Source organism: Pelobates fuscus, chromosome 5, assembly GCF_036172605.1.
Source record: "Pelobates fuscus isolate aPelFus1 chromosome 5, aPelFus1.pri, whole genome shotgun sequence".
NCBI lineage: Eukaryota > Metazoa > Chordata > Amphibia > Anura > Pelobatidae > Pelobates > Pelobates fuscus.
In genome coordinates this window covers 339,545,913-339,618,001 of record NC_086321.1, presented here as the reverse complement: position 1 = coordinate 339,618,001, position 72,089 = coordinate 339,545,913, and positions in this window count along the sequence as shown.

Below are 72,089 nucleotides of genomic sequence, written 5' to 3'. Positions count from 1 at the left end.
TATAATAATTGGAGAAACCAATAAACCTCTGAATAGCCTTGAGTCCCTTAGGTAATGGCCAATCTAAAATAGACTGGAGTTTGTCAGGGTCCATCTTAAAACCTTCCCCAGAAATCACGTAACCAAGAAAATCTATCTGAGACTGATCAAAGCTGCATTTTTCCAATTTACAGTATAGACCATGTTGCAGAAGTTTCTGTAATACCGCTCTGACCTGTCTATGGTGAGTTTCAATCTCCCTAGAGTGTATCAGTATGTCGTCTAGGTAGACAATGACACAATCATGTTGAAACTCCCTAAGTACCTCATTAATCAGATCCTGAAATACTGCAGGAGCATTGCAAAGTCCAAACGGCATAACTGTGTATTCATAGTGACCGTACCGAGTATTGAACGCCGTCATCCACTCGTGTCCCTGCTGGACTCTCACCAAATTATATGCCCCTCTGAGATCTAACTTGGTGAAGATTTTGGAGCCCTTAAGACAATCAAATAACTCGGTAATAAGTGGAATAGGATAGGCATTTCTGACAGTTATTTTATTCAAGCCTCGGTAATCGATACAAGGTCTCAGCGTGCCATCCTTTTTCTTAACGAAAAAGAACCCAGCCCCGGCCGGGGAAGAAGACCTCCTAATGAATCCCTTTTCTAAATTCTCCCGAATATACTCCTCTAGAACCAAGTTTTCCTGAACAGACAAAGGATATACATGGCCCCTCGGAGGCATAGTCCCAGGTAGAAGCTTAATTTTACAATCAAATGGCCTGTGTGGCGGCAAAGAATCGGCATTCTTCTTGTCAAATACTGCCTTTAAGTCTAGGTAAAGGTCTGGTATCTGTCTTTCTGTGGACTGAATAGGAGTCTCAGGTATGTTAACATTAGCTAATGGAGAAACCTTGCATAAACACCTATCCTGGCAACCCTGGCCCCTCGAGAGTATCTCCCCTAACTCCCAATCGATAATAGGGTTATGTTTCTTCAACCATGGGTACCCCAGAACTATGGGAACGGAAGGGGATGAAATGAGCAAAAGAGATAAATTCTCCACGTGTAGGATACCAACATTTAAACTAATGGGTATGGTTTCACGAAAGATAACAGGGTCTAGTAGTGGTCTACCATCTATGGCCTCAACGGCCAAGGGTGTCTCCCTTAGCTGGGATGGGAAATTGTTCTTAATAGCAAAGGCTTGGTCGATAAAATTCTCAGCAGCACCGGAATCTATCAATGCCATAGCCCTTACTACTTCCTTCTCCCAAGTTAAGGAAACTGGTAGCAGAAGCCTGTGATCTTTATAATTAGGAGTAGAGGACAAAATAGAAACACCCAAGGCTTGTCCTCTAGAGAGACTTAGGTGCGAGCGTTTCCCGGACGGTTAGGACAGTTCGAGAGTAAATGACCCTTGGCTCCACAATACATACACAAACCCTCTCTTCTCCTGTACTGTCTTTCCTCCTCAGAGAGGCGGGTATAACCTATCTGCATAGGTTCAGGAAGCAAAGATACCGTGGAGTCAGGACTTGGAAAAGCGGGGGCTAACCTAAAAGAAGGTCTCCGGTTCCTCTCTCGAGTGTTCTGTCTCTCTCTTAAACGTTCATCTATACGAGAGATGAACGAAATTAAATCTTCTAAATTCTCAGGGAGTTCTCTGGTAGCAACCTCATCAAGGATTACTTAAGATAGGCCATTCAAAAATACATCCATATACGCCTGCTCATTCCACTTGACTTCTGACGCCAGAGACCTGAACTCTAGTGCATAATCCACCAGTGTTCGGTTCTCCTGTCTCAGGCGCAACAGTAATCTGGCTGCATTAACCTTTCTACCTGGAGGATCAAATGTTCTTCTAAAAGCAGCTACAAATGCGTTATAGTTATACACTAATGGGTTATCGTTCTCCCATAGTGGGTTGGCCCATCTCAGAGCTTTCTCAATAAGTAGGGTGATAATAAATCCTACCTTTGCCCTATCTGTAGGATAAGAGCGGGGTTGCAATTCAAAGTGGATACTAATTTGGTTTAAAAAACCACGACACTTCTCAGGAGCCCCACCATAGCGTACTGGGGGGGTAATGCGAGAAGAAGCACCCACTGTGGCTACCTCTAGACCTAAACTGACAGGAGAAACAGGGGTATTACGTATCTCCTCTGGTGGGTTATTGGCATGAGATAATAGAGCCTGTAGCGCAAGCGCCATCTGATCCATTCTGTGATCCATGGCTTCAAACCTAGGATCAGGAGAAGCCAGCTGACTGTTTGTACTTGCAGGATCCATTGGCCCTGTCGTAATGTCAGGATCGGGACAGGGATCCAACACGCAGAGTACAAACAGTAGCCAGATACATATACCGGACCTTAGAATGGCCGGACTAACGTAAGTAGTACAGCATAGAATGGTCAAAGACAAGCCGAATCAAGGGTAACAGAGATAAGCAGAGTAAGGTAAACAAGCCGGGTCAAAACCAAAAGGGATAATAGAATACACAAGCACTGAGTGACTAGAACAAGCTAGAACCACGACAGGGCAATGAGCTAATGAAAGAAGCTCTGTTAAATACCCTGTTCAGAGCAGTAACCACACCTCCGAGACGTCCTGATTGGTCCTGCAGCAATTGACTGACAGGTCGATCCGGGGGAGTGTCCTGATGATGACTTCCTGCCTAGATGGTGTAAAAGGCAGTCACTCCCTCGCGGCCGGCCTTGCATGACCGGATAGGCCGCGGGGAAGGGAGTCATCAGACCGTCTGGATGGTGGAACAGCTAAGTCTCTACCTCTTTTGGAGGTAGAGACCACAGGTACCCTGACACCCATTAAGAAGAAAACCGAGAAGGGCCAACTGGATCAGTACCGCATGGTCCAAGATCTACGTGCTGTTAATGATGTCACTGTCCGAGACACCGCAGTCGTCCCCAACCCGCACACCTTGTTGTCACAGGTCCCACCCACTGCCAAGTTTTTCACGTTGGTTGATCTTGCCAATGCCTTTTTCAGTGTACCCCTGGATCCATCTTGTCAGCATCTCTTTGCCTTCACTCATGACCGTCAACAGTACACTTGGACTGTTATGCCACAGGGAGCACAGAACTCTCCTACCCAATTTGCAAAGGCCATGTCTACTGTTCTGGAACACTGGCAAAAAGCACATACTGACGTGGTTTTGCTCCAGTATGTTGATGACCTACTCCTCTGCTCTGATGACCTCTCAACTGCTGAGCGTGATTCCGAAGATCTTCTATGCTTCCTGGCTGAAGAGGGTTGTAAAGCCTCTAAATCAAAATTACAGTGGTGACGGCCCTCTGTGGTCTTCTTGGGACACTGCCTTTCCCATGGCACCCGTCATCTTACCAGGAACAGAATTCTTGCTATTTTGAATTTGCCACCCCCATCAACTCATCAGACCCTGCAAGCCTTTTTGGGGCTAATTACCTATTGAAGACCTTGGATACCTGAAGCCTCCCAACTCATGCAACCACTTTATGATGCTTTGAAGAGCGAACCGTTCTCACTATCACCTCAAGCTGTAGCTTGCTTTTCAGCCCTGCAAAAGGCAATTTCCTCAGCACCCGCTCTGGGCCTACCCAACTACCAGCTGCCTTTCAAACTGTTTGTTTCAGAAAAAATGGGCCATGCTTCAGGGGTCCTCACTCAATCACATGGCTCACGACAGAGACCAATTGGCTATTTTTCCTGCATGCATGACCCCGTAGCCAGGGGTAGTCCCTCCTGCCTGCGGGCAGTGTTTGCTGCTAGTGCATTATTGGACAAGACCAATGATTTCGTCCTTGGACATACACTGACTGTCCTCGCTCCACACGACATTTCCGACATCCTGCACCAAGTACAGCCAAAGCATCTTTCCTCACAACGCCATCTCCGTCTGCAGACTTCTTTATTGCTGCCTGACAATGTGACTCTTCAAAGATGTTATACCCTGAATCCGGCCACTCTTCTGCCACTTCCCAAGGGGGGAGTGCCCCACTACTGGTACAGCTTAGACAATAATCCTGATGTCTGGATGGAGTTTCAATTACCTACTCCAACAGTTCCTCATGACGTACAATCAGAGAACCTGTTGCATTGCACCCTGTGGTTCAAAGACACTCCAGGCCCTGATTCATACTATGAAGAAGAATTATTTCACCTGGTGGAAATACGCATCACATTGACAGGTTTATTAGATGATTCCAAAGGCAACATGGTCTCATTAATCTGATAATCTCATTAAAATGCATGATTTACCTGCCATACTGCTACAAGGTCCCTGAGGAAGTCCCTGAAGTGGGAAGAAACGCGTTGGACACACTGGGGGCAGTTTTTACTTGATTTTATGCTGACTGATCCTTACCTATGTGTAAGTAAAAAATGTTTTTGTACTTTGCACAAGCCTTTCTGATTTTCATTTCTGGATGCTTCTGTTTTCCTCTCTCTATACATATGAGATTGAATAAATTGGGAACCAAAGAAACACCAGAGAGCCACAAGGAATATCGATACGCCCTGTTTTAACAGTTAAAGTGTGAGTGATCCATTTGGCACATAACACTATTACATATTCCAAACAGAGTTACACTATGTTATTTTTTATTTCCCTATAGTTGGATTGACCCATATTTTGGTTTCATGTTTATAAGGAAGATTTGAGGAGATCTTCGGGTTAAAATCCACAATTTAGAGGAAAGTTTCTTCATTTACTTACAACACTTGGTGTTATATTACACTGGTGAAATTGTATTATCACTGTATCTCATAGTGAAAGATTTTTGTATTTTCACATTGGTCTCATTAATCTACCTACCAATGGAAGTTTCACACCTCTATCACCATTGGGAAGAGGCTGTTCCACATGTTTCATTCACCAAGTCTCCTGACCTCTCGTGGGAGGATCTGGGCCCAATGGTCAAATCCTGGAGCACCGCAACCCAAGAACAACTTACGCTGGCAGGAGTTACTAAAAAGGTCATTAACTGCAATACAGTCAGTTATCCTCGGTACCATACTGAGATCTGTGAGGATTTCCCTCCTACGGGGCAAGATCCAGAAGCCCCCCATGATTGTTTTGAACAGATGAAGTTTGAAACCATCCACTTGCCAACCGTGCATGAGACCGCCCTGCCTGATCCAGACTGTACACTGTTTGTGGATGGCTCCAGATTTGCTGATGAACAAGGACAATACCATACTGGGTATGCAGTCACTACAGAAAGTCAAATATTACAGGCTGCTGCACTTTCCCACAAACAAAACACTCTGCCATATACAAAGACATACCTAACAAAAAGGACCCATACATCTGTGTAACAGGGGGCCACTGGGGACACCACTGTAGTTCCTGGAAAGCAGCTGGATGGAACACCGGTAGACCTTGGGGCTATAAGACCCAATGTGCTCTAGATAGAGTTGACAGAAATGGGAAACCCTTGTTGTATAGAATGACCCTATGTAAGCCCACAGGGTCAACCCCGATGAAACTCACCCTAAATATAGAACACCCTATCCCACGGGATGCTGGAGAGTACGTAATGGGTATGTATTGGAAGGGAGGTGGCTCACATAATCAGTTGGGAACCTTCTATTTACAAGACATGCTCACATCACCTGACTGGGTAGGTACTACTCACATGACTGTTAACCCACTAAAACCTCACATTAAGACTCTAAAAGATATGGTTGTTATTGCTAATCCCACCTTTGAAGACACCATGGAAGTAGAAACTGGGTTCTCAGACACTAACCTGTGGTTGGAATGGATGAGATACAACGCTAATTCACACAACAAGACTAACTGTTATGTATGTGGCGGGGCTAGACCCCATTTGGGTGCAGTGCCCCTTAATCTACCTCCTGATGTTGAACTGTGTTTTCTAAGCCTTTTTGTGCAGTCAACCACTAATTCATCATCCTGTAAATCATGGAAAAGGGTGTATCCTATCACCCAGGGAAATGTCAGACCACCAGATGGAGTCACAGTATACCCAGGTAATTACACCTGTTACACAGTGCGTAAAAACACTGGTAAGTTTATGGGCAAATTCCCGTCTGGCTATTGTGCTACATACCACGACCCACCCATGACGTTATTGGTAAATCATGTTAAATAAGTTGGGGACATTTATTGGCTATGTGGTGATATGCAACTAAGATCCCAATTAGCGGGCCTATGGTGGGGAGAATTTACCTTGACTAAAGCCATAATGCCCATCCATATTATCTCAGATGATCACCAAGGTCCACTTGATTCCCCCCACACATATTTCCGAGTCAAAAGGGAGATCCCCATCCGTGGAAGTTTTGACCCGCATGTTTATATTGATGCCATTGGGGTGCCAAGGGGGCTACCTAATGAATTTAAGGACAGAGATGAGGTAGCAGCAGGGTTTGAATCCCTGGTTCCACTAATCACCACTAACAAGAATGTCAACTGGATTAATTATATTTACTCTAATCAGCAGCGCTTTGTTAATTATACTAGAGATGCCCTAAAGGGCTTAGCAGAACAGCTGCAAGCTGCCTCACAAATGACATTCCAGAATAGGATGGCCCTAGATATGATCCTAGCAGAAAAAGGGGGTGTATGCAAAATACTCCCCGATACTATGACATGTTGCACCTTTATCCCAGATAATACTGGACCCAATGGGAAAGTGACCATGGCAATAGAGAAATTGGATAGTCTCTCCGACGAATTACAAAAGAATTCTGGGGTCCCCAATACATGGGATAGATGGTTTGGATGGATGAATGGATGGCAGAAGACCTTATTCCAGGTTGCAATGGCAGTCCTCACTGTGACAGTCCTCTTCCTCTTCCTGACTTGTTGTGTACTACCTTGCATACAGAAATACTTACAGAAGACAGTAGGACAAACCATTGACCATGCGACTCCTACATTTTTACATCAAGACATCAATGACACAGATTGTGACACACCACACACACCCCTTCAGTCTCATCAGTTAAAACAGACAACTGCATTCCTTTTGGGATAGTGTAGGGATAGCATCTGTCTCTACGGGCAAGAGTCTCTCGTGGGAGAAGTAGTGGGTTAGCCACTGCGGGATACCCACGGAGTGAAGCGTTCAAGGCTTGTTAAGACAGATGAGCTGCAGCCAATTAGGGACATCTTAGGGACAGTTGTAGTTGTCTTTTTAGTAAATAGCCATTTTAAGGGGGGACTGTTGTGGACATGAAATATTACCCTAATTTTTAGCTAGTAAAATGTCTATTTACTTTATATAAGTTCTTGATCAGCATTTATCATTTCATATGTGATTTACTTAAAATGGCCGCTAGGGCCAGGGAGTTTCCCTTAGTCATCGAATAACACCCTCACTAACAAGATGCACTGGAATCTGGGGGAGACCCGCAAGATGCCAGTGACATCACACCCGGTAGGACGAGCAATAAATCAACCACTTAACCCCTAACCAATTATTGATGTATAATTTTATGTTATCTCTGACAATGCTTGTGATGTAATTTTGCTTTATAAGGGGCATGCCACCCCCTTCTAATAAACATTCCTCAAGTTTTTCATTAACCTGAAACTGGTGTGAATTACTTCAAGGAGCGTGCACGCACTGTTTCTTAATTTGCCCAGGGGCAGATACACAAAATAATCAATTTATTGATTGAATTCCACTTCATGGATGCTCTGTGTTTCATCCAGGACTGTGGCCTTGACATTCATCAGGCCCCAACCTCCTCCCTTCCAACTGGGGTACAGTCTCTGGGTGCTTGATTTCGGGTGGTATCCTCCATTCATAGTGAGTAGGTCTTGACTTCTATGGTGACTAACTCTTCTCTTGGTCAGATTATTATTCCAGCTGAGTACCTGATAACTGGTACTTGTGTGATCTTCTGGAGGTACTTGGATGTTGCTATCCTCCTTGCTTCTTCCTCATGGTTGCCATGTATATATTATTATAATTGTTTTTAATACATTTCATACACAGGTGGTTAGGTTTATCTCCTGCATTTTGCAGCCTCACAAACAGCCTCCAAACTCACACAAAACCGGTTTCCTCATACACAAGCACAACTCTGAAAGTGATGTCACTCCAGGTCAGCCCATGAAGAGAAGCCTGCTGAAGAGCTCTTGTCTAGGGAAAATAGCATGTGTTTGCTTAGTGCAGCACATGCAAATTTAATGATATGCTTCTTTGCCGGTAACTGGTGAATTGTCTCTGGGGTCTACACAACTTTAATACCAGAGGACAAAGAGAGGCAGGGTTGGAAGAGGGTGTATTGTATGCGTGTTCATGGGGAGTCCACCTGTGGTTTTTGCATGTGTTTGGTGCATTTGTAGGGGAAGGCTGCCGAGGAATGTATCAAAGCATTGCAATCCACAGCAACACTCTGATACCGTAGAAGAAGCAGGGAACTTGGTCTACACCCACAGAAGGTGCAGACATAGGCGTGCGCACGGGGTGTGCCGGGTGTGCCTGGGCACACCCTAATCCCGCGGCACGCCTATGTATATTGAGACCAGCAGGGGAGATCTCAGGATCCCCCCTGTCGGCTCATGCACAGCCGGCGCTTTCCGAGCGCCGGCTCTGCTCTCAGCCTTCCTCCCCACTGACCCACATGCAGGGAGGGAGGCAGGAGAGGACCCGGCGGAGCTATTGCCGGCAGCTCCGCCGGGTTCCTCTTGCGAGATATGAGCCCAGAGGGGCTAGAGTTCACTCTCCACTGGACCACCAGGGAAGGAATCAACTGCAACAGGAACAGGACCCCCCCTCCCTACAAAAGGTAAGAAGGGAGGGGGGATAGCAAGTAATGTACCCCACCTCCACCCCCACAATCACCCACACACATACAGCACACACACACATACAAGACCCACAGACATACACAGCACCCACACACATACAGCACCCACAGACATACACAGCACCCACAGACATACACAGCACCCACAGACACACACAGCACCCACAGACATAGCACCCACACACATACACAGCACCCACAGACATACACAGCACCTACACACATACAGCACCCACACACATACAGCACCCACACACATACAGCACCCACACACATACAGCACCCACACACATACAGCACCCACAGACATACACAGCACCTACACACATACAGCACCCACACACATACAGCACCCACACACATACAGCACCCACAGACATACACAGCACCCACAGACACACACAGCACCCACAGACACACACAGCACCCACAGACACACAGCACCCACAGACACACAGCACCCACACACATACACAGCACCCACACACATACACAGCACCCACAGCACCCACACACATACAGCACCCACACACACACAGAACCAACACACATACAGCACCCACAGACATACACAGCTGCAACACACATACAGCACCCACACACAGCACCCTCACACACAGCACACTAACAGCACCCTCGCACACTAACAGTACCCTCACAAACACAAACAGGACCCTAACAAACACACACACAGCACACTACCAGTATCCTCACACACAGTACATTAACAGCACCCTCACAAGCGCACACACACACACAAACAGCACCCTCACACACAGTACATTAACAGCACCCTCACAAGCGCGCACACACAAACACCCTCACCCACATAGCACACTACCAGCACGTCACACACACATCACACTAACAGCACCCTCACACAGCACATACACACAGCACAGCACAGTGTGTGTATGTGTGTGTGTGTATATATATATATATATGTATATATATATATACACATATACATACATACATACATACATACATACATATATATATATATGCGGCGTGTGCTTGTGCTTAAGGGTGCACACCCTAATGCAATAGGCTGCGCACGCCTATGGGTACAGATAAAGTTTTTCCTCCTCTCTCTCCTGACATCATAGTATGGGTTGGTGAGGGAGCTCTTTATCCCACTACTGGCCATGGAGCCCCGTCTCAATGCTGGTGCTCAGGTAGTAGGTAGTTCTGATGACTTGAGTCTAATATAGTGTTTCGTATAGAGAAGCGTTTGAGGCATAGAGCACATGGGAAGCAATCGCCGTACTCAGGCAATAAAATGCTTCCCATAGAACTTTGATTTTAAGAAGGAAGTCTCATTTTAAGAAGGTGATCTGTCTGATGTGCACTAGAGTAGAGGCATGTTACCTGACAAAAGTAAACATTGCCCTCTCTAAGAAATGCCATTGTTTTACTTTGTCAGATACAAAGGGTCAGCACCTATGCACAATAACCACTTCATTAAGATGAAGTGTTTTTGGTGCTTAGAGTGTCCCTGACAGAATGTTCCACTAAAGTGTGAATTGTTGGGAAATCAAAGTGAATTACATTTTTTTTACCTAGGTCGCACGATACTGGAGCTCCTCAAGGAAATCTACTACAATTGCCTAAAACTGGGCTTTATCGACCTGATTTGGGCTAAATCTTGCTCTTACCCTTGTGGAATAACCTACTGATCATTTGGCACCCTTAAGCTTGCAGGCGGTAGACGTAGCTTGTGCTGGATGTCCCTGATGCCTGTCATTTCAGTCGAGGACCGGGAAGCGGCCGATCCACGGTCTTGACCTAAGGCAAGCTACTCTAAAGTCCTGCCCTCCCCCCGGGCCGGAGGGAGATATCTCGGCTCCCACTGGTGACTTGAGGTGACCACCTTGTATCGACCTCCGGGTGACCAGCTACTTATAGAGCTAAGGCCTAACCGCCAAAATGGCCGCCCTGCTGAGCCCCATGATAATGGCTGCCCCCTCACAAATCCAAAGTCATGTAGACCAGCTACTCCTGACATTTGAGTTTTGGTGTGCATGGAGTTTTGGGCAAGGCTATACGACCGGAGACTTACCACTACCCCTCTTGAAGTCACAGTCCCGCAAGGGCGTCCTGCCGAGCGACTCATCTCACACAAGCACCTTCAACATGTTCCCAGAAGTTTGTGGGGGAAAAGAAGGCATGAGAAGCCAAAGCGGCAGCCGGTCGTCCCTCATCACTTGAGCCTTGACACTGACCGCTCCTCTCTCCGACCGCAGCGCTATGCACCTCTACACCCCATCTTCAACTACATGTCTCACCCAATCGCAATCAACAGGTTAGCGGGACTAAAGCAAGGCTGAGAAGGGTTCCGGCTAACCTCATGGAGGATGCAAAACAGGACTATTGTCTGGCCTGGGCCCTTGGAACAGACGACAGAGGGGATAGCTGGGAGTCATCACCCATGGGCATCGGCTGAGTGGCGCATGGACTGTGTTTGCAGATGGGCTACTTCAATCTCTTCCAAGTTCTTTTGCCCATAATAACCATCTGAAATATATGAGTTGCCCTTATCTTTTATGTTAGACTCCCAATGGCATTATAATGAATCAATCAATCAGTTAGCACAATCAAAATAGAGAAGCCTTTTACTTAGCTTGCTTTAACCTATGCTAAATATTAAAAAAATACTCAAGTTCATCTGCATGCCATACTTATGTTTAGTTAACTTTATCTCTATGCATAGCTAGCGATGGTTTTATCTTTCAATGGGCCACAGGGAAGATATGAGCTGACATAGACATGCTGACTTACGCTAAGGGTTAAGTGTGACCGTCTCCTAATGTTGTTCAGAATGCCATGCAAACGTTTACTGCTATAACTCCTAACATGCTTAGACCATAACCTAACACGTAAAATGTACCTGCAAGATGTAAATACTCCTGCCTTGTTTAACTTACCACTCCTATCATCGGGTCTATGACCAAGCGACGTTTAGCAACTTCCTTTCACTAGTTACTCCAGACTTACGGTATATTGTTTAGCCTGTTTAGCCACAACCCTGTATGTCTTGTTATCTTTCTGTTTGCTGAAGCTGTTGTGGTGCACCAAGCAATGTTATCTCGATGCACGCAATAAATAAAGAATAAAAAAAACAAAAAAAACAAACATTTTTACCTACAATAAGTGAATGGAGATCGCCCACAGGGAATGTACACTTGCTATGTTCTATTGAGTGAAAAATAAAGAATATTAAAAAAAAAAAAAATAAGTGAATGGAGAACTTGGCTTAGTTAGAGAATGTTTGCATTGCCACTATTTTGTGGTAACTTACTTGTGTTAACCTTTATTACAAGGGATAGTTATCTTTAGGGCCGGCACTTCCATTAGGCGCCTTGGGCCAGTACTCATGGGGCACCCACTCTCACATGGCAGAGTAAGCACCAGCTTACCCACACGGCAGGTGCCTACACTCCCCTTATTCGGTATCCTTTAATATGGCAATCCCACATAAGATTAGAAAATTAGGGAGATATCTACTAAACAACTGAACGTTTAACATTAAAAAGTGATTTTCTCAATTTTGATCTTTTTGCCGTTTAGTAGGTAGCCCCCTAAATTGGTACCCTATATGGGATTGTCATATAAGGATACCAAATTAGGGAGTTATCGACTAAACAGTTGCAACCTCAGCTTTAAGAATAGTACTTATTTTTATTCTGATCTCTCAGCTGTTTAGTAGATAGCTCCCTAAGTTGGTTTTATTACATATGGCAATACCATATATACCAAATTACGGAGTTAAATAAAGAAGAAGGAGAATAAAAAAACATTGTTTTTCAGTCTAACTATATTCAGTGGCAGAAAAGGGCAACACTTATAATGATGATTGACAAAATACAAGCTCTGAGTTCCAGGATAGAGGTTGTGACGAACTCCCCTGTCATTGTGAGTTTGCCACAAGCTCCTGGAGGAGCCTGCTTGCCAGCCTCCTGCCCACAGACTATGGGCCCTGTAATATGCACTGTAAAAGTCTCTGTTCATGTATTTAGACTATATGGTTCGGGAACCGAACAGTCACACGAACCGGAGACCACCCGGGAGCTTGTTAAGCCTAATTGCTACTTTGTAGCAATTTCCACCGCAGTGTTCTAAGTGTTCGTCTGGGTTGCCTCATTTCCTATGGACAACCACGAGGTGGCAGCCATCTTGTTCACACGAATGCAGGCAGCGGTGTTTGGTCGTCAAGTTCATGGAACTGAAAACGGACACAGAAACTCCCGAACACCGCTGGACTTCCATCATCGCCGGTGTTCGGTTCTACAACACTTAGGAAGACACTGTTTGTAGGAAACGTTCCCACGAACAAGGGAAACAAGCTCCAGGGTAAGAATATTGTTCTGTAGTTTGTTCGGTTTTAAACTACCGAACTATACCGACCGCTAGTCCTGATTCTATGGAACTGTTTTGGGCAGGAGCCTTGTGTGCGGTCGGTTAAATTAAGACTTCCAGGAAATTCCCAAACCCCTGAACCGATCTGGGTGATTTTTGGATATGTTGGTCACCCAGATTGGGGCTATCAGGGGATGTAACCTTTAGGGTTATTTAAAATGTATTTGAAAGGTACTTTTGGGTTGTCTGTGAAATGTGTGTTTTGTTGTGCCTGGAGATAATTGAGTTTTGTACAGTTCCTGACTCAATTATCGGGGAGGGATTATCCTAATTTGTGTGGGAGTGTCATGGGCGTGCTTGTCTGTGTTCAGAAATGTATAAAAGCAGGTCATCTGGCCAGATTAAACGTATTCCAGCTCCTACTCCCAGAACTATGTGTCGCCTGGTTACTGAGTGTGGAAAGGGCTAATAACTGATCACTGTTCCAGTGTGGAGGATTCAACTGGGGAATGTCCTTGTAAGGACTAGAGCTCCCAGGACTGAGTGTCGTCCAGTGCCTGGGGGTTGCTAGAGCGAGTTCCCCATTCGGCTCCAGGAGGGAGCGGTTCCAGGACCCCAGTCAAGCCACGGCGACTGTGGGCAGAAGTGTTGCAGTTTGTCCTTTGTTCTAGCTAGGAAGGGGTCCTTGGCGGAGGTACCCAGCCAGGGGTACAGGGAGGGGGGGTACATAGGTAAATAGAGCAGTCGGCATTTCTACATTTAATTTTATTTTTCAGACCTGACAAACACTTATTTTCTAAATATAGAGGATAAGTAAGCATAATATTAAAAATCATGGGATCTGACAGAAATATATGTATTATTTCTTTATCACACCTGCCAGACAGACATCTATTTATACACTACACTACAGGATTACCGATGGAATACACTTCCAAAAAGCAAGGCAACAATTATTATGAAGTGGAACACATTCAAATTGTACAGATTATTTTATTTTCCACTAGGCCAGTTTTTAATATTAATCCCATCACCAGAAGTAAAAAGTGACACCTGTTAATCCAATATTAAATCTCTTCTCTTTGTTATAGGTATGTGATATTAATGAAGTCCACTCACCTTTATAATTTCTAGACAGCAAAAATTAGCCACTTTGAGCCGCTTCATCCGAATATAATTCATCTTAATTGATGCAAAAAGAAACCGATTCTCAATCGATCTTACCTATAGACTCCACAGGTGAAACCACATTAAAACGATTCAGAATTGATTCATTCGATGATCAAACACAATTTTATGCAGACTATTTTCCACCTTTTTTAAAACCTTTAAATATTCCCCAAGGAGATATAGTATCTTTTGAGATGATTCCTACAATTCATACTTATCAGCTCTGAGCCACCCTACTTATTCTAAACCCACATTATGATGTCATCACAGTATTATGACTTCACAAGACTTTAGAGTTATCATATTTGTTTACTCGAAGCCTAAGTGCCGGGAGTTTATTATTAAGTCTTTGCAAATGTCTTAATCACTCTTAGTAGAATAAAAATGACACTAAGTAGTCCATCTTTGAACTCATGGAGAAAATGAGCAAGTGTAAATAAATTCATGTGTCGGAGAAATATAAATATAGAAAACAATACTGCTTCTTCTGAAATATTGCAAAATGTAATTTTTTTTGGTCATCTTCCCAGCAATCTTTTACCCACTCATCAATTTATCTGACCTCTGTCATTGTACTCCAGTCTTCAAACATTTCCTATGTAATGTGAATAGAATACCTTGAATTTTTTTTCACCCTTGAAGTGTCATGTCCGTTTGTACTCAATTATGGTGGAGGTGGTTATTTGGATTACAGAGCACGGAATGAGTGGGTTTGTCAACCAAAATTTAGCTTGCTTCAAATATTCCCAAGCCACATACATCTTACAAAAATGTTCTTCTTCCAATCCAACTTCCCTTTCAATTTCCAACCGCATCTCTCTTGTTTAAGTTATTAGACATTCCAATTAGCCATAATTATAATTGCGAATCCCAGAACAACTTACACTTCACATTTGTTAGGGACATTTGCAAAATGTATGGACACGATGGAAGCTGAAATGCTGATAACGGATCAGGATAAGCAAGTAAAAATGGGATGGTGAAGCACAAGGTGTAATAAGTAGTACAGGTTAGACTCTGACCATGGGGTCTCTCCTAACCCCAAATACTAGAAAACAATACAAATAAAATGTTTCTATAGGCAAATCCGAAAGCCACAATCAGGGCCGCCATCAGAGGGTGACAACCAATGATGGTTGTGACGGGCCCGGCGGTCCTGGGGGACCCGGACTGCCCCACTTTCCCTCACTGCACACATAGATAGCGAATATCGCTATCTATGTGTGCAGCCGCAGGCCCCCCGGCTCCCTGTTAACGCAGAGGGGGGCCCAGCACACAGCTTCTTCACACGCAGTTCATTGCCTCCAATAACTCTTACGAGACCAGTGGCCTTCTGAACGTTGCCATGGGTGACCATGGCAACGCTCCGCACGCACGCAGGCCGCGGGTCTCGCGAGAGTTATTGGAGGCAATGAACTGCGTGTGAAGAAGCTGTGTGCCCCATGCCACCGGACCACCAGGGATGGAATCTCCCCCCTCCCTGGACACAGGTAAGCAGGGAGGGGGGAGAAACATTTAATTTAAAATTAATTTGAAAATGCCCCTTCCTCCCCCCTCCCCCCCCCAGATTGCACATTTACACACACATTGCATTCACTACACTGACACACACTCTGCATACACTACACTGACACACACACTGCATTCACTACACTGACACACACACTGCATTCACTGCACTAACACACACACTGCATTCACTACACTAACACACACTCTGCATTCACTACACTGACACACACACTGCATTCACTACACTGACACACACACTGCATTCACTCCACTGACACACACTGCATTCACTCCACTAACACACACACTGCATACACTCCACTAACACACACACTGCATACACTACACTGACACACACACTGCATTCACTCCACTGACACACACACTGCATACACTCCACTAACACACATACTGCATACACTCCACTAACACACACACTGCATACACTACACTGACACACACACTGCATTCACTCCACTGACACACACACACTGCATTCACTCCACTAACACACACCGCATTCACTCCACTAACACACACACTGCATCCACTACACTAACACACACACACTCTGCATTCACTGCACTAACACACACACTTCATTCATTACACTGACACACACTCTGCATTCACTACACACTAACACACACTGCATTCACTACACTAACACACTGCATTCATTACACACTAACATACACTCTGCATTCACTACACTATGCACACACTCTGCATTTACTCTACTGACACACACTCTGCATTTACTCTACTGACACACACTCTGCATTCACTACACTGACACACACTCTGCATTAACTATACACACAGCATCCGCTACACAAACATCCTGTATTCACAGTGCACACACTGCATTCACTATAAAGAGACACTGCGTCTAATACACACCCTACATCCACTACAGACACTGCATCCACTAAACACATTGCATCTAGTACACACAAACACTACATCCACTACACAAACACACAATACATCACTGTACACACACTACATCCACTACACAAACACACTCTGCGTTCACTATACACACTGCATCCGCTACACAAACACACACTCTGCATTCACTGCACAAACAGTATCTAATACACACAAACACTACATCCATTACACAAATTATAATTCACTTCCACTATACACACCACATTCAGTCCTGCATCATTGTCAGCGAACTTGGTAGGGCGTGGGCGGGCCCGGGGGGGGACAGAGCTTGTGCTTTGTCAGGGGCCCCAAAATTTCTGATGGCGGCCCTGGCCACAATCACTTTATGTTTACCAGCTTCACAGGAGAAGTTATCACATGCAGGAAGAGAAAAAAATAAAATAATTGTGCAATACTTTAATGCAATAAATATACATAAAAGCAATTAAACACTCACATTGAACAATAGCACAGTGTTGTTCTATTCAATTTATTGAATTGAAATACAATTGTATGAAGAGTCCCCTGGATTCTATACAAAATGAATCACTTTTCAGGCTCCTTTAGTCATATTAAGCTACATATTGCAAGTACACATGCATGTACTTATGATTTTATATTACTCTATTACCCTATACATGATGCTGCATTGACCTTTAAAAAACCCTCATAGATCGACATGAACAAAAACTGCTAAACATGCTGTACACGACGGCACGACGGGCATTATCACAAAAATGGGCTAGCCCGGACCTACCACACATATCTTTAGTACTCACGAAAATAAGAGACAACTATCTCGTGGACAAATTAACAGCACAGGTCCGTAACACCATTTCCACCTTCAAGAAGGTGTGAGAGCTATGGGAACAATATGATGAGCAAGCAATAGACGCACGAGAGATACCCAAACACACACACACCTCCACCCGCAGTAGGGCCTGACCTCTCTTCTCAAAAAACACAAGAAACCCCTCTGAAATAGCAGAGCCACTGTTTTAAAGTTCTGTTTTGTTACTAATTGTTTTATTGCTTATGTAAACCTTAAAAAACTGACAGACTGTCATCGTACAGCACTCCAACTTATACTGCAATGCATGACTGCTCAAAGCTTCTATCCACGCATGTATAATGTTATATAGGATGCATTCATGAACTTGGGCTTCTGCGCAAGTCCTGGGGTGCACCGCTGTCTTACTCTTTGTCAACGCAAAAATAAAAGATTTAAAAAAAAAAAAACCCTCATAGATACAATGCCGTCCATATTTTATAGGTTGTTTTCTAACTTAAAACCCATCAGGAACTGTGTAAGGTAGCATCCTTTTATCCAATATTAAACAATCATATCTCTTGATAATAGTTTTATAATGTTACTAAAAACACTCACCTATATATGGTCCATGTCTTCCTATTCAATTCAATTAATACTCATAAGCTCTAAGCAACATTACATATATAGTATCCACATTATGATGTCATCAGACTCATATGACTTCACACAATTGTAGAGTTATTTGTCTTCATATTTCTCTCCCAGAAGCCTCCATGCTAGGAATCCATTATTATCTCTAGGTCAATGCGTTAGTCACTCTTAGAAGAATATATAATTACAATAAGTGCAATCGATATTTTAAATCTCATGGAAAAAGTGCTTGTGAATCCATAGGTTGGAGAATACAAAAATAGAAATTTATAAGTATGTGTCTGCTAATATGGAAAATTCCTATTATGTTCAAGTCATAGTTTCAGCACACTGTTCCTAATAAAAAGATGGAAGATCTTTAACTCTTTCTATAACCTGCAATGTACTATAGACACCAGAACAAATACTTTAAACTGTAATTGTTCTAAAGACTATAGTGTCATTTTAAGCAAAAGTTGTTTTTGTGCCTATCGTGTCCCTTTAATTATAGTCTCCTGACACTGAGGCTTTTGGAAGATAAATATGAAGACAGATACTGTCATGGGAAAAAGATAGTACACCCTCTTTGAATTTTATGGTTTTACATATCAGGACATACTAACAATCATCTGTTCCTTAGCAGGTCTAAAAATCAGGCAAACGCAACCCCAGATGAACAACACATGGCTTTTTACACCGCATCATGATTTATTTAGCAAAAATAAAGCAAAAATGGAGAAGTCGTGTGTGAAAACTACTTTATGATTCAATAGCTTGAAAAACCACCTTTAGCAGCAATAACGTGACGTAATAATTTTCTGTATGACTGTATCAGTCTCTCATATCGTTGTGGAGGAATTTTGACCCACTCTTCTTTACAACGTTGCTCCAGACCATTTCAATTGAGTTAAGGTCTTGAGTTTGACTGGGCTATTGCAACACCTTGATTCTTTTCTTTTTCAGCCATTCTGTTGTAAATTTGCTGAAGTATTTGGCATTATTTTCTTGTTGCATGAACCACTTCGGCCAAGCTTTACCTGTTGGACAGATGACTTCACATTTGACTCTAGAATACTTTAGTATACAAAAAGGGTCCATGATTAATTCAATGTCTGCAAGGTTCCCAGGTCCTGTGGCTGCAAAACAAGCCCAAATCATCATTCCATCATCGCTGTGCTAGACAGTTTGTATAAGGTGTTTTTGCTGGTATGCTGTGCATTATGGCCAAACATCTCCTCTTTGGTCTTGTCTGTCCAAAGGTCATCGTTCCAGAAGTCTTGGAGTCTGCTCAGATGCAAGTTTGCAAACCTAAGTCGTGCTGACAAGTTCTTTCAAGAGAGAAGAGGCTTTCTTTAGGCAAAACTTCCAAACAAACTATACTTGTTCAGTCGTTTTCTAATTGTACTGTCATGAAATTTAACATTTAACATGCTAACTGAGGCCTGTAGAGTCTGAGATATAACTCTTGTTTTTTTTTGCAATTTCTCTGAGCATTGCACAGTCTGACCTTAGGGTGAATTTGCTGGGAGTCCACTCCTGGGAAGATTGGCAACTATCTTGAATGTTTTTCCTCTTTTGAATAATCTCGATCACTGTAGAATTATAGATTTTAAATTGTTAACCTTATAACCCTTCCCAGTTTGAGAAGAAACAGTAATTGCTTCTCTAATATCATTGTTGATGTCTTTCCTCCTTGGCATTGTGTTTACACACACCGCTCCAGACCAGCAAACTGCTAAAATGTCGGCTTTTATAGACATGGTCACAATTGCTCATGATCAATTAACCAAAGGCATTTGACTGTGACTTATTCTCTTCATTCCTATGGAAGAAGAAAGGGTGTAATTAGTTTTCACACATGGCTTCTCCATTTTGGCTTTATTTTTGTCACCCAAATCATGACACAGTGTAATATGTAATGTGTTGTTGTTCATCTGAAGTTATATTTACCTAATTTTAAAACTTGATAAGGAACATATGATTGTTATTATGTCCTGACGTGTAAAACCATAAAGGCCCAGAGATGGTGTTTTTTACACTATATATTCAGGAATACATGTTTGTAATACCTCTAATGGCAGTTTCTGAGACAGCCACTAAAGACGTTCCTGTGTCAGTGCTGCACAATTAAATGTATACAAGTTAAGCTTCTTAATCTTAAGTGAAAATAGTCAAAATTGCAGACATCCCAACATGCAAAAACATCACAGATGCACACACTGGCACATACACTCAGATACACACACTGACACAAACACAAACACTCAGATACACACACTGGCACTCAGATACATACACTGGCACATAAACTCAGATACACACACTCAGATACACACACTGGCACATACACTCAGATACACACACTGGCACATACACTCAGATACACACACTGGCACACAGATACACACGCTGACACTCAGATACACACACTGATACATACACTCAGATACACACACTGAAACACATACTCAAATACACACACTGACACACAGGTATACACACTGACACTCAGATACACACACTAACACATACACTAAGATACACACATTGAAACACACACACAGATACACACACTGGCACTAAACATACACTAACACACAGATACTCACACTCAGATATACACACTGGCACATACAGTCAGATACACTTAAATACACACAGATACACACACTGAAACACACACAGATATACATACTGGTACATAGACTCAGATACACACATTGGCACATAGACTCAGATACACACACTGACACTTACTGCATTATAGAGAGGTTCATAGATTGACTAGGGGGGCAATCTTGAGTGTCCACTCTCTACCAGTATAGTTGGCGTCTGTGCTTACTATTTGTTAAATCTTTAATTCTAGCAATCTTGTTAATGTATATAATGATCCTGTATCATTAAATCCAACCGTAGCATAAAATACACAAAATTAACTACATGGTTCACGTTCTCTTAAAATCTTTAACGATCTATTGTTCTTTATTCGCAAAAGTTGATAATCTTAAAAAAGAGCAAAAGAAACGCCATCATTCTGTATAATTTATTATACCCTATGGTGGCTAATGCAAATTATACCCACAGGCAGATTTTGCAGGCTCAAAGGCTAGGCGATTCCAGCAGAGATTTAAAAATGCAAAGTAAAATGATCGTCAAAAACATTTCTGAGTGAAACATATCCTTAGGGAATATATCTATTTACAAAATACACGCAGAATTGAAGAAAAGTATCTTGAAGAAAGATGTTGCAGGAATTGTATTTTATGCCAAAAAAAAAACAACTAAATAAATTAATTAACAAACAGAAAATAGTGCGTAGGCGCTTCACTGAAATTTTGACAGTTCTGTATATAATAAAGATATGCAATAAATGGTGTAACCGGTAACCTAGTGCTTCCCCAATGCACTAAATTTACATAAGACAAAAAGAAACATTTACCAGTATATACACCTCCCCAATGTGATCACAGCAAAAAATTTTTGTAATATTACCAATATAGGACCAATATGGGACTGGACTGTAATGCAAACAGCGTGGAACTGGACTTGGGTATAAACTACAATAGAAAAACAATAAAAAACAACAACATAGTGTAAACTGTATAATAAAAAATGTGTAGTAGGTAAGTATGTGACTCTCACTCACATTCTCCAGAGCCGTACCAGGCTCTGTAAAACAGGCTCAGGGGTGCCAGTACTGGCTAACGATCCAGGTGATCCAGATAGATGCGACTCCAGAATTTGGATGCAAAATATATTTATTGTATAAAATTATTTTGCTTCAATCTTCTGCATATTTATATTTGTTATTTTATGTGTATTTTTGACACTCTGGGCTGCTAAAAGATAGGGGTAAGTGGAACTCCAATTTTGCTATATACACTATTGTCTGTTTTGGGTTCCCCTCCATAGTGCCCATTTGTGCCTATACCTTTTTAAAATAATTTTATACAATAAATATATTTTGCATCCAAATTCTGGAGTCGCATCTATCTGGATCACCTGGATCGTTAGCCAGTACTGGCACCCCTGAGCCTGTTTTACAGAGCCTGGTACGGCTCTGGAGAATGTGAGTGAGAGTCACATACTTACCTACTACACATTTTTTATTATACAGTTTACACTATGTTGTTGTTTTTTATTGTTTTTCTATTGTAGTTTATACCCAAGTCCAGTTCCACGCTGTTTGCATTACAGTCCAGTCCCATATTGGTCCTATATTGGTAATATTACAAAAATTTTTTGCTGTGATCACATTGGGGAGGTGTATATACTGGTAAATGTTTATTTTTGTCTTATGTAAATTTAGTGCATTGGGGAAGCACTAGGTTACCGGTTACACCATTTATTGCATATCTTTATTATATACAGAACTGTCAAAATTTCAGTGAAGCGCCTACGCACTATTTTCTGTTTGTTATTTGTATACTTTTTCCCTGTACTAGTGAGGGCTGCTCATTATATAAAATGGATCTATTTGAAAAAAGACAGAATTGGCAAGATAGAATAGCCAACAGGTTTGAATGTGAACCTGATAATATCAAATTTAGAGATGACAATTTAGATCTCATGTGCCAAAACTTACAAAAACTTCTGACAAAGGAAACCAAAATCAAATGGGAGATTTTTACTATGGAGAAGTACTTAGAGAATAAAATCACCCCTAGAGGTTTACGGTTCTTCAAAACTCCTACATTTGATAGAGATGACGAAGAATTTATAGATATCTGGAATTCAGCACTTGAATCTTTCTCTGTAAGAATGATGAAAATTTGCATCCAGCAGAGAAAAAGAAATTTACTAAAATTAGATACTGAAATAAATGAAATAAAAGAAAAATTACAACCATTAAAAGGTTGTGAGGAAGTAGAGAAATCATTGGAAACAATAAAGGATTGTGTTGAAAAGGTTGAGCAAGAAACTGTGGTTATTAAAAAGAGAAAATTTCTGAGGGATAAGAGCGACTATGCACATAAAAAAGTCCGCTCTTTCTCAAAGAAATTTCAACCACAAAGTAGATCTCGCTCTAGGGATAGGATGGTACACTTTCAGAGGAAGGAATCCCCACAATCATATATTTCAGTTAACAAATATCCTGTAAGAAGACAGAATGTGATAAAACACAAACAATTTCGTGACCAATATACACCAAATAAAAGACCCTACCAAGACAAGAATAGATCATACCAAAGGAGACAGGGTTCCCAATATGGGACAGATTATAACTATACGAAGTTTAGATTCAAAGTATATTCAAAATAGATTCAGAGTATTATCTGAAAATTCCCCAGGAGAGACAAGAAACCCTACATCATCACCTTTTTTAGGGCAGGGCCCATTGAGGAGGGAGATGACGGGTTTTCCCCAAAAAAGGAGAAATCAGGAAATCGGAGAGGGAATAGAGCAGGAAGAATCTTGGAGAGAAAGGAAAAGGGGGAGGATACTAAATCAATAGGTATTTTTAACCTAACGGATATGATTCTTACAAAACCACAAATTGAAGTTTTAAGAAAGGGATTTAAATTTGTTCCATCAGAATTTAATAAACCATTTGATACATTTATTGATTTAAATAAATTTACTCGGAAAATGTGTATCAAATTATTTTTTGATAAAATATCCCCTCCAGAGCCCTTAGAAGGCCTCCAAGAGTTCCATCATACCCAGCTCAAGAAGACATCCACATTTTTCCCCAGGCACCTGATAAATGGGGGGATGAAGGTATTTGAGCGTCTAGTGATGGACGGTGTGAGGAATTTAAATAATAATAGTAAGAGGAATTATAAAAGGGATAATTTGGATTTTCTTCAAAGGAAAGCGCTAAAGGAACTCCAGACAAATAAAGAAATAATCATAAAACCCGCTGATAAAGGGGGTGGGGTGGTTATACAAAGGAGAGACCAATATGTGAAGGAAATCTACAGACAATTGGATGATCTAAACACATATAAAGAACTAAAAGGTGACCCCATAGGACAGATAAAAAAGGAGTACGCATCTCTCTTGGGCAGGGGTAAGGTACTGGGAATCCTAAATAGGCATGAGTTCCAATACTTGGACTCCACCATAGGTAGGACCCCGGTATTTTACACCCTGCCGAAGATACATAAAAGTGAGGACAATCCGCCTGGCAGGCCCATAGTGTCAGGGGTGGGGTCACTTCTGAGAAACTTGTCAGAATATATAGACAAGCAATTACAACCCTTGGTGGTTGTACAACCATCCTATTTACGTGACTCTATGTCACTGTTGGACTCCCTGGAAAAGATCAAATGGGATAGCAATATGCTATTGGTGACTTGTGACGTTTCAAGTCTGTATACGAGTATACCACACTTGTCCGGCTGCGAAGCAGTCGAGTATTTCCTTAAAAATCATAGCGAATTGAAGGAATTGCAGGTGGACTTTATCCTAGATGGAATTAGACTTATCCTCTGCAATAATTATTTTTGGTTTGATCACAAGTTTTTTTTGCAGCTTAAGGGGACGGCGATGGGGACCAGGTTCGCGCCCAGCTACGCCAATTTATTTATGGCGCATTGGGAGAACCCGTTTCTAACGGAGGAAGGTAGCTGGGCGTGTAACCTGGTCCTTTATCGTAGTTTTATAGACGACATCTTTTTTATTTGGCGCGGTGATGCAGAATCACTGCGGCCATTTCTAGAATTCTTGAACCTTCAACATCCAGACATTAAATTGACAAGCGAGTACAGTACATCCAATATCAACTTCCTGGACTTAAATATCTATGTGGACAATGAAGCCATTAAAACCAAGACTTTCTTTAAGAAGGTCGACGTAAATGGGTACATAGAAATGTCCAGCTGTCACTATGAATCCTGGCTACGAAGTATCCCTAAGGGCCAGTTCCTTAGGCTGTTCAGGAATTGTAGTGATACTGAAGTGTTTGAGGAACAGGCAGTCTGCCTGAGAGACAGGTTTGTAGAGAAGAAATATGACGCCAAGGAATTGGATAATTGTATTAATTCTATTAAAAAGATGGACCGAAATAAGACTGAAGAAAAAGATGTCTAGTGAGGGGAGGAAGGGTGCAGACCAAGTACCAATTATTTTAAATTATAGTGAAGATGCCAAGCAAATTAAGCATATTATCAACAAACATTGGCGGATCCTAAAATCAGATCCGAATCTGAAGGAAATTATTGGTGACAAGCCACGTATTATCTATAGAGGGGCAAAAAACCTAAAGCAACATCTAACTACAAGCTTCATTAGGGACAAAGGGGAAGGAAAAAACCTCTTTGGACTGGAAAAGGGTTTTTATCCATGCAAGTCCTGCTCAGCTTGTAAGAAAACAATATTTAGCAAACAAAAACAGACAGAATTTACTTCCCACTCTACTAATCGAATATTTAAAATCCATCAGGTTTTAACATGCAACTCCACTAATGTCATATACCTCCTCTGGTGCCCATGTGGTCTGCAATACATTGGGATGACTACCAGAGCATTTAAAACCAGGGTTGCGGAACATGTGGGCAATATCCAGAGGGGGTATATGAAACATAGTGTATCAGCACACTTCACTGAGAAACATGGCGGTGATTCTTCATTACTGTCATATACTGTCATCTTCAAGAAATTTAAAAATTGGAGGGGTGATAACAATGTCAAAGAGCTAGCAAAGATAGAGGGCAAGTGGATTTTTGATGTTAATACCCTATCCCCAAAGGGGTTAAATTTAGATTTTGAGTTTATACATTTTTTATAAAATTCATACATACATATTTTTTATATATTTTTTAGAACTTATTTAATTTTTTCTATTTGAATTATCAGGTTTAGAAGGCTATACTGGCTTTCTGTTTAATTGCTATCTAAATGTAAAGTCTCTGAGGTCACACATAGCATTGTTCAATGTATGTAATTAAATAGTTCTTCTAAGAATACATTGCTCTACTTTTAAACATAAAGAGATTGATGTCAGCTAATACAATATCTGCAATGTGTAAGCCATTTATAGATCATCGTTTTAATTTTCATTTTTCTCATTTTGTTATGATATCCTGCAAATATGGAGGTTAAGGTTGCTATGGGGACTCAATTATAACAATTAAGAGCAACCAACATCCTGAACGCCGCGTTTCAGCGTGCGTTCCAGCCGGCCGAAAAACCGGAAGTGACGTCACCCGCGAAACCGGAAGTGACGCGACGCCGGTACGAAATTGAATCCAGGTGAATGGGACAGATAGGACTTATAAAAGAAGACCCAACAGAACATGAAGACAAGCACTGGAGGAAGGCTGTTAGCCGAAACGCGTCTGCTTCAATCTTCTGCATATTTATATTTGTTATTTTATGTGTATTTTTGACACTCTGGGCTGCTAAAAGATAGGGGTAAGTGGAACTCCAATTTTGCTATATACACTATTGTCTGTTTTGGGTTCCACCCCCATAGTGCCCATTTGTGCCTATACCTTTTTAAAATAATTTTATACAATAAATATATTTTGCATCCAAATTCTGGAGTCGCATCTATCTGGATCACCTGGATCGTTAGCCAGTACTGGCACCCCTGAGCCTGTTTTACAGAGCCTGGTACGGCTCTGGAGAATGTGAGTGAGAGTCACATACTTACCTACTACACATTTTTTATTATACAGTTTACACTATGTTGTTGTTTTTTATTGTTTTTCTATTGTAGTTTATACCCAAGTCCAGTTCCACGCTGTTTGCATTACAGTCCAGTCCCATATTGGTCCTATATTGGTAATATTACAAAAATTTTTTGCTGTGATCACATTGGGGAGGTGTATATACTGGTAAATGTTTATTTTTGTCTTATGTAAATTTAGTGCATTGGGGAAGCACTAGGTTACCGGTTACACCATTTATTGCATATCTTTATTATATACAGAACTGTCAAAATTTCAGTGAAGCGCCTACGCACTATTTTCTGTTTGTTATTTGTATACTTTTTCCCTGTACTAGTGAGGGCTGCTCATTATATAAAATGGATCTATTTGAAAAAAGACAGAATTGGCAAGATAGAATAGCCAACAGGTTTGAATGTGAACCTGATAATATCAAATTTAGAGATGACAATTTAGATCTCATGTGCCAAAACTTACAAAAACTTCTGACAAAGGAAACCAAAATCAAATGGGAGATTTTTACTATGGAGAAGTACTTAGAGAATAAAATCACCCCTAGAGGTTTACGGTTCTTCAAAACTCCTACATTTGATAGAGATGACGAAGAATTTATAGATATCTGGAATTCAGCACTTGAATCTTTCTCTGTAAGAATGATGAAAATTTGCATCCAGCAGAGAAAAAGAAATTTACTAAAATTAGATACTGAAATAAATGAAATAAAAGAAAAATTACAACCATTAAAAGGTTGTGAGGAAGTAGAGAAATCATTGGAAACAATAAAGGATTGTGTTGAAAAGGTTGAGCAAGAAACTGTGGTTATTAAAAAGAGAAAATTTCTGAGGGATAAGAGCGACTATGCACATAAAAAAGTCCGCTCTTTCTCAAAGAAATTTCAACCACAAAGTAGATCTCGCTCTAGGGATAGGATGGTACACTTTCAGAGGAAGGAATCCCCACAATCATATATTTCAGTTAACAAATATCCTGTAAGAAGACAGAATGTGATAAAACACAAACAATTTCGTGACCAATATACACCAAATAAAAGACCCTACCAAGACAAGAATAGATCATACCAAAGGAGACAGGGTTCCCAATATGGGACAGATTATAACTATACGAAGTTTAGATTCAAAGTATATTCAAAATAGATTCAGAGTATTATCTGAAAATTCCCCAGGAGAGACAAGAAACCCTACATCATCACCTTTTTTAGGGCAGGGCCCATTGAGGAGGGAGATGACGGGTTTTCCCCAAAAAAGGAGAAATCAGGAAATCGGAGAGGGAATAGAGCAGGAAGAATCTTGGAGAGAAAGGAAAAGGGGGAGGATACTAAATCAATAGGTATTTTTAACCTAACGGATATGATTCTTACAAAACCACAAATTGAAGTTTTAAGAAAGGGATTTAAATTTGTTCCATCAGAATTTAATAAACCATTTGATACATTTATTGATTTAAATAAATTTACTCGGAAAATGTGTATCAAATTATTTTTTGATAAAATATCCCCTCCAGAGCCCTTAGAAGGCCTCCAAGAGTTCCATCATACCCAGCTCAAGAAGACATCCACATTTTTCCCCAGGCACCTGATAAATGGGGGGATGAAGGTATTTGAGCGTCTAGTGATGGACGGTGTGAGGAATTTAAATAATAATAGTAAGAGGAATTATAAAAGGGATAATTTGGATTTTCTTCAAAGGAAAGCGCTAAAGGAACTCCAGACAAATAAAGAAATAATCATAAAACCCGCTGATAAAGGGGGTGGGGTGGTTATACAAAGGAGAGACCAATATGTGAAGGAAATCTACAGACAATTGGATGATCTAAACACATATAAAGAACTAAAAGGTGACCCCATAGGACAGATAAAAAAGGAGTACGCATCTCTCTTGGGCAGGGGTAAGGTACTGGGAATCCTAAATAGGCATGAGTTCCAATACTTGGACTCCACCATAGGTAGGACCCCGGTATTTTACACCCTGCCGAAGATACATAAAAGTGAGGACAATCCGCCTGGCAGGCCCATAGTGTCAGGGGTGGGGTCACTTCTGAGAAACTTGTCAGAATATATAGACAAGCAATTACAACCCTTGGTGGTTGTACAACCATCCTATTTACGTGACTCTATGTCACTGTTGGACTCCCTGGAAAAGATCAAATGGGATAGCAATATGCTATTGGTGACTTGTGACGTTTCAAGTCTGTATACGAGTATACCACACTTGTCCGGCTGCGAAGCAGTCGAGTATTTCCTTAAAAATCATAGCGAATTGAAGGAATTGCAGGTGGACTTTATCCTAGATGGAATTAGACTTATCCTCTGCAATAATTATTTTTGGTTTGATCACAAGTTTTTTTTGCAGCTTAAGGGGACGGCGATGGGGACCAGGTTCGCGCCCAGCTACGCCAATTTATTTATGGCGCATTGGGAGAACCCGTTTCTAACGGAGGAAGGTAGCTGGGCGTGTAACCTGGTCCTTTATCGTAGTTTTATAGACGACATCTTTTTTATTTGGCGCGGTGATGCAGAATCACTGCGGCCATTTCTAGAATTCTTGAACCTTCAACATCCAGACATTAAATTGACAAGCGAGTACAGTACATCCAATATCAACTTCCTGGACTTAAATATCTATGTGGACAATGAAGCCATTAAAACCAAGACTTTCTTTAAGAAGGTCGACGTAAATGGGTACATAGAAATGTCCAGCTGTCACTATGAATCCTGGCTACGAAGTATCCCTAAGGGCCAGTTCCTTAGGCTGTTCAGGAATTGTAGTGATACTGAAGTGTTTGAGGAACAGGCAGTCTGCCTGAGAGACAGGTTTGTAGAGAAGAAATATGACGCCAAGGAATTGGATAATTGTATTAATTCTATTAAAAAGATGGACCGAAATAAGACTGAAGAAAAAGATGTCTAGTGAGGGGAGGAAGGGTGCAGACCAAGTACCAATTATTTTAAATTATAGTGAAGATGCCAAGCAAATTAAGCATATTATCAACAAACATTGGCGGATCCTAAAATCAGATCCGAATCTGAAGGAAATTATTGGTGACAAGCCACGTATTATCTATAGAGGGGCAAAAAACCTAAAGCAACATCTAACTACAAGCTTCATTAGGGACAAAGGGGAAGGAAAAAACCTCTTTGGACTGGAAAAGGGTTTTTATCCATGCAAGTCCTGCTCAGCTTGTAAGAAAACAATATTTAGCAAACAAAAACAGACAGAATTTACTTCCCACTCTACTAATCGAATATTTAAAATCCATCAGGTTTTAACATGCAACTCCACTAATGTCATATACCTCCTCTGGTGCCCATGTGGTCTGCAATACATTGGGATGACTACCAGAGCATTTAAAACCAGGGTTGCGGAACATGTGGGCAATATCCAGAGGGGGTATATGAAACATAGTGTATCAGCACACTTCACTGAGAAACATGGCGGTGATTCTTCATTACTGTCATATACTGTCATCTTCAAGAAATTTAAAAATTGGAGGGGTGATAACAATGTCAAAGAGCTAGCAAAGATAGAGGGCAAGTGGATTTTTGATGTTAATACCCTATCCCCAAAGGGGTTAAATTTAGATTTTGAGTTTATACATTTTTTATAAAATTCATACATACATATTTTTTATATATTTTTTAGAACTTATTTAATTTTTTCTATTTGAATTATCAGGTTTAGAAGGCTATACTGGCTTTCTGTTTAATTGCTATCTAAATGTAAAGTCTCTGAGGTCACACATAGCATTGTTCAATGTATGTAATTAAATAGTTCTTCTAAGAATACATTGCTCTACTTTTAAACATAAAGAGATTGATGTCAGCTAATACAATATCTGCAATGTGTAAGCCATTTATAGATCATCGTTTTAATTTTCATTTTTCTCATTTTGTTATGATATCCTGCAAATATGGAGGTTAAGGTTGCTATGGGGACTCAATTATAACAATTAAGAGCAACCAACATCCTGAACGCCGCGTTTCAGCGTGCGTTCCAGCCGGCCGAAAAACCGGAAGTGACGTCACCCGCGAAACCGGAAGTGACGCGACGCCGGTACGAAATTGAATCCAGGTGAATGGGACAGATAGGACTTATAAAAGAAGACCCAACAGAACATGAAGACAAGCACTGGAGGAAGGCTGTTAGCCGAAACGCGTCTGCTTCAATCTTCTGCATATTTATATTTGTTATTTTATGTGTATTTTTGACACTCTGGGCTGCTAAAAGATAGGGGTAAGTGGAACTCCAATTTTGCTATATACACTATTGTCTGTTTTGGGTTCCACCCCCATAGTGCCCATTTGTGCCTATACCTTTTTAAAATAATTTTATACAATAAATATATTTTGCATCCAAATTCTGGAGTCGCATCTATCTGGATCACCTGGATCGTTAGCCAGTACTGGCACCCCTGAGCCTGTTTTACAGAGCCTGGTACGGCTCTGGAGAATGTGAGTGAGAGTCACATACTTACCTACTACACATTTTTTATTATACAGTTTACACTATGTTGTTGTTTTTTATTGTTTTTCTATTGTAGTTTATACCCAAGTCCAGTTCCACGCTGTTTGCATTACAGTCCAGTCCCATATTGGTCCTATATTGGTAATATTACAAAAATTTTTTGCTGTGATCACATTGGGGAGGTGTATATACTGGTAAATGTTTCTTTTTGTCTTATGTAAATTTAGTGCATTGGGGAAGCACTAGGTTACCGGTTACACCATTTATTGCATATCTTTATTATATACAGAACTGTCAAAATTTCAGTGAAGCGCCTACGCACTATTTTCTGTTTGTTATTTGTATACTTTTTCCCTGTACTAGTGAGGGCTGCTCATTATATAAAATGGATCTATTTGAAAAAAGACAGAATTGGCAAGATAGAATAGCCAACAGGTTTGAATGTGAACCTGATAATATCAAATTTAGAGATGACAATTTAGATCTCATGTGCCAAAACTTACAAAAACTTCTGACAAAGGAAACCAAAATCAAATGGGAGATTTTTACTATGGAGAAGTACTTAGAGAATAAAATCACCCCTAGAGGTTTACGGTTCTTCAAAACTCCTACATTTGATAGAGATGACGAAGAATTTATAGATATCTGGAATTCAGCACTTGAATCTTTCTCTGTAAGAATGATGAAAATTTGCATCCAGCAGAGAAAAAGAAATTTACTAAAATTAGATACTGAAATAAATGAAATAAAAGAAAAATTACAACCATTAAAAGGTTGTGAGGAAGTAGAGAAATCATTGGAAACAATAAAGGATTGTGTTGAAAAGGTTGAGCAAGAAACTGTGGTTATTAAAAAGAGAAAATTTCTGAGGGATAAGAGCGACTATGCACATAAAAAAGTCCGCTCTTTCTCAAAGAAATTTCAACCACAAAGTAGATCTCGCTCTAGGGATAGGATGGTACACTTTCAGAGGAAGGAATCCCCACAATCATATATTTCAGTTAACAAATATCCTGTAAGAAGACAGAATGTGATAAAACACAAACAATTTCGTGACCAATATACACCAAATAAAAGACCCTACCAAGACAAGAATAGATCATACCAAAGGAGACAGGGTTCCCAATATGGGACAGATTATAACTATACGAAGTTTAGATTCAAAGTATATTCAAAATAGATTCAGAGTATTATCTGAAAATTCCCCAGGAGAGACAAGAAACCCTACATCATCACCTTTTTTAGGGCAGGGCCCATTGAGGAGGGAGATGACGGGTTTTCCCCAAAAAAGGAGAAATCAGGAAATCGGAGAGGGAATAGAGCAGGAAGAATCTTGGAGAGAAAGGAAAAGGGGGAGGATACTAAATCAATAGGTATTTTTAACCTAACGGATATGATTCTTACAAAACCACAAATTGAAGTTTTAAGAAAGGGATTTAAATTTGTTCCATCAGAATTTAATAAACCATTTGATACATTTATTGATTTAAATAAATTTACTCGGAAAATGTGTATCAAATTATTTTTTGATAAAATATCCCCTCCAGAGCCCTTAGAAGGCCTCCAAGAGTTCCATCATACCCAGCTCAAGAAGACATCCACATTTTTCCCCAGGCACCTGATAAATGGGGGGATGAAGGTATTTGAGCGTCTAGTGATGGACGGTGTGAGGAATTTAAATAATAATAGTAAGAGGAATTATAAAAGGGATAATTTGGATTTTCTTCAAAGGAAAGCGCTAAAGGAACTCCAGACAAATAAAGAAATAATCATAAAACCCGCTGATAAAGGGGGTGGGGTGGTTATACAAAGGAGAGACCAATATGTGAAGGAAATCTACAGACAATTGGATGATCTAAACACATATAAAGAACTAAAAGGTGACCCCATAGGACAGATAAAAAAGGAGTACGCATCTCTCTTGGGCAGGGGTAAGGTACTGGGAATCCTAAATAGGCATGAGTTCCAATACTTGGACTCCACCATAGGTAGGACCCCGGTATTTTACACCCTGCCGAAGATACATAAAAGTGAGGACAATCCGCCTGGCAGGCCCATAGTGTCAGGGGTGGGGTCACTTCTGAGAAACTTGTCAGAATATATAGACAAGCAATTACAACTCTTGGTGGTTGTACAACCATCCTATTTACGTGACTCTATGTCACTGTTGGACTCCCTGGAAAAGATCAAATGGGATAGCAATATGCTATTGGTGACTTGTGACGTTTCAAGTCTGTATACGAGTATACCACACTTGTCCGGCTGCGAAGCAGTCGAGTATTTCCTTAAAAATCATAGCGAATTGAAGGAATTGCAGGTGGACTTTATCCTAGATGGAATTAGACTTATCCTCTGCAATAATTATTTTTGGTTTGATCACAAGTTTTTTTTGCAGCTTAAGGGGACGGCGATGGGGACCAGGTTCGCGCCCAGCTACGCCAATTTATTTATGGCGCATTGGGAGAACCCGTTTCTAACGGAGGAAGGTAGCTGGGCGTGTAACCTGGTCCTTTATCGTAGTTTTATAGACGACATCTTTTTTATTTGGCGCGGTGATGCAGAATCACTGCGGCCATTTCTAGAATTCTTGAACCTTCAACATCCAGACATTAAATTGACAAGCGAGTACAGTACATCCAATATCAACTTCCTGGACTTAAATATCTATGTGGACAATGAAGCCATTAAAACCAAGACTTTCTTTAAGAAGGTCGACGTAAATGGGTACATAGAAATGTCCAGCTGTCACTATGAATCCTGGCTACGAAGTATCCCTAAGGGCCAGTTCCTTAGGCTGTTCAGGAATTGTAGTGATACTGAAGTGTTTGAGGAACAGGCAGTCTGCCTGAGAGACAGGTTTGTAGAGAAGAAATATGACGCCAAGGAATTGGATAATTGTATTAATTCTATTAAAAAGATGGACCGAAATAAGACTGAAGAAAAAGATGTCTAGTGAGGGGAGGAAGGGTGCAGACCAAGTACCAATTATTTTAAATTATAGTGAAGATGCCAAGCAAATTAAGCATATTATCAACAAACATTGGCGGATCCTAAAATCAGATCCGAATCTGAAGGAAATTATTGGTGACAAGCCACGTATTATCTATAGAGGGGCAAAAAACCTAAAGCAACATCTAACTACAAGCTTCATTAGGGACAAAGGGGAAGGAAAAAACCTCTTTGGACTGGAAAAGGGTTTTTATCCATGCAAGTCCTGCTCAGCTTGTAAGAAAACAATATTTAGCAAACAAAAACAGACAGAATTTACTTCCCACTCTACTAATCGAATATTTAAAATCCATCAGGTTTTAACATGCAACTCCACTAATGTCATATACCTCCTCTGGTGCCCATGTGGTCTGCAATACATTGGGATGACTACCAGAGCATTTAAAACCAGGGTTGCGGAACATGTGGGCAATATCCAGAGGGGGTATATGAAACATAGTGTATCAGCACACTTCACTGAGAAACATGGCGGTGATTCTTCATTACTGTCATATACTGTCATCTTCAAGAAATTTAAAAATTGGAGGGGTGATAACAATGTCAAAGAGCTAGCAAAGATAGAGGGCAAGTGGATTTTTGATGTTAATACCCTATCCCCAAAGGGGTTAAATTTAGATTTTGAGTTTATACATTTTTTATAAAATTCATACATACATATTTTTTATATATTTTTTAGAACTTATTTAATTTTTTCTATTTGAATTATCAGGTTTAGAAGGCTATACTGGCTTTCTGTTTAATTGCTATCTAAATGTAAAGTCTCTGAGGTCACACATAGCATTGTTCAATGTATGTAATTAAATAGTTCTTCTAAGAATACATTGCTCTACTTTTAAACATAAAGAGATTGATGTCAGCTAATACAATATCTGCAATGTGTAAGCCATTTATAGATCATCGTTTTAATTTTCATTTTTCTCATTTTGTTATGATATCCTGCAAATATGGAGGTTAAGGTTGCTATGGGGACTCAATTATAACAATTAAGAGCAACCAACATCCTGAACGCCGCGTTTCAGCGTGCGTTCCAGCCGGCCGAAAAACCGGAAGTGACGTCACCCGCGAAACCGGAAGTGACGCGACGCCGGTACGAAATTGAATCCAGGTGAATGGGACAGATAGGACTTATAAAAGAAGACCCAACAGAACATGAAGACAAGCACTGGAGGAAGGCTGTTAGCCGAAACGCGTCTGCTTCAATCTTCTGCATATTTATATTTGTTATTTTATGTGTATTTTTGACACTCTGGGCTGCTAAAAGATAGGGGTAAGTGGAACTCCAATTTTGCTATATACACTATTGTCTGTTTTGGGTTCCACCCCCATAGTGCCCATTTGTGCCTATACCTTTTTAAAATAATTTTATACAATAAATATATTTTGCATCCAAATTCTGGAGTCGCATCTATCTGGATCACCTGGATCGTTAGCCAGTACTGGCACCCCTGAGCCTGTTTTACAGAGCCTGGTACGGCTCTGGAGAATGTGAGTGAGAGTCACATACTTACCTACTACACATTTTTTATTATACAGTTTACACTATGTTGTTGTTTTTTATTGTTTTTCTATTGTAGTTTATACCCAAGTCCAGTTCCACGCTGTTTGCATTACAGTCCAGTCCCATATTGGTCCTATATTGGTAATATTACAAAAAAATTTTGCTGTGATCACATTGGGGAGGTGTATATACTGGTAAATGTTTCTTTTTGTCTTAAATAAATTAATTGTTGCATGATAAATGAAATAACATTTCTTAAACGTAGAGGCTAAAGGAAAAATATACCACCAACAGGGTACTTCGCTAAAGACCACATGACCCCTCACCGAATGGGGGAAACTATTTGGTGCTGTGCAGGGCCAATCGGAATACAAACTTTGGACATTGTTCCAGTTTTAAACAATGTCTGGATTTTGAAAAGCAGGATCCAAAACAGTCTGACTTTTGTCTGAATTTCAGCCATACTTGCCAGTTATTAAAAAAGTGGAAAAGTATATTTAAAAAGCCTTTAAAGGTCAATATGCCCCCTATATTGTTACAAGGGCGGTTTAAAACCTGGCTTATGCCCAAACCTATAATTTAAAAATAAATACTTAAAAATCTATTTTAAAAAATGAATCGAAAATCTACATATGAACCAGACTAATAAAACGACAGGATACCAGACTAATATAACTACAGGGAGAAAATGGAAAAATGTATAAAAAATTGCAGAGTTAAAAATCTATGTTTAAACCAGTAGGTGTAATGTCTCTAGAAAATATTCCACCTCATTTCTTCTTGATTAATCTTTTTAATAAAGTCTTCTCCAATGTTTCTGTACCTTTTTTAATGTCCATAAAATTCAAGCCACTTGGATCATGATTGTGACATCTTTTGAAATGTTCTGACACACTATGATTTTCCACACCCTACTTTATATTATAAATATGCTCAGATATTATTTTATGAGAGCAAACATGTCAAACTCGTGGGCCGTGGGCCGTATGGAGCCCGGTGAGCCGCAAGTTTGAGACGTGCTTACATTGCAGGTGCCTACTCTGCTAAAATTGTACCTTGCTGGGAGGAGAGGTCTATGGCGGCAGGTCTTCCTGCTCCTCACTGTTCCCTCGCACGTGCCCTCTGTAGTGATGCCAGGTGCTGGAATATAACTATATTCCGGCACCCGGCATCACTAAACTGCGCTCGTTAGGGAGCAGTGAGGAGCAGGAAGACTGAGCTCCCGAGAGAAGATCCCCACTGGACCCCATGGAGAGGCCCCACACCAGCTCCCAAAGGTAGGGAACACACTGTGTGTGCCTGTCAGTGTGTGTGTGTGCCTGTCTGTCAGAGAGTGTGTGTGTCTGTCTGTCAGAGAGTGTGTGAGTGTCTGTCAGAGAGAGTGTGTGTGTGTGTCTGTCAGAGAGTGAGTTTGGGTGTCTGTCAGTGAGTGTGTGTGTGTGTGTCTGTCTGTCAGAGAGTGTATGTATGTGTGTCTGTCTGTCAGAGAGTGAGTGTGTGTGTGTGTGTCTGTCAGTGAGTGTGTGTCTGTCTGTCAATGTGTGTGTCTGTCAGTGTGTGTGTGTCTGTCAGTGAGTGTGTCTGTCAGTGAGTGTTTGTGTGTCTGTCAGTGTGTGTTGGTCAGTGTTGCGATGGCCGTGGCTGGACAGTGAAGGACCTGGAGGTGCATGGAGGCATGCAACGCCACGTCACATTCCGACGTGACGTCAACGTGCTCCACCTTCACAGGATTTCAAGGAGTAGCGGGAGGATCCGCATTGGCACAGGGTGTGGATGGCGCCATTGGGGGTATACCAGAGGCTGGACTCCAGAGTCGCATACAGGCAGAGGCAATGTGAGTGGAGTCTGCGTGTTGGCTAATATTGTTTTTTTTTGTTTGTTTGTTTTTTAAACAAGTGCCGGAGTTTAGTAGAGGGGGTGCTGGGATTTATTAGAGGGAGGGCTGGGGGCTGCGATTTAGTATAGAGGGGGGGGGACTGAGAATTAGTATAGAGGGGGGACTGGAATTTAGTATACAGTGGGGACTGGGATTTAGTACACAGAGGGGGGCTTGGGTGTAGTAGAGGGGGGGGGGTCTGGGGTTTAGTAGAGGGGGATGCTGTTTTTTTTTATAATTTACTTTTCAAAACAAACCTAAGTTTCTATGAAAATTTAAGGTTTGTTTTTTTGCGGCCCACATAAATGTAAACCTTGTTTATGTGGCCCGTGCTAGCCTTTGAGTTTGACATGCTTTATGTAGAGGTTTAGTTGTTCTACCCACTTACTGTAAGTGGCAAGGACATTCTGGTAAATAAATCACATTACTTGTCAAGCATGTTATTATCTTAATCAGATATTCCTTTTGAGTCACAATAGATGACCCTCCTCTCCTTAATAGCATTTGAAATTCGGCACCCTAAGCATGTCCTGCACTTATAAAATCATTTTTCTATGTTTAAATATGTCTGACTATTTCTTGTTTGAAAAACTTTTTACTGGCTTGATCATTAACCTGAAGGGACGCCATTCATGTATGCTCCTCTACAAAAAACAAAATCCAAAGAATATCACACTATCCCAAGCCCATCCAGCTACAACAATTGGACAGCAAGACTCCTTAACTCACCCTGAGGCGATAGGTGCCATTCTTTGCGGCTTCCAACAAGGCTAAGCGGAGGCTGAAAACCGGGGCCTACCCCACGCTGACATTTACAGGCCTGGAGGCAATCTTGAGAAGCACCACGGCAAGAAAACAATGGGACGGAGCTTCCCCAATGACTACAGACCTGCCTGCCCACATGCCAGCCATTGGCCGCCGCTCACAGCGACCACAACCCATGGCAGACAACAGGAACATCGGGGACATGCTACAATGGCCCACGCAGGCCAAAACCACTCCTGCTGAATCCCCGCGCCCTGCAGCCCACACTCACCACCCAGAGAAATCAGAGCCAGAGACCTCCACGGACACTCAATTAGAGCGCCCAACACAGCTGGACAATCAGCCGACATGACTCCAAGCACCACGCATGATCCAAAAATACTGTTGACGGACTTCCACAAAATCTTGGCAGCGGAACTCACTCCCATCAAGAAAGACGCAAAAGCAATTACAGATAGGGTGCAGGCATCTGAAAAAGATATCACAGGCCTGCAGTCTCACCTGTCCGAGCATCAAGACTCAGTGCAGCAAGTGTGGACACAACAAAGAGCCATGAATGCACAAATGACAGCCATGGAGGAACAGCAAAGGCGCATTAATATAAAAATACGGGGCATCCCTGCAGAAATCTCACCGGACGAACTACCGCACTACACCAGACGCCTCCTGGCCACAATTTTACCTCACGCTACAGCAAAGAAACTAGCCACAGAAGAGATCTATCGCCTACCCACATCAGCAAGGGCACCATCAAACGTAGCTCGGGATGTGATACTCAGATGCTTGATGGTCCATGATAAGATACAGATCATGTCTGCTCTTAAAGGTAAAACACCGCTGGCCTTTGAGGGTGCTACCTTGACTTTCTTCCAAGACCTCATGAAAGTCACCCTCATCTAGCGTAAAACTTTCAGCTCTCTTACCAGTGGCCTAAGATCAGGGGGCATCGCTTACAGATGGGGGACTAACGGATCCCTGGTGGTGCACCGGAACGGAACCCAGCACACACTCACCTCAATGGAGGACACACTCACGTTCCTCGAGACACTGGGACTGGTGATTCCAACTGCAGTAAATCCACCCCTGAGACCAACTACTGACAATTGGGACCCGGAACACGTCGCCCCATTTGTCCTGAGGGCCAGGAGCTCCCAGACCATGGAACCAAGACAGCCTATGTGGACTGGTTCGGCGCAAGACATTTGAACCCACAGGTGGAAGCATATTTCAGATCCAGGCACCGTCTTCGCAAGTCTAATGACTGCTAAAATGTTCTTGCTCAACTTTTCTGCTGTTTTGTCTTATATGTTGCTTCTCTGCTATTCTTTTCCCCGTTTGAATTTATGAATACATATTACTGTATGACACTACATGTATAGTCCACCTCAAACTGTCACAGCAGGGCAGTAGTCACACTTAGACAAACAAACTTATAATAAAATCATAAAACAAACTTATACCTGGACCAGGTAGTCCACCTAAAGCCTAGAACGGCAACAAGCACACTCCTCCTTTTTTTTTTTAAAACACAAAACTGTTCACTATTCTTCTTTTAAAATTTGTTAGCTACGCTGTATATATTTGTGCTCGTAAGGAGGGAGGACGTGATGCGCTGGGCAACACGCCAGGAGGAGGGGCAAAACGTGTTGTGTTATGATGTTATTATTGTGTCATGCTCTTGAATATGCTAACCATGTTCCATACTCCCTGGTGTGGGGAGCAATAAATAAAGCGTGAAAGTCACCATGCTGATTCTGAAGGAGGAGCAATGAGACAGCGGCGTTATCACTCGTTTTATTTGGTTTTAATAGTACCAAATAAAATTTATTATGAACACATTTTCAGAACGGCCCACTCTTTGGAATGGATAAGGGTGAGAATATTGGGGGGGCTAACTACAGATCTGATCCTCCCTAGGCGTTATATTGCGGAGTGACACTACAAACACTATCTGTTTGCTAGAAACATTCCTTTGAGAGTGTGTTCCATATCATATTTTATGTGAGTTAGATTTTTTTGATTTTTTTTTTTTTACAATCTTTATTTTAATAGAGCATAGCATGACAAACGAGAAGAGAGACATTTCTAGAGAGTACAATAGACAATGCACAGGATCATAAACCTCATAATATGTCAAAATACGGGACTTTTTTTAAGTAAATGAGATACAAGAGTAGAAGCATGTCAGAAATGAAATAACAGGAGACATATTGTATTGCTAACTACACTGACATGATGGTGAACTTGTAATGCCACTGGGTCCGAGAATAACGCAAGAAAATAGAATAACATGAGGCTACTAAGCATTCAAAACAAAGACAAGAGGCATAGCTCTGTATGTTGACCCCAGACATTTTGCACTCTGGGTGTCTAAATGCCTCCGGTGCAGATCACCCTAGGCCGCAGACAGGCGGGCTCAGGTTTTTTCCAGGATTGTAAGTCTTCACCTCCATCACCAAATAAAAACAGTCCACCTCGCCATGCCTCCCCATAGCTGCCTCTCCGGGCCTTCAAGGGAGCTAGTGCATAAGGCAGGATCTTGTGCCCGCAGGGTCGCCTGAATGTGGTGGCCTCCACCAGTGTATGGACAGCTGTCTTATCAGGCAGTCCCCTGTCCAAGAAGAGGAACGTGTAAGCTGGCTAGCTGCATGGGATTTTGGAGTGGCAGGAAGGGTGAGTACTTGGGATTAGGTGCTGAGCTGAAGCCAGAACTTCTGGCACACAGCTTGAAATCAGGCATTAATGATTTTGATTTTATTGATCTGTACTTTGTGTATTTTATCTATTTTTTTTAGGCAATATTGGTGTATTTTTAAGATTTGATGTTTGTGCACTGATATATTTTACTCTTTATTCACTAATGATCTGGGCTGCATCTCCTGTCCAATCAAGATATAAATAAAAGGTGACTGATGGGTAGAAGACAGCCACTAGATATCAATTTTATTCACAGATCAAGTGACAAGTGAACAATATACCCGTATGTACTCGAGTATAAGTCGACCCGAATATAAGTCGAGACCCCTAATTTTACCCCCCAAAAATGGGAAAACTTATTGACTCGAGTATAAGACTAGGATGGAAAATGCAGCAGCTACTGGTAAATTTCTAAATAAAATTAGATCCCCAAAAAATTATATGAATTGAATATTTATTTACAGTGTGTGTATATAATGAATGCAGTGTGTGTTTGTATGAATACAGTGTGTGTGTGTGTGTGTGTGTATGAATGCAGTGTGTGTGTGTGTATGAATGCAGTGTGTGTGTGTGAGTGCAGTGTGTGTGTGTGTGTGTGTGTGTGTGTGTATGTAGGAATGCAGTGTGTGTATGTGATGCAGAGCCTTGGTGGAGGGTGGGCATTTTTATTTTATTTTTTAATTATTATTATTATTATTATTAATTTTTTTATATTATTAATATTTTTATTGTATTATTATTTTAATTTTTATTTGTTTATTTTCGTCGTCCCTCCTTGCTTGTTAGCTGGCCAGGCAGGGGGGTTCTCATTCCCTGGTGGTCCAGTGGCATGGGCTGTGTAGGAGGGGGGCTAGCAGCGACCTGTAACTTACCTTTCTTGCAGCTCCTGTCAGCTCCCTTCTCCTCCGGTCCTGTCAGCTCCCCTGTCAGCTCCACTGTAAGTCTCGCGGTGTGACTGCCGCGCGGAGTGTTGCCTCGGCAACGATCTGACCCCGCGGCTCTCGCAAGACTTACAGTGGAGGAGAAGGGAGCTGACAGAACCGGAGGAGAAGGGAGCTGACAGGAGCTGCAAGAAAGGTAAGTTACAACTCGCTGCCAGCCCCCAACAGGACCGCCGGGCTTGTAATGAGCCCGGCGGTCCTGGTCGTTATTATGGCAATGTAAGTTTAAATAATGTGCTGAAAAACTCGACTTATACTCCAGTATATACGGTAGGTAAAAAAAAGGAGGAACAATGAAAAGAAAAAAAAATGTGTGAGACTGGTTAGGATTAGATTATTGCTGCATAACTCCCAAATGTCCCTATTTAGGAAGGGCAATACCTATTCTGGGCCCATATCCCTCTCTCCTTCTTTTCTATCCTAATGTCATTTCCAGATTGTTTGTGTGTCTGAGTGTATCACAGAGCTCCACAGCAATGATACTCACAGTTATATGTCTTAAAACTACAATAAATATGTTTAAAGGAACACTATAGTGCCAGGAAAACATACTCGTTTTCCTGGCACTATAGTGCCCTGAGGGTGCCCCCACCCTCAGGGTCCCACTCCCGCCGGGCTCTAGGGGGAGGAAGGGGTTAAACTTACCTCTTTCTCTAGCGCCGTCGGGGAACTCTCCTCCTCCTCTCCTCCTTCATAGTGACGTCATCGGCTGAATGTGCATGCAGCCAGTCCATAGGAAAGCATTCTCAATGCTTTCCTATGGACGCTGGCGTCTTCTCACTGTGAAAATCACAGTGATAAGCGCGGAAGCGCTTCTAGCGGTCACTAGAGGCTGGATTAAAGGGTTAAACCTAGCTGGACCTGGCACCCAGACCACTTCATTAAGCTGAAGTGGTCTGGGTGCCTATAGTGGTCCTTTAAGTTTGTAAAAACACAATTTCCTTGTTCTAATGTACATTTTAGCTGTATAACTTGTTATTAGTAAGCCACCTAAAAATTTGTCAGGACAGCCCATCCACTGGCCACACTCTTACAATTAAAGTGTCCACCTTTGTCCATTTCAAATGCTGGGAGATATGTTGCTGTACTTACCTAGTTTCTGCCATTTTCACTTAACACAACTATGAGTAAGAGATAGCCTGTGCCGTTGATCCTAGTGTCAGACTGGTTAGGTTACTGATGTGCTAAACACTGTAATTTACACCAACTCTGAGTAAGAGATATGTAGCCAAGGCAACTTGTTCCATGCCTGGATGATTTTCGGCCAAACCAACACATGAACGAGTGTCGGACTTCACAAACAATTTTGAGAAAAACTATTCGGCCCAATAAAGTAATCCAGATGTGGACCACTTGCTCACAGTGCCTAGAGGGGTATCAGCTATACCTCACTGACGATGCCTGCCAAGGATGAAACAACTGTGTGTTTCGTTATCTCGTAAAGAGAGAGCTAGCCTGCATTTTGAGTCTGTTCTGCCCTTGTAGGTGGGATCAGTCTGATATGCAAATGGCCTGTTTTTTTTGTAATGGCTTAAGATGAACTAAAACCAACTTAAGATCTGAGCGGGGACCCACCTAAAGGCAGGCTATTTGAGCTGTTATGCATTCTAAGTATTTTCTTGCACCTTGTTTTTTGCTCTTATTCGGCCCAGTGGAACTATCCCACCACTCACAAGTCTACTGAACAGAATAACTCTATTTCACGGACTACCTAACCGTATTTATACAGAGCACTGCTCTGCCAAATGATAGAGGCCTTAGTCTGTGGATAAATGACTCTGTATGAACAGTGTGTGTGTAACTAGCTTTGACTGTTTGTGTGAAAGGCTACCAGCCAGTGTAAAGGGTTTACACAGATGTAGTGAAGTCATGTTCCACAGACAAGTTCAGGGGGAGTCTAGTGCCTCATTAATATTATAAACTTTATAAGTGTCGATGTTCAATTTGAGCGGTATGGATTAGAATAGAGTAAGGTAGCATGGACTCAGAACATGCCGTCACATTACACAGAATTTTGTTTATTTTTAACTACTAATGGAACTATTGAGCACATTGAGAGAACTTTTTCTAGCAGTCAGCATTGACTATTGATGCAATGACATGTATATACATATAAAAGAAACAGCTTAGAACTCTTCTGCCCCAGTTAGTTTTGGTGTCCTAAAATGATTGAAGTGTATAAAAATGGCTGTTATTACAACCAAACAAAGCCAACAGTCTGCACTTTGTGTTGGTCTTTATTTCATTTTAATTCCAGTGTTATGGAATACACGGACAAAATATCTGTCTATTGATATATGGTGTGTCTGATGAGTTATGTTAGTAATAGTTTCATTAGTTAATTAGCATTTTGTTTAAATAAACCACAAATGGAGTAAAAATCTTTTAAAGAGTAGCTTTGCAAATCCATTATCATCATCTCATTACTTGTCAACTATATATTTTTTATATATCTGCATTACATTAAAACTAATACAAACAGTGTAAGTGATATTGATGGATTTTACTATTTTCAGCTTTATTTTATTTAATTTTTTTCCTGTGTTTTATAAGAAAGTTATAAGTAAAATGTGTATTTATGAATCTGGAAAACACCCCAACGTCACATCATTTTATGTCTTATAACATACAAGTCTTATTATCAATGGGACATTCGGTGCAACAAATGCTGATTACAAAGCTACCATCATCTTCTTTCGGCGTCCATTTTTCAAAGTATTTAAAGCAGTTTCTGCACCATTTTTCCACTTAAAGCACCTTCCGTGCCATTTTCCCATTTAGTAAAAATGATATAACAAAAAAGAAAATACAAAAAAGATATTAAGTATACTTATCAATAGTACAAAAACAGCTTTCCACCGAACACCTCCCAAATAGTGTTTCGTCTAAACTAGCCAAAAATATATATACAATACACGTGGGATTCAGCTGATATACCTAAAAAAAATAATTAATAAATAGAACATAGCGTAATACAGTTAGTGGAAATATAATATTCCCTGCTTAAAATTGCTCACAAGAAATTGTAGTAATATGCGCTCTAATGGTGCCTCCCCCGATGTCTTGGAGGGCTAGTACCTCCCTCTTAGGATCAGGTATCCCCCGGTATCAGGAACCATGCAGGACTCCGCCAGGTAGATAAGTTTAAAAGGGGTTTATTGGTAGTATATAAAAAATACAATAAAAGGAGAGTGGTCTTACGCGTTTCGTCCCACTTATGGGACTTCCTCAGAGACCAATATTTGATAAAAGCAGTTACAACAATAATGCTCCCAAAAAACAGCCTGAACAGTATAAATGATATTACTACAATAGCATTAAACTTGGAGTGACAAGAGAATTGCAAATTTTAGACCAATGTAGGCAAGCTGGACAGAAAGCTATTTCTTACAGTTTAGCAATTTTGGCCAACAAAAATTACAATTTGCATGTTTATTCTTCCAGATTCTTAGGATATTCTTGTGAATAACAGCCTATCTGAACATGTGTTATAAACTGATAAGTAATATAAAAAAAATTATGTTTGAGATGTGCCTACAAAACCTACACTTTGCTAACTAAAGAGACAGTGCCACCTATTGGTGAGAATGAAGAATACACCTACTTGTGAAATCCAGTAAGATTTTATTTGTTACATAGTAACTATTAATGACTTCATAGCTTTTTCTGCCTTGTGCCACCAATATAACATTAGCATAAAGGCTATTCCACCAGTATACGCGCCCCCTGATTTTACCACCCAACTAAATTTACCAATAACCACATTATAAACATACTAGAATTATGCATGTAAAAAAAAATTGTCCGTAAACATGTTTGGGTTGAGACGTACTGAATTTCACCCTGTAATATTTCAGGTCAAATTAATTTCATCCATCTGATCATTTTGGTAAAAATGATTATGCAAAAATCTTCCTATGTGGTCACTCACTGTAATATCACTAGAAGAATACTATGAGGGGACATGTCTCTGGTACCCCCAGTGCCCTCACATATGGGCATTAGTTTGGACACAAATTAAATAACAGTGGTTGGACAGGTCACTGTCCACCCTCTGACCCCACCCGTGCCCACAGTTGGTCAAGGTAAAAACAAACAACAACAAAATGCATGGGCAGGGGGTAATAACAGAATGGAGGGTGACGTCCCATTGTCACTACCAGCCCCTACCTATAAGTGGAGGGGGATGGGTAATAATATATTAATGTGACATCACATGGTACCTCCACAGTCCCCACCCATAGGATGCAAATGGGGGCTATAAGTATAGTAATGGGGGGACATCCAATTGCCCAATGTTAAGCTGCATAAACAGTGATTTAATTCCTAAATTGCAGAGCATTGAGCAGTGGCATGATCTATACATTAAAACTGCTTCATTAAGCTAAAGTTGTTTTCGCTCCTAGATCATCCATTTAAATCTATACATTACACTAGAGGTGGCCCTAGGCAGCCTTTCCTCTGATAAGGCAGCATTTTCAATGCAAAGCATACAGGGATACTTAATTAAGTTGTAGTGGATCAGGAGACTATAGTTTCTATAGTTTCTCTTTAAAAGTATTCAGTTTTTAAAATTAGAACTTTGTCCCTTATGCAGACCCATGCACATACACAAACACGCACTCATTTCATAAAACCACACACTCACAGTAACTGACCCATACACACACCCACTCACACTCACTGAACCCCCCCCCATAAATTCACACACAGTGACCACACACTCATGCTTACTGACCCATACACACTCTCATTATTAACTCACACTCAGTGGCACTCCAAAACACTTACTCAGTCAGGGCCGGCGCGTCCATAAGGCGGGACAGGCGGCCTCCTTAGGGCACACCGGCTCTGGGGGCACAAGATTCCAGTGACTGCCAGATGAGTGTGTCTGTCAATGAGTCTGTTAGTGTTTGTGTGTCTGTCAGTGTTTGCGTGTGAGTGTGTCTGTCAATGAATTTAGATCAGTGAGTCTGTTTCTGTCAGTGACAGCTGTGTGTTTGTCATTGAGTGTGTGTGTGTGTGACTGTCAATGAATGAGTGTGTGTCAGATCAGTGAGTCTATGTCTGTCAGTGACGTCTGTGTGTTTGTCATCTAAGGCAAAGAAAAGTTTTTTTTACAGTAAGAATTAAAAGGATATGGAATTCTCTGCTGAAGAGGTGGCTTTATCAGAGTCCATACAGATGTTTAAACAGCAATTTGATAAATACTTCCAAAAACATAACATACAGGGATATAATTTCTAATTAGTGGAGTAATAGCTGCTTGATCCAAGGAGATATCTGACTGCCATTTGTAGGTAAAGATGGAATTTTTTTCCTAGTTTGTTGCAAAATTGGAAGCGCTTCAGACTGGGTTTTCTGCCTTCTTTTGGATCAAGAGCAAAAACATGTGAGGAAGGCTGAACTTGATGGACGCAAGCCTCTTTTTAGCTATATAACTATGTGACTATGAGGGTGTGTGTGTGTGTGACTGTCAGTGCCTTTCTGCCAGTGTGTGTCTGTTGGGGAATGTGTGTGCGTCAAATCAGTGAACCTGTGTCTGTCAGTGACGTCTGTGTGTTTGTCATTGAATGTGTGTGACTGTCAGTGTGTATATGTAGCGTTACTCACCTTTCCCAGGGGCCGGCCGCGGTCCTCTCTTCAAGCCGCGCGCGGTCCTGCGGCTGCACGAGCCGCGCGCGGCTCATCCGACGCTTCTGGCAGGAAGACGGGCAGTGACCGCGAGATGCGGTCACGTGTCCCGCCTGTATCTAAGAGCGCGCCGCTCGGGTGCGCTCTTAAAGAGACAGTGGGAGCCTAAATTGCCAAAAGGCTCCCATTGGCCCCTGTCATGCCACACACCCCATACACTTACCTTTTGGGGGTGTGGAAGTGACAGGAGCCAATCACATTAGTTTTGAAGCTACTTATACTTACCCTTTTCCCTTAGTTCCTTGCCCTATCGTGGTTTCTGTTTCAGTTCCCTTTAGCGCTTGTTGTGTTCAGTATTGTTCCTCCGTATTTGACCTTGGCTTTGTATTCTGACTTAGTTTTCGCTTTATCCTTGTCTGTTCTGTTTGCCGGCTTGCTGTTTCCTGTGTACCAGACCCCGGCTAGTCCTCGTTTACGCTGTCTCTTTGTGCCCTTGACCTCGGATCGTTCCTGACTCTGTACTTCTCCTATATACGTCGAGTACGGCCATTCTAAGGTCCGGTAGACGTATCTCACCTCTGTACTGTCTTCTGTTTAGCTGGATCCTGCGTGTAGGGGTATATCTTTGTTACAGTATACACCACTGTATGAATGTAGCGTGCCGAGAGGAGCGGACCGTGGTACAGGAGCTTCTGGTTCCTGTACCCGACCAGACTGACAGGAAGTGCTCACTGAGAGAGGACTTCCTGTCAGTCCAGCCAGGTGCAGGTAACGGAAGCTCCTGTACCAGGATCGGCTCTGCTCGGCCTCGCTATAAGAGAGGTAGTTGGCACACCAGGAAGGGGAGGGGGCCACTCACTAAGTGGGTGGGGAGTGCACCAAGGGACAGGGAGGGGAGGGGAGAGAAACATTAAGGGACAGGGAATGGAGGGGGGAGGGGAGAGGAACACTAAGGGACAGGGAAGGACAGGGGCCACCAAGGGAGGGGAGAGGAGCTGGATGTGAAAGTAACACACAGCGGGGCTTGAGAAGGGGAAAAGAGACACACAGAGGGGCTAGGTGGGAAAGAGACACACAAAGAAGCTGGGAAGCATAAAAGGCTCAAAAGGGCTGGGAGAGAAGGAATCACACAAAGGGGCTGGGAGGAGTAAGACAGACAAAATGTGGGAGGATGTAAGAGGCACACAGGTGAAGTTGTTATTTTTGGTGGGGGAGAGGGGCAGAGAGGAAAAAGGCATCTTTGCCTATGTACCCAAAAATCCTTGCACCGGCCCTGCACTCAGTGACCCACACACTCACACGCAGTGACTCATAGACATCAACTCACTGACCCATGCAGACTGAAAGACATACACTGTGTGTGATCCTGTAACCCGCTTGTGTGTGAGCCTGTAAGGAAAAAGAAATAGGGTGACCAATGCTCGTAGAGATAACGGATATAAGAAAGCAGGCAGATTTGGGCTGTTAGTACTAAAGAGAGAAGGTTTAATCAAGATGAAATGGTTTTCAGATTATGAAATGTTTAGAAGCAGGGTGCTCCAGAGCTATACTGTCTGCACTAGAGGCTTCTACCTTCTCTTCTTTAAAGAAATAGATCTATATTTCATTATTGTCAATAAACAAACAAGAAAAAAAAACAATAAGTAAAAAACAATAAGTAAAAAAAAAACAATAAGAGTCAACCTCTTCCTGAATTTCACGTTATACACCAAACTTGGAACACAGTTGCTGAGTGACACAAGTGCCATCTTAATGATGGCTTACACCAATTAGCCTTTGATTGTATTAAAATTCACTCTAAGACATAATTATGAGACAATCAGCTTAGTTCCATGATGACATGTGAATCTCTGCATCTAAAGTCTGGAAATATCTTTGTACACGTTTAGACAAGCCGGGATGGAGTTGGTTGTTTTAAATCTATTTCATCAAATAGGTTGTCGTATCGGAAAAATCTTGGAAAACAATATTGTGTGATACGAGTTGGAACCAACAGAAATAAAACTGGCATACTTTGTAAGTCAAGATGACTAATCGTGTAAATGAATTACTCACATTGCATAATTCTTGCTTGAAACACATTTTACAAAATAAAAAAAAAAGCCGTCTCATCATGAATATTTTTTTCATTTCCTATCAATCATTTATTTGGTGATTATCAAACATTGCATTCTGCTCCCTATTCACATGCGTCACAATTAAGAAAACAAATAAAAATTAACAAATCCACGAGCTGATCTGGAAAATGATTCATGAAGTGATGAATTCAATGCATCATATAATCCAGCAAGATTCACTTTTCATCTGAAAATGATCCCTAAATTTCAGGACACCCTTCCCCTCCTACTGGCCGCATCATCTATCCTCAGTTTGCCTTCACAACTCGACTCTCCAGGTGCCTGAAATATCTCTTAATTAATTACCTCTTTAAATGCTTCACAATTTACCAGCTTTGTAAATGCCTGCTATAACTCTCTGGCCATCAATGTCAAACTACCCGGAAGATTCTTGCCTCAGTTCCTGTTTATAACATTTACAGGGTTATTCACGAAAGTGAGAATTCAAAGTGAATTTCACATTTCAGGTCAGAATAGCCGATCTGAAAGCATTGCTGACTTAGAAACTGTTTCCAGTTCTAGTTGACCTTAAATTTAAAAATTCACTTTGAATTCTCACTTTAATGAATAGCCCTGTTAGATTGTAAGCTCATGAGCAATCTTGCAAAGTAAATTGTATGAAAGTGCTGTAGACATTTCTAGACATGTGCACGGGTAGAAAAAAGTTCATCTGAATTTCGTGTTATACATTTAAAAAAAAAAATGTAATCAAATTACGCGTTCTCAAGCATTTTATTAAATTCAGTCATTCCGTTGTTTAGTAGATAGCTCCCATATTTGGGATGGTCATATTTGTAAAAGTCATTCCAATCAGAATGACCATTTTGGCTTTTTTTATTTTTAGATTCTTTATTTAAAACTGCACATGAGATACAGATTCTTAGGCAGTTTACTATTTGTATGCAGTGGCGTACCTACCACGGTCTGCCCCTCACTCCACTGCAGCAGAGAAATGCTGGTACTGGAGTAGAGAGAGATGTAGGAATGGGACACAGGAAGGGTAGGAGGGAGAGAGGGAGAAATAGAACACAGGGAGGGGAGGGAGGGGAGAGGAAACAATGGGACACATGGATGGGAGGGGGAGAGAGGGAACAATGGGACACATGGAGGGGAGGGGGGAGAGAGGGAACAATGGGACACATGGAGGGGAGGGGGGAACAGGACACAGGAAGGGGGAGAGAGAGGTAGGAATAGGACACAGGAAGGGGGAGAGAGAGGTAGGAATGGGACACAGGGAGGGGAGGGAGAGAGAGGGAGAAATAGGACACGGAGGAGAAGAGGGAAAGAGGGAACAATGGGACACATGGAGGGGAGGGGGAGAGAGGGAGGGCATGGGACACAGGGAGGGGAGGAAGAGAGAGAGGTAGAAATGAGACACAGCGAGGGGAGGAGGGAGAGAGGGTATAGAACACATGGAAGGAAGGGGGAGAGAGAGGGTATGGGACAAATGGAAGGGAAGGAGAGAGGGTATGGGACACATGGAAGGGAGGGTGAGAGAGAGAAGAATGGGACACATGGAGTGGAGGGGGGAGTGAGGTAGGAATAGGATAAAGGGAGGGGAAGAGGGAGAAATGGGACACATGGAGGGGCTGGGAGGGAGGAGGGTATCGGGAAGATGGAGGGGCAAAGGGGAGAGGGAATGAGACACATGAAGGGGCTTTGGGTCGAGGTAATGAGACACATGGGGAGGCCTGGGTGCGGGAATGAAACACCAGGGGGAAATTGTGCACTGGGGGGAGATGAGACACATGGGAGGAGGAGCCCCAGGGCAATTTTTGTACCGGGGCCTGGTGGATTCTAGTTACGTCTCTGTTTGTATGACAGCATACATTTTCAATAACAACATGCAAGGCCTGACAGCTTGAACAAGGTAGAAAAGAAAGACATAACAAAGATAGCAGTGGTATCTTTAAGTACCCCAATATACTCCATGTGGTCTCAGGTAAGAGCATTAAACAATTACCACAAAACTCCAGGAGGCATACTTTACAGAGGAGGTCTATGGAAAGCCTTTGAAGTTTGCTTTTTAGCAAAATACTAAATCTTATACATTTTAAGGAATCCTATAGATCCAAAGAACTCAACCAGTATCCTTCTTCAATTATATGTGTGGCTGAAACAATGGCCTCCATATGGAATCTTTTCTGTGTAATGTGAAAATTAACTTTTTTTAGATCTAAAATTGGTCTGAATTAGCTGTCTGGTTTCTTTACTAAAACGAATCTTGAGTAAGTCCCGTTGAAGTATTTTCTGGGCTAAAGTTCTTTGATGACTCTTTTCTGGACGAGGTTTAGAACTTCTAGATGGAGATTTGTTAACATGATGGTAGGTTCAGGTTGCACTATATAATCCAGAAATAAGTATTTACAGCAAAAGGTTATAACGAGAATAATTTGGAAGAATGTATGCAAGAAGTAGGAAAGATCCAAAGGAAAAACCTACTAACTTACAAAGGAGCAAAAAATAAAAATAAGACTATGAAACAGGGAGATATACGGTTTGTTTGTGACTACAATGGAAACAGTAAAAAAGTAAGGCACATCATTAAGAAATATTGGCACATTCTCAAAGACGATCCGATTTTAAATAATATTTTACCTAATAATCCAAAATTAACTTTTAGAGGGTATGGTAATATGAAAAATATTTTAGTAAACAGTAGTTTTAAAGAAAAACCACTAGATCACTTTATGAAAAAAAAGTGAAGGCTTTTTTGGATGTGGATCATGTCACGCACGCAGAGAAAAACAAAGTAAAAAAAACTACTCTTAATAATCAAGGAAACGATTTTTAGATCACAGATCAACTCACGTGTTTTCCAAAGGGCGTAATTTATATTTTAAAATGTCCTTGTAATCTAATATATGTGGGAAGAACTACGAGATGTCTACATATCAGAATCTCCGAACATGTCCAAAATATTAAAAAGGGAGCAGAAACACACAGTGTCCCTAATCACTTTAAAATGCACTTTAACCCGAGAGGTAATCGACCCAGAGGCACACAAATGACGACCGTTTTATTATCTGGTTTAACTTTGCTTTTATAATATTGTGTGTATCTAAGCTTGTATTACTCAACCTAGTCCACCACCCACATTAAGCTACCTAGGATAAGTATTGTTATACCCTAGAGGCACTCATTAAGCACGACCCACACCCTAGTCTATCCCACCACTGCTCCACGTGGAGGCATTAACATCACTTTGGCCAAACTAATAATTCTCGAGGGCGCAGGGCCCTTACTACAAACTACAGTGGGCTAGACATTAAGGCAAAGTAGCACTGCCACATTGTTTTAAGTCCCACGGTGGTTTTTCTTCGTTAACAAATAACAAAATGTGGCACGTCACATCTCAATGCACACCTTATGATGGCACCGTTGCCTCCCATACATTGGCACAAACACCGTTATATTGCAAAAAGTGAGGCAGAGAAAACCATTGAAATGGGCAGTGTCATACTGAGCAATGACCCTACCTGCATTATAATAAGTCTAAGCCTGCTCATATACAAACGTTAACTAACTAGATGGACTAGCATGTATTCTAAATGTTGAACTATAACTTACATTACCACAGGCAGTAAGAAAAGTTAGAATCTTATGACTATCTTTTGTCTCTCCACTGTCTCTTCATTCTATCACTATAGACCAAAAATTGTGCTGTATATTCGTATGCCATGCCATGCCTATAATGCTTGTAACCATTCTGCTTGCGACTGCTATCGTGGCTGAGCAAGTCTACTGTTCTTCCATGCACAACAAAAAATAAAGAATATAAAAATTAAAAAAATGCAACATAACCAGGATCCAAAAAACTTGTTCCTATGTGCCATTAAATGGGTTAAAAAAGATTGGAGAGGGGGGGCAGGGCCTGGCTGCTGAGCTGAGTGGATGCCTGTGGACACAGCTCCTGCATTAACTAGCAGATAAAGTGACAAAATCAGCAAATTACTGCGAGTACTCGACTCACAAGGGCCACTGAGCTACTGGTGACACCCGGGCGAATCGACGGGTACTAAACATGCCACAATTGAAGCGAGAATCGCCCGAGTACCATATGCGGCCTACAAGCATGGCCGGCGCGGAGGAGACAGCCGCTCCTCCGAAGCCATCCTCGCCTGGACACTCGATACTGGGCCCTTGTTCCCCCCCCTTTGGACCGGCGGGGGTCATCCCGGTCCCCATCGATGGACAGCAGGTTCTCGCTCACACCCTAAAAGCCTGCGCAGACACAGGCCCTACACAATGCGGGCCTAGCATGCACGCTGCGACACGAATGGCGCCTGTAGATGCGGGCCATGGCGACGACATGATCAAGCGCTCCCTCCGACGCATAGACAAAGCATTCCAGCGCTTCTGGCAGCAATTGGAGCAGCGTATGGCGCAGCAAGCACCGAAGCCTACGCGGGAGGTGAGAGAAGCCGAGATGAAAGGGCCGAGCGTGTCCCGCTCGGGCAGACCCCAGCCTGGAGCACACACCACCCAGGCTCCCTGCCTACCTGGGCCTAAGGCCAACAGGGGTAAACCCCCACAGCATCGCCCACGACGCCGGAGACCCACCCGCCGCTGGCAGCGGTGCAACATCGGGGTCCTCCGTAGCGCACATGAAGGGGAAGACCCGGCTGCACGACATGTCGGAGTCTGTGGAATACGGATGCAGACCTTCCATGAGGCCTGGGGCTGGAGTGGGAGCCGACGCGGCCCACGAAACACCTACATGATCATCATGCAAGACCGCAGAGCAGATTACCTCATACAACACACCAGTGGCATAGGGTGAAAGAACGCAGCCCAACTACCAGCTTGGACACAGAACAGGACTTTGGACGCTCCCTAACCACTATGATAGACTGTAAGCATAGAGTCATGTTTGCCTTTTTAATTTCGCCACCTAGGCCTGACCTCTTACTTAATTTTTATTGTTAATTTTTTTTTTGTTGCCAAGCATGTCGACAACTCCATAAGCGTGCCCTAGCATTTTAGCAGATTTCTATGAGGATCCCTTTTGTAACGCTCAATTGTTGATAAGATGGAAACAACTGCAGATTTCTGAATTTGATAACGTTTATTACTTTAAAATAAAAAAGATAATCAATTTGAACTGTCTCTTTAATTCCTGGCAGGTTATAACCAGCAGCGGTGTTTGAAGTTGTTTTAGGATAAGGTAACTTTAACACAACCAGCGAGAAGTTCCAAATTAGGATGCAGATAATTAATAAGTGGAGCAGATAGCAAACCACTTAGATTAGAGATGGTTATATATTAAACTTGAGCCAATCTGGTTTACTTAACTTATGAAGGAGTGATAATCCAAATTGGTGATGGAGGTTCCACAGAGGATCGAGGTTGCAACAGGCAAGAGAATGTCCAGAAACAGTCCGAGGTCGTAGGAGAGGAGAAGGAGGGTAAATGATTAAACAGTCCGGGTCCGATACACAGTAGAAGTAAATATCCAGGTTGAAGTTCGCGGGAGCTTTCGAGTTGATCAAGCACTGTGGTGTTGGCGCGGACTCTCTATGAACCCTGGGAACGACCACGTCATAGGAGGGGGAGTGGCCGCGCTCCGAGAACCCGGAAGTCCACGGTTAGCGAATGCCGGAAGGTCTGACAGAACCCCCCTCATAAGAAGCAGCCACCGGATGCTGTCAACGAGGTCTGGATGGGTAGCGAGCATGGTACGCGTTGATAAGTCGACGAGCATGCACCGCGGAGGACGACACCCATGAGTCTTCGTCAACACCGTAGCCCTTCCACCGGACAAGATATTGTAAGGAACCACGATGGATTCGTGAGTCGAGAATCCTCTGAACCTCGTATTCCTCTTCACCTTGTACCAGAATGGGATCAGGAGTGGTATGAACCTCCCTCATGAAAGGGTCGGAGTGGTGTGGTTTAAGCAACGACACATGGAAGACTGGATGCAGTTTCATGGTAGGTGGAAGTTTCAATCTAACCACGTTTTCGTTGATGAGTGACAATATACGAAAAGGGCCAAGGAAGAGTGAACTTAGTTTCTTTGAGGGACGGTTGGTAACAATGTTTTTTGAAGAGAGCCATACGAGATCACCAACCTTGTAAGTAGGGGAAGGTCGTCTACCAGTATCGAAAAACTTTTTCTGAGCAGATGATGCATTTTTAAGGTTATCACGTAACTTGAGGAAGAGGGCAGACATGAACGAGTTATGGTTGGAGACGTATGGATTAGAAGAAGGAAGTCCTTGATCGGGAAATGAAGAAGGATGGAATCCAAAATTTGAGAAAAATGGAGTCATTTTGCTACTAGTGTGTACCGAGTTGTTGTATGAGAACTCTGCCATTGGTAACCACGTGATCCAATCATCTTGTAAATGAGAGCAATAACACCGCAAGTATTGTTCAAGACATTGGTTAACTCTCTCTGTTTGTCCGTTAGTTTGAGGATGATAGGCTGAAGATAGTTTACGTTGAATGTTGAGGGAGGAACACATCTCATTCCAGAATTTGGAGGTGAACTGAGTTCCTCTGTCTGATATGATTTCTTCAGGAAGGCCATGGAGTTTCACGATGTTGTTGATGAATACTTTTGCAAGTTCAGATGAAGAGGGTAATTTCTTTAAAGGAATAAAATGGGACATCTTGGTGAAACGGTCCACCACCACCAGAATGGTAGTATGATGTTGCGAAGGAGGGAGTTCTACCAAGAAATCCATTGAGATGGACTGCCAAGGTCTTTCTGGAACAGGTAGGCTCAGTAATTGACCGAATGGTGGATGATGGTCAGATTTTGATCTCAGACAGGTTGGGCAGTTTTTGACATAAGATTCTATGGTTCTGTCCTGGCGAGGCCACCAGTAATATCTTTTAGACAGCTCCAGTGTTTTCCTTGTACCAGGATGACCAGCCAGAGGGGAATCATGAATCAAGGAGAGTATTTTATTCCTAAACAAGGGAGGAATGTATAACCTGTCTTTGAAGTAGTACAACCCGTCCTTTTTTGATAGATTGCCTTGTTTGGGAAGTTCAAGATCTTCTTCCTTAAGATGTTTAATATCATCAGTTAATGACGAAATAATACCTATGATTTTAGGAGGTTGAGTTTCGTTTACAGGAAGATCTTGGTGAATTCTGGACAGGGCATCTGCCTTTTTATTTCTGGATCCAGGTCTGTAGATGATTTGAAAATTGAAACGGGAAAAGAAAAGATTCCAGCGTACTTGTCTGGCAGAGAGTGTTTTGTTGGAATGAAGATATTCAAGGTTCCTGTGGTCGGTATAAACAATTACAGGAGTGTGTGTGTCTTCAAGTATGTGACGCCAGTTTTCGAATGCAGCTTTAATGCTTAATAATTCTTTTTCTCCTACAGGATAATTTCGTTCAGCAGGAGACAAAGATCGTGAAAAAAAAGCTACTGGATGAAGAGGATCTTGAGGCGTTTGGTGTTGAGAGAGGACAGCCCCGATAGCTGTATCAGAAGCATCCGTTTCCATGACGTAGAGAAAAGCAGGATTAGGTAGTTGAAGAATGGGAGCACTTGTGAATCTCCGTTTTAATTCATCAAAGGCTGCTTGAGCCTCTTCGTTCCAAGCAAAGGACCGTTTACTGCTATTGAGCAGGTTGAGGGGATGAGCAACCTTAGAGTAATTTTTAATGAACTTCCTATAGAAGTTGGCAAATCCCAAAAAACGTTGTAAGTCTTTAGTATTAGTAGGGGTAGACCAGTTGACAATGCAATCTATTTTGGAGGTATCCATACTTATTGAATGAGGGGAGATAACATATCCCAAAAAAGTGATTTCATTGACTTCAAATATACATTTTTCTGGTTTTGCGTATAATTTGTGTGTTCTTAATCTGGATAATACCCATCTCACGTGTTTTCTGTGTTCTTCAAGGTTGTTGGAGTAGATGAGAATATCATCTAAGTAAATGATGACACAAACGTCTAGGAGATCACGGAAGATATCGTTGATGAAATGCTGAAAGGTTGCAGGGGCGTTACATAGTCCGAAGGGCATGACAAGATATTCGTAAAGACCATATCGGGTTCTGAATGCCGTTTTCCATTCATCATTGGCCTTGATTCTAACAAGGTTATATGCCCCACGAAGGTCAAGTTTAGTGTAGATGGTAGCTGTTCTTAATCTTTCAATCAACTCATTGATCAGGGGAAGAGGGTAACGATTCTTAATAGTTATTTTATTTAAAGACCTGTAATCGATGATGGGGCGTATAGTCTGGTCCTTGTTCCTCACAAAAAACATGCTGGAAGCGGCTGGTGAACAGGAAGGTCTAATGAACCCCTTCCGGAGGTTTTCATCTAGGTATTCCTTGAGGGTTTTTAGCTCTGATTCAGAGAGGGGATAAATATGTCCAAAAGGGATAGGAGCACCAGGAACAAGGTCAATCGGACAGTCATAGGGTCGATGAGGAGGAAGTGTCTCTGCTTCCTTTTTACTGAACACATCAGCGAACTCCGAATAGCAGGAAGGTATAGTGGATTCCCTAGTAACATGCAAAATGGGGATGTGTTGTAGACATGTTTTCTGGCAATATGCAGAGTTAAACGTGAGAGAGAAAGGAGCCCAGGTAATAAGTGGGTTGTGAGTCCTTAACCAGTCTATCCCTAATATTATAGGATAAAGAGGAGAATTTATGACATCAAAAACAAGAAATTCAGAATGGACATAATTAGTAGTAGTCCTTAAAGGGACAGTTTCAAGGCGAATGGGCCCCGAGGAGATTAAGGAGCCATCAATAACTCTGACAGAGACGGAATTACGTTTTTGAACACAAGGAATTTTATTTTTTGTAACAAAGGATGAGTCCAGGAACACCCCATTAGCACCGGAATCAATAATGGCCTTAGTCGTAATTCTTTCTTTGTCCCACTGTAATATGAGAGAGACAGAGGAGAAATGAGAGGTTGGTTTAGAAGGAAGTACACTCATTATAGTCGTGGTAGAACCATGCTTACCGCCTCTTGGACGTTTCAATAGGGGACAGTCTGGGACCACATGTTCTTGCGAAGCACAGTACATGCAGAGGTTCAGTTGTCTTCTTCTGGTTCTCTCTTCTGGAGTAAGAGGACTTCTCACAACCCCTATTTCCATAGGTTCAGCGGAAGTTATAGGTTTCTCCGGTGCCTTTGAAGAGGTGAAGGGTTTTTTCCATAGAGAGCTAGTGAGTGATTTCTCAGCTTTTCTTTCCCTAAGTCTTCTGTCGATACTGATTGCCAGTTGAATAAGTGTATTCAGTGTAGTAGGTAGTTCAGTTCTGGAGAGCTCATCTTTGACAGCTTCAGATAATCCAATACGGAACTGGTTACGTAGAGTTATGTCATTCCACTGAGTTTCAGGTGCCCATCGTTTGAATTCAGCAATGTAATCTTCAACAGGCCGGTTTCTTTGCTGCAGTGTTCTAATGGTTAAATCTGCAGTCGCTTGTTTGTTTGGGTCTTCGTAAAGGAGAGACATGGCTTCAAAGAATTCATCCAGAGAATCCAATATGGGATCATCATTCTCAAGAAAGGAATGAGCCCAGGCCATGGGTTCACCTCTCAAAAATGAAATAACGGAACAAACTTTAGATCTTTCTGTAGGATATGATCGGGGTTTTAACGCAATCAACAACTTGCAGGAATTGATGAACTCTCGGTATTGGGACCTGTCTCCAGAGAATTTTTCGGGGTTGGAGACAGCAGGGTCACTAGCCGAGTGTGTAACTGTGTGAGGAGTATGGGTTTGCAAGTCCCTTACATAAGTAAGGATTCTTTCATTGGTGATCTGTAGATCTTGCATGCCTTGAGTGAGAGTATCCACCCTTTGGTTTAATCTGGTGATTTCAGAAGTGAGATCTGCTGTATCCATTAATTAGGCTTGATCAATCTGTAACGCTCAATTGTTGATAAGATGGAAACAACTGCAGATTTCTGAATTTGATAACGTTTATTACTTTAAAATAAAAAAGATAATCAATTTGAACTGTCTCTTTAATTCCTGGCAGGTTATAACCAGCAGCGGTGTTTGAAGTTGTTTTAGGATAAGGTAACTTTAACACAACCAGCGAGAAGTTCCAAATTAGGATGCAGATAATTAATAAGTGGAGCAGATAGCAAACCACTTAGATTAGAGATGGTTATATATTAAACTTGAGCCAATCTGGTTTACTTAACTTATGAAGGAGTGATAATCCAAATTGGTGATGGAGGTTCCACAGAGGATCGAGGTTGCAACAGGCAAGAGAATGTCCAGAAACAGTCCGAGGTCGTAGGAGAGGAGAAGGAGGGTAAATGATTAAACAGTCCGGGTCCGATACACAGTAGAAGTAAATATCCAGGTTGAAGTTCGCGGGAGCTTTCGAGTTGATCAAGCACTGTGGTGTTGGCGCGGACTCTCTATGAACCCTGGGAACGACCACGTCATAGGAGGGGGAGTGGCCGCGCTCCGAGAACCCGGAAGTCCACGGTTAGCGAATGCCGGAAGGTCTGACACCTTTTTGTCTTTACCAGGCATACAATGTATCCTAAAGCTGCCTAAACCGACAGCCAGCCTAACCTGTTAACTATGCCTTATATCCAGAGTGCACAGTATGTTTATGCCTTACTACATGATATCTTGCACAACGCATCTGACATCCCTAACACGCTTGTTATGGATTGCTAGCTTGTACTATTTTCTAGGGCAACACAAGCCTGCTTATAGATCGCGGACACTGTAGATGAATACCTAACTTGCTCTACACATGATGCACTAAGCTAGCCTCTTCTCCATCGTGCCTTAGAATAGGAGCAGTAATCTATCACTATAGCACGCTACAGCGGAGTTTAGCCCGTGTGAATATGAGTATGTTTAATGTTATTAATTTGTGGCAGAATCCAGTTACTTTTCCCAGAGCGTTTGACCTGTCACGCAGTAAGCTACCTTTACCATGTTGACATGTACTGAGCGAGAGTCAGTGCTGCTTAACATGTAGCATGACTAACCTGTTAACTTTTACACATGTCTTTAACAATTGCTTGTAAAACAATGTTTACTCAACGTTTTAAAAAACAAAAAATATATGGCAGTCCTTCGAAGGAGTGTATTATGTACCATCTTGTTTCCACCAACTGTATTACCCCATACCGCCTCCTCTCTTCATTCTGTACCCCATAACGCAAATGCCATAATAAAAGAAAGATTGACAAAAAAAAAAAAGATTGGAGAGGAGGAGATTTCATCAAAAAGCTAGGAGAAGAGGAGATTAAGTTCATTTTTATGATTCTTATACCCAATGGTTTAAATCAAGATTTTGAATTGTGCCATTTTTTATAACCAACTTTCGTTTAATCTGTAACACTATTTCTATTTTTAGTCAGACGTTTTAGACAATATAGCGTGTTTTTTTTTGTTTTGTTTTTAATTCTTTATTTTTCAGTGCAAAGTATGGTCATTACAGCATTTGTTAAAAGGAACTTATACAATTTGTGTTTTAGCAGGGTCGCAGTACATTCTTGCACTATTTTATTTTTGTAACATGCTTGTGTAAGCCTTGATCGCTATTGTGTCGTCCCTCTGTTCTGAGGTGTTTGAGTGTGGTGTGTTCTAGCTGATCTATGGGTGAGAGTCGGTGTGCTGTGGTTGCTCGTAGAGGGTCCTATGGTTTGTTCGTTCAGCCTATGGGCGTGTGGTGTAGCGCGTTAGGTAGCCTCTTCGGTACAAGGCATATGGGCTATGTTGTGTGAGTCCCGGGGAGGTGTTGGGTATGTGAAGTACGCCTTGTTTAGTTTGTAGTGGCTCCTGACCCTGGGAGCTGCGGGGGGGTGGTGAGTGTGTGAGAAGTTTGGGGGTTGCCTCATGTGTGAATGTGGTGGGATGCTGTTGTTCCCCATTATGGGGGGTAGGGCGCTGGTTGTGTCCCCAACCTTAGGTGTGATTGCCTGTGTGTCTGCAGTGCCCTATTATTTGAGTGGGTAAACAGTTGCACAGTCCTTGGTATAGGGTATGGGGGGGAGTAACTGGGAAAACATTGGGGTATACGTAATGTCCTGAGCAGACAGTCCCAAGGTGAGCTTAGAGACTGGCTGGTGTGGCTGGCTGGTCTTCGGCCGGGCTGTTGTCTTATGTTGGGTCCTCACTGGTGCTTGTTCCTGGTTCTGCCATCCTCTCATTCCCCATTCTCGGGATGAAGGGTGTTGCATGCACCGGGTTCCGGGTTGACGTTGAGGTGAAGGCTCTCTGTCTCGTGGTGTCCGGTAGCTGTGCCAGACCCAGGGCCGTTAGGAATGGTGCCGTGTCTTCCATAGAGGTGAGAGTGTGTACGCTATCGTTTCCGGATCCCATCAGGGATCCGTTTGCTCCCCACATATAGCTTATTTTAGCTGGCTGGTCACCGGTTGTAACGTTTTTCGCCACAGGAGGGTAGTTTTACTGAGATCTTGGTAAAACGTCAGGGAGGCTTCCTCGAATTGCAGGGGAGTTTTGCCCTAGAGTGCGGACATTATGAGTATTTTATCGTGTGTTGTGGAGCACCTTAGTATCACATCTCGCGGTGCCGTTGTCGATGTCCCCTTGGGCCCTGGTAGGTGGTAGATTTCTTCAAGATTCATTTTTTTGGCTACCGCAGGGGACAAGAGGGAAGTCAGCAACCGTCTGGCATAGTGAGGGAGTTCATCTGCTGTAACTGCAGTTGGGACACCCCTTATCTTTACATTGGTGCGGCAGTGACGATCTTCCATTGCTGTGATGTGTGAGGTGACAGCCCTTTGGTGAGACCATATTTGTTGGACCGAGGTCTGGAGTTCATGTACCTGTGTCTGGACGTCTGCTATGTCCCTCTCCGAGGCCTGTACCCGGTCTGTGATGGCCTTCATGTTATTTTTAATTGAAGCTAGTTCGGCAGCAAGTATTTTGTGAAAGTCCATCAGAAGTACCTTTAGATCTTGTCTGGTCGTTGGTGTGGTGTCAGTGGGAGCTTCTGATGGCTGCAGGTGAGTGTCCATCGGCCCCTCTGCCCCTGCTTGCTCGTTTGGGTTAGTGTGAGCTTCAGGCCTTGTACCAGTGGGCTGCCGCGCGGACTACGCGGGTGTGGATTGGAGCTGCATGGGCCTCTGGAACATCGTTCCGATATCTCTGTACTCCACTGCTGCCGTCTTTTGCGAGCGGCAACCCATCACTGGTGTGTGGGGTGAGGCCTCCGGTGGTGCCTGGGGAGAATAGTTGTTCGCCCGTTGCCGGAGGAGTGCTTCCAGGCTTGGCAGGGACAACGTGGGGTAGACCCCGGTTTTCCGTTTTGGTCCGGGTTGGGCCTTTGGTTGAAAAAAAGGCATCTATCGCCTCGGGGGGTATTGGGGGACGTGACTGGCGGGATTTGGGGTCCGTCTGGGTTTTCGTTTCGGGTTTATTTAGGGGTTTTGCACTGTCGTTTGGAGGAGCTTGCATGTGTGGCGTCCGTTCAGGCTGGTGGTTGATCTCCGCCCCCCTTAGCGTGTGTTTTTAATAGGATTTTTAGTTAGAAGTCTCGATATATTAGAATTATTTTTAATCAAACAAAAGCTAGAAGAGAGTCCCCACACTTTCCACCTATTATCTTTATCCAATTGCATGATTATGGTTTTAATTATGAAATAAGGTCACTTGTTTTTAACTATGGATGTTAAATCACTAGATTAATTGTCACTTATGTGTGGAGTGTATTGTATTTCCAGAGTATTTCCATTTTCCGGTGAGTACAATCAGGCACTTTGTGCCTTAGCTACTGCAGATTCCAAAATCAAGCCCTTACTCTGTGCAGCACTGGTTACAACCAGTCTTAAAATAGTTTCCGCTTTCTTGTCCATGGCCCGCTTGAGTCTCCAATAGGCAGAGTGGTCTTCTTTAAGAAAAACAAAAATACCTTGTAGCGAGTTAGTATAGAAAACGTCCTCACTACTTGAGTGGTCTTCTTGCCTAACTGTGGAATGGGTGTGTCGACTTTTGGGAATTCTTCCAATTTCATTTAGTCTTCTTTCTTAATAGAAAATATAGTTTTAAAATGTTTGGTAATAAAAGTCTATTTGAAAGGATATCTCCACTCACTAAGCATGTGATCTGTAATTTTAGGGTGGAACAAGAAGGATTTCATTTTCTTATATTTATTGGTCTGGTTTATCTTCCACACACAATGAAATGTCTTAACAAGCTTATGTAAGAATTAATTGGAAAATGCAAAATCCTCATCAGATAAATCATCAGAATTATCAAATTATAATCAAAGAACTACCTGAGGAATTGGTACTTGAGTCTAAAGATTCTTCCTGTTTTCGCTTATTTTTCTGAGAGGGTCTTAAGTTCCATTCAGGGGTTACAGATGATTGAGCCGCTTAAATAGCCACTTCCTATATCTCCCCTCAAAAGTTTGTTGGAGCTTGGAGACTGGACTGGAACAAAGACAGGAAATAGGAAACCTCAGCTTTCTTAGATTCTTCTGTGCCTCTTACAAATGGATATTACAGATTTTCTTTTTATATCCATCTAGCATAGGTTGATTGCAGGATGCACAGATAATGTGTTTGGAGTTGGACAGACTTTTTCCATTTTCCACAGGTTTCTCAGGGGTTTCAGGATTAGACATACTAGAAAAGAAAGAAAAATACCTAACTAAACTAAACAGGGGACAAGAGGCCTAAAACAAAAGTAAACCAAAACATTCTGCCTTGTTAGACCTCTGGAAGTGCTAAAGGGCTGGTGAGACCGCACCTACAACAGAGCTGAACAGCACATGCCTGCCAGGTAGTTGTGGCTGGGTATATAAAGTCTCCAAGGCCTATCTGTTTGCAGTTGGTGCCAAAGCGCCAAGATTGCATTGCACATGTGTGTTGCGCGCTGCAATCTCTTGGTGGAATACATCCCAATCACTAGGTACATTCCACCTGAAGAGCCTCCAAATTGTGCACTTGCGTGCATACACACCATGTCCAGCAGTGACTTGGCCGAAGTTATAAGAGCGTGAAATGCAGGTATTCCATCACTCAAAGAGGAAAGATCCGGGCCCACACTCATACCTGCACTTTGATCTGACAGGGCCCTCCCCCGCTGCAGCCACCTCACCATGCCTGGAAAACAAAAAAGTGAGTCTAACTACATACCCTGCCAAAGGCAGACAGACAAGACATTAGGGGGTCATTTATGGCAAAGAGGTGGTAGTTATTTTCATACAGTCCTGCCTGCCTATTTTTGGCAGAGAAGGTGATATCCATAGTGTTCCACCGCCTCTAATCTAGGGACAAAAGTTTTTTTTCCTAATTTTGATCTTTCTTTGTTCTTGGATCAATAAATCACCAAATCACATGGAAGAATTGAATCTATGACTCATTTGATACGGTTGTATATAATTCGGATTAACCAACGATTTGGTCCAAATTGCAGTTCGTCCGATGCTGCTAACCAGCATCTTATAAAAAAAAATATATAAATAGGATATTGTACATCGCGTTGTTATATCTGCTAATTTGTTGTCCAGGATAACATAAAAAGACAAATATAAAAAATACAGGATAATAAAAAATATATATATGGCAGTACTGTTTGGAGAGTTGGAAAATGTTTCCAATTTAGCAATTTCAACTAATTCACACTTTGGTGAATAATCCAATTAAGTCCAACAGTCGTGCCATTCCATTATTGCTCTTTAATTTATTTAGATACATGGGTTGGTGTCTGATACTAATTACATGCGAGTAAAGATTGATCTATACTTTCTTCTTTTCATTTCACACTAGGTAAATAGTGTGAACATAAGTAACAAAAGAAATTCCCACCCGTGGGAGTGGGTCCTGAACTTGGGACCGTCCCGTTGGTGGAAATCTACACCTTGATGGACACTCCAGAAATGTCCTGGGGCTTGACCCCTATATATAGAATGAAAAAATTGAATACTCAAAGAGCTGGAATGAACCAGACTGGTTAAGTATATTACTGGAAATCAAAGAAAATTATAAATATAATCGCTGTGTAATCTGGAGAAAAGGTGATAATAGTAGATAAATAGAGTAAATAGAATCACATCTAGTATAAAGTGCAATCTTGCCTTAGTGGCTCACCTCTATATATGTCTCTCTATAGATATCCTTATCCTACTATGTACAACACATGCAACTGGCTAGTGACTTTATTAGGGCTATGTGAAAGGTCAAGTCCAGTGGCTTATGGGTATGTTCCGTAGGTAATTGTCATGCAGCTGACATGGAAATCCAGGATGTGGTCACACTATGTGTCCTACGTAGTTTAGGGAGTAACATATGGCTACTGCTAGCCCCAGCGTGATAGATAGCCTGTGATTGTACAGACTAAGTCATACTAAGTTCCCCCGACCAATAAATGAAGGACAGCATATGGATAGTGGCTGTGGTATAGCTATCAAACCACTACAGAGGACTGTTATGTCCCTCTCGAGGCCGGTGCCAGATAGTTGTAGTTCTAATGTGTAGAGGTTGTATACAAAAATCTGGAGCTATTAGACATGTATAGTTAGTCCCATATAGCGTCAAAGGGAGATTAACTAAGACCGGCGTACAAACTGTGACCACTAAGCGAGAGAGAGGTGAAAAATAAAGATATAAGGTGCCTCTATGTGCAGAACCATACTTAGGATGTTGGTTGCCTGCACATAGTAATAAATAACCTAGTGAAAAAAAGAGTGAGGAAAATGAGCCCAGAAGAGCCCGACGCGCGTTTCGGTGCTGAGATGCACCTTCGTCAGGGGCTGACTGGAGACTGAGTCTCAGTCTCCTTTTACATGAATTTAGGTCCCGGTATCCCTAGCTCTGTCCAATCAGAAAGATACTGTCATGCGCATTCCGGTTCTCGATCATCATGTGATCATTAGGCTAATCATAGCTGTCAATCATAGTGTTGGTGATCTGGGAGCCGTTTAACCCGCTATGTGCTGAGAGAATCCGTGCACATCCCTGGATACACAGTTAGCTGTGAAGGTTTAATACAGCTGTACTGCCCAGAGATAGTGTATCCAGTGGATCCGGGGTAGGCACGGCTTCACTTAACCCGCTGCGTGCTGGGAGAGAACGAGTACGTTCTCATGCACGTCATTGGAAGTATCGTCAGCCGTGAGAGCCTAGTAAGGGTACCGTCATCTGAGATAAAGTACCCAGTACTAGGCTCTTACCCTCCATCGGTTTACAAGTGTCCCAGTTAGAATGTATCTATTCTGGTTACCATTGTGACAATATAGTATCCCAATTGGAAATGGATCCGTTTAGATTCCCCATTTAGGCTGTACAAATTCCATGGGTTTAAACTTATGGGCGGATACAGGTTTATTGTCGTTCTTCTGGTATTAATAGGAGTAGTTCTGCATAATAGTGTATGATCGATATAGGAAGGGAAGCCACTACCATCTTTCAGATACCTTATAATCGTATGGCTAAAATCTAGCACATGCATGAGCATGCACTTAGTGATTTTAAAGTATGTGGCTCACTAAATGGTGGATCTACAGCATTAGGATCTTGTAGTGTCCGCGGACGGTTATGGACCCAGGGCTGCTAAGTTTCATACTTTAGATCCTTAGGGCAGTGTATAGATGGCTGCCTTATGCAACCTAATCATAATGTGGATAGTGGTTATAGATATCCATAGCATGGTTAGGTTGTGGTTTGGACGAGGGGTGGAGCGGAATGCTATGAGTTGGGACAGATGGTCATTGGACCCTAGGAGATACGGTTTAGAAAAGAAGAATTATTCTATATACATATTTACAAATTTACAAAATATATACAGTTTACACATAATGCTTTAATCAATCATAGATAGAGCGTGCTTGAATATGTATGGAGTCTAATGATTAGGCTTTAGAAGAAAAAACAGCCCAAATCATAGTGGTTATGGTTGTGGATGACCTCAGAGTTTGCCTTGAATACCACTCCGTAGCAGAACCTGGGTAACAGGCAAACCTCATGACACACTTGGCTCTAGTTGGTAGACAGGTGTGTTCATATAAAAGAGGTATACGAGAATCCTTCATTTAGACCAAATGGGGAGAGGGTTTTTAATGTAAAGATCCAGTAGCTCTCCCTTTGGAGTAGTTTACTGTCTATATCTCCCTTTCTAGGGCCTAGTTTAATTTTTTCAATGCCATTAAAACGTAGGCCCTGTGCTGTGCCCTCATGTCTCAATTTAAGGTGTCTAGAGATGACCGTATCTATGTGTCTAGAGGGGTTCACCGAATTAACATGTTCGAGAATTCGTTTCTTAAAAGGTCTGAAGGTCTTACCAACATACAGGAGGCCGCAACTACAGGCTAGGAGGTAAATCAGACCTGACGTTTGACAATTGAAAAAAGTATTGACCTCATGTGTCTGAGTATTAGTGGAGTTCGAGAATGTTTTTGATTTTTTCCGGATAAATCTGCATGCCTTACAGCGGCCACATTGGAATGTGCCTACTGCCGGGGTTCTTAGCCACGTACTTTCAGCTTTGGGTAGGGAGAGATGACTTGGTACCAGTAGATCTTTTAGGTTACGCCCTCTTCTGGCTGTGAGTGACACATGCGGTGTCAAGACTTCCTTCCACACAACAGGTCTTAACAACATAAAATGGTTTCTTCAAACACGGGATGCATCCCTCAATGACCATAATCAGTTTGTGCTAAAACTCCTACAATTTATCCTAACACACAACTACTTCCTCTTTGAGGGCACCCACTACCACCAGGTGAGAGGGACTGCGATGGGGACGACTTGTGCCCCCTCTTATGCAAACCTCCACCTGGGGTGGTGGGAACAAAATATCGTGTTCAGTCCCAAATTTGCAGACTATCATGACTATATTAGTCTCTGGAAGCGTTACATAGATGACGTATTGATTGTGTGGACAGGCTCAAATGAACAGTTTGAGGAATTCGTCAAGGCACTAAACATAAATGACCTGAACCTGAAACTGACCCATGAAGTGGGGGATAACAAAATCAACTTTCTGGATCTGACCTTACAAACCACAGAAAATGAAAATCATATATCTACCACCCTGTTCAGGAAACCCACAGCCACCAATAATCTTCTGAACTGGCAAAGCCACCATCCATATTCCCTAAAGAATGGGATACCGGTAGGCCAATACCTCCGCGTAAGGAGAAACTGCTCCACTGTCGAGGAATTCAAAATCAAAGCCAAGTTGCTAAGATCACAGTTCAAGACCAAGGGATACTCAAATAGATGTCTCAAATCAGCATATCGAAGAGCACTGATGACTGAGTGAGAAACCCTACTCCAGGACAATCCTCGTAAGGAGTTGTCCCCAAGCTTGATTAGTTGTATTGGCACTTTTGACGCAGGGTGGGATCCAGTTAAGTGTATTTTGGATAGATATTGGCCCCTCATCTATCAAGATCAACACCTCAAGGAAGTCTTGACACCGCATGTGTCACTCACAGCCAGAAGAGGGCGTAACCTAAAAGATCTACTGGTACCAAGTCATCTCTCCCTACCCAAAGCTGAAAGTACGTGGCTAAGAACCCCGGCAGTAGGCACATTCCAATGTGGCCGCTGTAAGGCATGCAGATTTATCCGGAAAAAATCAAAAACATTCTCGAACTCCACTAATACTCAGACACATGAGGTCAATACTTTTTTCAATTGTCAAACGTCAGGTCTGATTTACCTCCTAACCTAACCTAAGAAACGAATTCTCGAACATGTTAATTCGGTGAACCCCTCTAGACACATAGATACGGTCATCTCTAGACACCTTAAATTGAGACATGAGGGCACAGCACAGGGCCTACGTTTTAATGGCATTGAAAAAATTAAACTAGGCCCTAGAAAGGGAGATATAGACAGTAAACTACTCCAAAGGGAGAGCTACTGGATCTTTACATTAAAAACCCTCTCCCCATTTGGTCTAAATGAAGGATTCTCGTATACCTCTTTTATATGAACACACCTGTCTACCAACTAGAGCCAAGTGTGTCATGAGGTTTGCCTGTTACCCAGGTTCTGCTACGGAGTGGTATTCAAGGCAAACTCTGAGGTCATCCACAACCATAACCACTATGATTTGGGCTGTTTTTTCTTCTAAAGCCTAATCATTAGACTCCATACATATTCAAGCACGCTCTATCTATGATTGATTAAAGCATTATGTGTAAACTGTATATATTTTGTAAATTTGTAAATATGTATATAGAATAATTCTTCTTTTCTAAACCGTATCTCCTAGGGTCCAATGACCATCTGTCCCAACTCATAGCATTCCGCTCCACCCCTCGTCCAAACCACAACCTAACCATGCTATGGATATCTATAACCACTATCCACATTATGATTAGGTTGCATAAGGCAGCCATCTATACACTGCCCTAAGGATCTAAAGTATGAAACTTAGCAGCCCTGGGTCCATAACCATCCGCGGACACTACAAGATCCTAATGCTGTAGATCCACCATTTAGTGAGCCACATACTTTAAAATCACTAAGTGCATGCTCATGCATGTGCTAGATTTTAGCCATACGATTATAAGGTATCTGAAAGATGGTAGTGGCTTCCCTTCCTATATCGATCATACACTATTATGCAGAACTACTCCTATTAATACCAGAAGAACGACAATAAACCTGTATCCGCCCATAAGTTTAAACCCATGGAATTTGTACAGCCTAAATGGGGAATCTAAACGGATCCATTTCCAATTGGGATACTATATTGTCACAATGGTAACCAGAATAGATACATTCTAACTGGGACACTTGTAAACCCCGGGAAACGATGGAGGGCAAGAGCCTAGTATTGGGTACTTTATCTCAGATGACGGTACCCTTACTAGGCTCTCACGGCTGACGATACTTCCAATGACGTGCATGAGAACGTACTCGTTCTCTCCCAGCACGCAGTGGGTTAAGTGAAGCCGTGCCTACCCCGGATCCACTGGTTACACTATCTCTGGGCAGTACAGCTGTATTAAACCTTCACAGCTAACTGTGTATCCAGGGATGTGCACGGATTCTCTCAGCACATAGCGGGTTAAACGGCTCCCAGATCACCAACACTATGATTGACAGCTATGATTAGCCTAATGATCACATGATGATCGAGAACCGGAATGCGCATGACAGTATCTTTCTGATTGGACAGAGCTAGGGATACCGGGACCTAAATTCATGTAAAAGGAGACTGAGACTCAGTCTCCAGTCAGCCCCTGACGAAGGTGCATCTCAGCACCGAAACGCGCGTCGGGCTCTTCTGGGCTCATTTTCCTCACTCTTTTTTTCACTAGGTTATTTATTACTATGTGCAGGCAACCAACATCCTAAGTATGGTTCTGCACATAGAGGCACCTTATATCTTTATTTTTCACCTCTCTCTCGCTTAGTGGTCACAGTTTGTACGCCGGTCTTAGGTAATCTCCCTTTGACACAATATGGGACTAACTATACATGTCTAATAGCTCCAGATTTTTGTATACAACCTCTACACATTAGAACTACAACTATCTGGCACCGGCCTCGAGAGGGACATAACAGTCCTCTGTAGTGGTTTGATAGCTATACCACAGCCACTATCCATATGCTGTCCTTCATTTATTGGTCGGGGGAACTTAGTATGACTTAGTCTGTACAATCACAGGCTATCTATCACGCTGGGGCTAGCAGTAGCCATATGTTACTCCCTAAACTACGTAGGACACATAGTGTGACCACATCCTGGATTTCCATGTCAGCTGCATGACAATTACCTACTGAACATACCCATAAGCCACTGGACTTGACCTTTCACATAGCCCTAATAAAGTCACTAGCCAGTTGCATGTGTTGTACATAGTAGGATAAGGATATCTATAGAGAGACATATATAGAGGTGAGCCACTAAGGCAAGATTGCACTTTATACTAGATGTGATTCTATTTACTCTATTTATCTACTATTATCACCTTTTCTCCAGATTACACAGCGATTATATTTATAATTTTCTTTGATTTCCAGTAATATACTTAACCAGTCTGGTTCATTCCAGCTCTTTGAGTATTCCATTTTTTCAAATAGTGTGAACATACCTATTGTGTCCATGATTTATACTAATTATTGATATATATTACTATTTCTTTTTTTTTTAATTCTTTTTTTTTCAGGATGCTTTGTTTTAATACAAGGTTGGACACATAAAAAATTTAAAAACACGTTGATTCAGTTACATGTATAACATTGAGTATAGCATTACTCTAACAACTGGTGCAATAATTTATTTTTTTAACAGCATCAATTTTTTTTTGGTACATGCTTAAACTTTGTTTGGGGACTGCTAGGGAGAGGTCGCTCTATAGTGAGCTTCTGCTTATGATTTGCTCTGATTGCGGTCCCTG